General features: G+C 37.6%; 3 protein-coding genes across 5 annotated transcripts; 2 read left to right on the top strand and 1 right to left on the bottom strand.

Moving 5' to 3' along the window:
• Positions 1-6: 6 nt before the first annotated feature.
• On the top strand, positions 7-13,795 carry PLA2G12A (phospholipase A2 group XIIA). The gene is made up of 4 exons (XM_006918915.2): positions 7-227; positions 10,029-10,105; positions 11,091-11,256; positions 12,791-13,795. Exons 1-4 carry the CDS (start codon positions 20-22, stop codon positions 12,907-12,909), a joined length of 570 nt encoding a protein of 189 aa, XP_006918977.1. The 5' UTR covers positions 7-19; the 3' UTR covers positions 12,910-13,795.
• A 5,348-nt stretch (positions 13,796-19,143) lies between these two features.
• CASP6 (caspase 6) lies at positions 19,144-30,901 on the top strand. Of its 3 annotated transcripts, none has more exons than XM_006918914.3 (7): positions 19,144-19,288; positions 22,140-22,182; positions 22,718-22,864; positions 23,632-23,708; positions 25,729-25,904; positions 28,457-28,616; positions 29,318-30,901. In XM_006918914.3, the coding sequence occupies exons 1-7, from the start codon at positions 19,249-19,251 to the stop codon at positions 29,554-29,556; spliced, it is 882 nt and encodes a 293-aa protein (XP_006918976.1). In that variant the 5' UTR covers positions 19,144-19,248; the 3' UTR covers positions 29,557-30,901. The 3 variants fall into 3 exon arrangements, with proteins under 3 accessions (XP_006918976.1, XP_024907581.1, XP_006918975.1); XM_006918913.3 differs by having other exon boundaries at positions 19,145-19,288; positions 22,715-22,864; XM_025051813.1 differs by lacking the exon at positions 22,718-22,864.
• A 2,650-nt stretch (positions 30,902-33,551) lies between these two features.
• MCUB (mitochondrial calcium uniporter dominant negative beta subunit) lies at positions 33,552-66,573 on the bottom strand. Its single transcript, XM_006918912.3, has 8 exons — positions 66,413-66,573; positions 49,052-49,127; positions 48,379-48,549; positions 44,664-44,768; positions 37,819-37,979; positions 35,874-36,077; positions 35,157-35,273; positions 33,552-33,777 (listed from the first exon to the last, which is right to left on the bottom strand). The coding sequence occupies exons 1-8, from the start codon at positions 66,545-66,547 to the stop codon at positions 33,700-33,702; spliced, it is 1,047 nt and encodes a 348-aa protein (XP_006918974.2). The 5' UTR covers positions 66,548-66,573; the 3' UTR covers positions 33,552-33,699.
• Positions 66,574-71,880: the final 5,307 nt, after the last annotated feature.

Below are 71,880 nucleotides of genomic sequence, written 5' to 3'. Positions count from 1 at the left end.
CCGTCCCGGCGCCGCGTTGATGGCCCTGCTCCCGCGGCCGGCGCTCGCTCTCCTCCTCCTGGTCCTGCCCGCCGTGCTCAGGTGCCAGGAGCAGGCCCAGCCCACCGACTGGAGGGCCACCCTGAAGACTATCCGGAACGGCGTTCACAAGATCGACACGTACCTGAACGCCGCCTTGGACCTCCTGGGAGGCGAGGACGGGCTCTGCCAGTATAAGTGCAGTGACGGTGAGCGGGTACCCGGCCTTCCGAGGCCCGCGCCTGCAGGGCTGCTGCTGGGGGGTTGAACGGAAGGCGTGGAGTGTGAGGTGCAAGGCAGACCTTCACTCTGTCATCTGGTCGTGGAGACACGTAACCATTGCTAGAATCTTGCCATTCTTGTGATTGAGCAACCAACTTGGTTACAAGTTGCACCTGTATTGTTAGAATGTGAGAGGTCGCCCGAGTATTTACTCTCCGTTCTGTTTCCATTGCTCCTAAATTATTTTTTTTGTTTGCAATTGCACGAAGTTGCCTAAGAACTTGGTGACGTACCCTTCATGGAAATAGAGTGGAATACAATGATTTTAGCGCCTTAAATAAGTAAGGCGCTAAAAGTACTGAGAATTTTAGTCATGATGGCTTAACTTTCTCAAGAATTGATTTTACTTGTTTTTATGCAAGGCTTCAGAAAGTAGATTGCGACCTTTGTACAGACTTTTGGTGTACTCTATCGAGAAAGAGTTCTGATAATTCTAGAAAATTACTCTGTCAAGACTTGACAGTAATTTTATTTCCTTGGATATCAGTGATGCCTTCTCCTCATTGTTGGTTAACATTAATAAAATTGTTTTACTTTTTCATATTTAATTTTAATTCTGTTCGAATTTGAGAACTTGTTAGGTGGCATTATTGGTCATAATAAACTCAGCATTTAGGGCAGAGATCTTTTGAAGCATTTGACTTTTTTGAATATTTAAATATTTGAATAGTTCAGATAAAGTACTTGGGCTTCCCTTTGGAAATTGAAAATGCTAAGATAATACTTGGGAGATCATGTTTCTACTAAAAGACAAATTCTGGGCCTAGTTAATTTAATGCTTGGCAGCTCAGAATAATAGGAAACTCAATGACTTTAATGGTGAAACCAGATTGTATGTAGGTGAAATTTAAAAGAAGTCTATATCATGTAAAACTCCAATGCCACCTGGTGCCTGTTGTAATTCTCAAAATAATTTCTAGTTTTATGTTAATGGAGTTAAAGAATGAACTGTATCTTATGTGCTATAAAGTTCTATATATTTCATTCCTTCTTAAATTTATGCCTAAATGCTACCACCAGTATGCAATCAGGAAGGATGTTTTTGTTCTTGTAGAGTTTGTTAGAAGGAATAAATGTTTAGAAGACAAAATGGTTGCCTTTTCTGAGGCAGATGTCATAGTTTTATTTAGTCATCCCCATTAATTAGAAAAATATTTGAGTGCCTGTTGTGTGTTAGGTGTTCTACCAACTGGAGATTCAGCAGTGAACAAAACAGACAAAATTCCATGGAGCTTACATTCTGGCAGAATGTCCATGGAGCTTACATTCTGGCAGAGAGAGACAGTCAGTAAACTAATGAACAAGTAAAATAAGCCAAATATGCAGTGTATTTATGTCTAAGATATGCCAGTGCTTCAAGAACAGTAGAGCAGAGAGAATAGCCAGGTTGGAAGGTAGTTTACTCTTTAAATAGGTTGTTCAGGGAAAGCTTCACTGATAAGATAATATTTGAGAAGAAATTGGAAAATGGAGAAGGGGGAACTCTGATGATCTAGGGGAAGAACACTCCAGGCAGAGGAACAGAACAGCAAGTGTAAAGCACCTGAGGAGAAAGGCAGTCAAGGATGATTTGGAAGGTTTTGACCTGAGCCAGAAAGATGTTGTTGCCATTAACAGAGATAGGAAAACTTGGAAGGAGCAGTCTTCATAACCTTATTATGAGTCAAGGGTTCTAGGGTTTGTTTATATTTAAAATAGCTCTGAAGTTGAATGAATACTATTCTTATTAAAAAGATTATTTTAATCTTTCCTTTTACTAAATCCTTTTTATCTTCCGCAAGCATAACTGAATTTACCATTTGAGATTTAGAACAAGGTCTCCAGCATAAAAACACAAATGAAGGTGAGAATTTAGGAAATGGTATGCTTCAGTGAGAATCCTTTTGTGGCTTGGTAAGTACTGTCTGCATAAGACTGTGGTTCCAAGCCACCAAGTTGATAATTCCAACATAATGTTCTTTAATTACTATTACTCGAGAAGTCTCCTTGGAACACTGTTTCAATCTTTCCTACATTTTGGAATGCAAGTGACCAATATCAGAACCAAACAAATAGATAAATCCAAAAGCTAGAGGAGCATGGTGTTAAGAGGTGTTTAATAGTTGCAATAAAGAGGTCAAGGGTGCTTTTTAAAAAAGACCTAATGGGCGGGCGGGAGAGGGTGGTCAGATTAAAGGGCACAGACTCCTTACATTGTTACCCTTGCTTTATAGAAAGGACTGGCATTCTGGAGACTTGCTCCCTTCTGGCCATCCTCCCTCGGGCGGGAACAAGGCTTTATTGAGAATGAAGTAACATGTAGGGGAACAAATGTGATGGTAGCTATTTTTTCTTTTTTCTCCCTGATATAAGAGAAGATTTGAGGAAAACTTTCCAATCTCCTTTGAAAAATAGAAAACAAAATTGGCTTGTAAAATGTTTTTACAGTTATGAATGTCACTAATATATTCAGTGGTTTATGTTTTAACAGGATCCCTTTGGCCGTTATACTGAGAATAAAAAGGGGTCAAAGGAGGTAGAAGAGCAAGAATGGAGGCTGAGTGACAGGTGTGGGAATTCAGACAGAAGATGGTGGTGGTTTTATCCAGGATGGTAGCAACAAAGGTAGTGAAAAGTTGAATTTTGGACATATTTTGAAGGAAGGGCCTAAAGGATTTGCCAATGGCTTGGAAGAAGGGTGTGGGTAGAGTCAAAAATAGTTCCATGTCTGATCTCAGAAGCTAAGCAGGGTTGGGCCTGGTTAGTATTTGGATGGGAGATCACCGAGGAAGACCAGGTGCTGTAGGTGTGAAAAATAAAATAAAATAAAAAGTAAGGGATTGTAAACTGACAAGGTCCTTGCAATCTGTGAGGTCAACCAAGAGTCGCCTCGCCTATAAATGAATGAATGAATGAATGAATGAACTGACAAGGTCCTTGCAATCTGTGAGGTCAACCAAGGGTCGCCTCACCTATAAATAAATGAATGAATGAACGAACGAAGGAATAAAATATATCTAGGCAATCTGTGAGGTCAACCAAGGGTCGCCTCGCCTATAAATAAATGAATGAATGAACGAACGAATAAAATATATCTATTTTTAAAAAATAGTTCCAAAGTTTTTGGCTTGAATAATTGGAAGGATGGAGCATGGGGAAAACCATGGAAAAAACAGTTTTGGGGTCATTAGGAAAAATAATAGCATATTTGTATGCTTTTGAGAATAATTCAGTAGAGAGTAAAAACACTGATGAAAGCGAGGAGGGAGAATTATTGGAGTCATGTCCTTAGGTAAGTAAGAAGAGTGGGTTCTAGTTCATAAAGAGAGACTGGCCAAGAGCACAGATGGCACATTCCTATTAATAGGAACACAGAGGATACAGGCACAGATGCTGGATAAGTAAGTAGATATTCAAGTTTTCTTCCCATTGCCTCGGTTTTCTCAGTGAAGTAGGAATCAAGGTCATCAGCTGAGAGAGAAGATGGGAATGGAAGTGTTGGAGATTTGAGGAAAATAGGAAAGTGAATGGACTGGAAAAATAAAGTAGCCTAAGAGCCCTATGAAGATTAATAATCATGAATTTAAAGTCTCAGGTGTTTGGGAAAGCAGGCTGAGATTCTCCTCTGTGTTTTCTATAGAACACAGTAATAATATCTGTGTGACCCAACAACCTTCTCCTTATGCTTCTCATCTGCTTCAGTGGCTTTCAGGGAAAGGAACTGGTCTGTTTGGAAATTAAGAAAAATATGTGGAAAAGAACTATTATTGTCTCAGTCCAGGCAGATCTTCAGATTTCAGCTGTCTGTGCGGTTGATAAAACAAAGCATCAAGAGCTGAACAGTTGCTTAAGTAAAAAAGTATAATCAGTGATTAATATTTCCGTGTAGTTGTGCTAAGTGGATTTGTTTTGTTTTTAAAATTATTCTTCCCATCTCATTTTTTCCCTGAGCTTTCTGTATCTGCTTACAAATTTTAGGGGACCGTGTCCCCAGTACCTGATGGCTTTGGTGTGACACTGATGTTGTTTCTTCTATTATTGAGTTTTTGCTTGCTTTGTATATAGTCTGCTCAGGCTGCCATAACAAAATACCATAGACTGGGTGAATTAAACAACAAGAAAGCATTTCTTACAGTTCTGGAGGCTGGAAAAGCTTAGATCAAGGTTTGGCCAACCCTGTTCTGTGTTCCTGGCTTGCGGGCAGCTGCCTTCTTGCTATAGGGGTCGGGTGTCTCTTAAAAAGGTGCTAATCCCATCATGAGGTCCTTACTCTCATGACCTCATCTAAACCTAAGTACCTTCCAAAAGCCCCATCACCAACTACGTTAGGGGTTACAGCTTCAACGTATGAATTTGGCAGGGACACAGTTCAGTTCACAGCACTTTGTAAAAACTGCCACCAGTAGAAATGCGATTCTTTTTATGTTCAGCAGCTTATAATACCATTATAATATTTAAAATGATATTAATACATTTGTAATTTTAACATTTAAAATGATATTAATGTTTTAATTAAATGATATTAATATTAATAATTTTGGTATCTGTAATCAATTTACTCTTTGATAAAAAGCTTCCTATATAACTTGTCTGGTTTAGAAATAATTATTTCAATTTAAAGGTGAATTTAGAACATCAAAACACTTTAAAATGTTTCAGGAAACTAGTTACTTCCCAGTTTCGGGGGGGCAGGGTTAGTTGTTTTGTTGTTGTTTGTTTGCTTTTGCTGTAGATAAAGAGTATTTTAATTTCAGCAAGGAAAGTTTCCCATTTTTTTCACCCAGTAATTTCTTGGGTGCCCACTACGTGCATCTTCTAGTTGAGCAAGACAGAGTTCTTGTCCTCATGGAAACTGACTAATTGTGTTTTTTGATCGTTAAATGTTAGAAAGAAGAATAAAACCAACCAAGGTGTATGGAATGTGTATGGAAGGGAAGGGGCACTGTTTTAGGTGGAGTGAGCAGGGAAAGCCTCTCTGAGGAAGTGACATTAGCAGGTTCCTTCAAAAGAAAAATGGAAACACATGCCCCCTTTGCTGCTACTTATACTGGGGAGCCAATGTGCCAGCATTATTTCATGGTATTATTATCCAGTATTTCACACATATAGTAGAACTTGGTTCTCTATTATTCCATTTTATCTACTTCTCTCCTTAGGGAAGTTTTAAGCACTAGCTCTGTTTGAGACAACCACCTCCTCTGTTCTCATGCCTTTTTGCCAGCTAATTTTCTCTGTACTGTCTCTGTTCCTTTTTATTCTCTTAGTGGGCATGTTTTGTTTTGTTTTGTTTGTTTTTCCTGACTTCATTTACTTTTGGTTATTCTCCCATTCAAAGGTAACTATCTTTTACAAGATGAGAAAATATCTACATATATTAATACATACATATGCACACATATGTATGTTATCACTATCATTACACACATCAAAATGTTAAAAGTGTTTCTATAGACTCAAACTTGAAGAAGTATGTGGACTTATATAAAACACAAGGGAAGGAAGAATAGAAGTGCTGCTGTTGTATGAATATACTACATTGAGGGAAGTACTTTCCTGATTAGAAAAAAAAAACGTGGACACTTGAGAAGAGATTGAAAACCTATATGCCTTTAAAACTCTAGGCCCACACCAGCTGTCTAAGGGTGACAATCTCTGATCCTCATGGAGAAGTGATAGGTGCCAGAATTCTGGAGACTGGCAGAGGCGAACCTACAGGGTACCCAAAGAGTTGGAAACGAGATAAACAATATTAGTTACATTTTTCAGTAATGTGTACTTTATGTGTTACATAAACCTCTAACCACTGTTTTACGTGATATATTTCTAAATTTAAAACAATGAGTCTATTCATTAACCTGAAAAATACATACAGTAAGTACACTATTTTTCCTGTTTCCAGATTTTTTGAAAACCTTTTGGCATATTTATTGTGCTTTTTTTCAGATTAAAAATTTGACCCATTGCTTAATGTCTGTTGCTGCACGTTTCTAAACATTTTAAATAGTTGATTGTTAAAACCCCTGACGAGAGAGAGTTTCTAGATGAAGCTTCCAGGAGCTAGAATGGCTTCCCCAAGAAAATAATGCAGATCAAGCCTCCCTCCCTTTCAAGTGAAGAGGTTTCCTAGTGTGGTAGGACAAAAAACAAACGGTAGATCAATGCCTAGTTTCTCATGATACTCTTATGAGAAATATAGGCTGGATAAAACTTGATTTAGGTGAAGTCACAACTGGTTGTTCTACCCAAAGTGTTGGGTTAATGACTTCATGGCTGCTTGTACAGAGGGCTCATCTATAACAGGGTCATGCAGACCTCAGTCCTGGTTAATATCTATGTCTCAAGTTTGTGAGTATCTAGGCAGTATTCACACTTGGTGAATAACTCTAGATTTAAAAAATGCTGAACAGTCCTGAATGATGAACTAAAACTAACAAGAAAGAATTTTACAATCTGGTATTTAGACTCAAAAATTAAATTGCAGAAGTGCTGAGCCTCTAGCAGTAAAAGTTCATTTTAGAAAGAACTGATTTTTTTTTCCTACTGTGTAACATATCCTAGCACTGAGACACAGCTGAAACATGCTAACTATCCTAGGCTATATTAATACAAGTACTTTATCCACCTCAAAATAGGCCCAAACCTAATGGTGTTCAGTTTGGGTGCCACATTTTAAAGAGATGTGGCCAGCTGGAAGTGATCAGTCTTTAGAGGCTGATGAATGCTCACCAAACTCAGAAGAGACTGAAGGATAAACAGTAGTACCCGTTTATCTGTTTATAATAAATATCATATCTGCCATGGGTATTAGCCTTCCAAGGCTTCTGCTCATTCATTCATTCATTCATTCATCTGCAAATATTTCTTAAGAATCTAACCATATGCCAGGCACTGTTCTAGATGTTGGGAATACAAAACAGACAAAAATTCCTGCCCTCAAGGAGTTTATATTTTAGTATTATAGAGACAGATAATAAACTAAGTAAGTAGAGTAGTGATACAGAATATTAGAAGGTCGTAATGTGCTACAAATGATATGGTCAGACAAAGCCTTGCTGAGAAGGCAAAGGACTAACTGTGGAGATAGCAAAAGGAAGAGCATCCGCATAGAGGAACAGCAAGTTCAGTGGCACCTGGAGTGTTCATGGAACAGCCAAAAGGTCAGATGTGATGAAGTAAGGAAGAGAGTAAGAGAGAATCGTAAGGACGTGAGGTCAGAGGGGTCAGGGTGGGGTGGGGCAGATGACATAGGGCTTATAGACACTGAAAGGACTTTGGCTTTTATTAATATGATGTGAAGCCATTGGTGGGGTTTTGGCAGAGGAAAAACTCGATTTAATTAATATATTTTAATAGAATCACTCAGGTTAATTGTTGAGATTGGACTACAGCTGGAAGTGGGGTGAAGTGGGGAAACCAAAGCAGGGAGACACATTCGGAGGTTACGGCAATAGTCCAGGGTGGCTTAGAGCAGGATGGTAGCAGTGGAGGTGGTGAGAAGTGGTTCGACTTCGAATGTTTTCAAGGTCAACAGTACATTCTGTTGAATTGGATATAGGAACGAAGAAAATGAGAGAGTCAAAGATGGGTAAGGTTTTTTTTCTCTGAGCACCTGGAAGGATGGAGTTGCTATTACCTGAGAAGAGAGAACTGTGCAAGGAGCAGATTTTGGGGGTGAATATCGAGAGAGGTATATCTTAAGTTTGAGGTGCCCATTAGACATCTAAGTGGTTAGTATATCCTCCCTCGGTATGCCCTTTTAAGTGGAAAGCCAAATTGTAAACAGTTTTCTTAAGAATGAAGAACTAAGAGAAGAAGGGTCACAGTGACTCCTCTGTGAAAGTCTCAGACATCTACTTTCATCTTCCAAGGGCTCAGAAACAACCCTTCTTGGATGGCGCTGGAGAAATAAGACCAACTTCTGTCATTGGTGTCTCCTTTTCTAGATCATCATAACCACTCCTTTCGTGCATATTGTTCTTCAGACTGGGTGGAGCAGGCTAAAACTTCATATTTTCATGAGGTTATACATGCTCGAGGCTCTACTCAGTCAGCTCAGCTGAGCATGAGAGTCTTAGCAACACACTTAAACCAACTTTAGATCATTTCTTTGAGTGGTTTACTTACTTTGATGGCTGATTACTAGAAGGGTTGCTTTTTTCTGCTCACTTTATTCCTGGAAGGTAAACTTATCTTTATTTAAGTCTCCTAGTAATAAATGTTACTTGAATGAAAGTTGGTGGAATACTTGTGTCTCTCCCAAGTATCCGTCTATGGGGTGGTATTTGGAATAACGGGATATTTTATTTTTAGAAGTAAAGTTAGATGGTAGGTCTAAATGTTTGAAAGGATTACCGTGTAAAATAGGGAACTGGCTTGTTGTGTGTTCCCCAGGGAACACAGGGTTGCTCACCAGTACAATTTATAGGAAAACAAAGAAGTTGACAGTGCCATTCTACCATGGAACGGGCTTTTTCTTGATACTTTAGAAGGACTGTGGGGAACATTCAAAGAGGAAGTAGGTGTGTATTCGATATGTTGAAGTGAGGAGAGATTTCTGAAGTACCTTCTGACATTTAAGATTGATGATAATGCCACCATTCACCTTGTCACTGAACCATTAGTGCTATTTGGGAGAGTATAGCCAGAGTAGTATAGCTCGCAGGCTGTCTTTATTCCTGACCTTCCTCAGCTGGCAAAGCAGTATAGTTGTGAAATGGTCGGCTGGAGTTTGGGGTAGAATGTGTAGTCCTGTAATGTCTTATAATGGTAATTAAGGTAGAGCAGACCCCTTTATCTGTGGTTTCGCATTCCACGATTTCAGTTATCCTCGATCAACCACTGTCTGAAAATATTAAATGGAAAATATCAGAAATAAACAATTTGTAAGTTTTCAATTGCATGCCATTCCGAGTACCACACTTTATCTCTTCACGTAGGCATTGTATCATCTCACATCACAAGGGTGAGTACAGTATAGTAAGATATTTTGAGAGACAAACCACATTCATATAACTTTTATTACAGCATACAGTTATAATAGTTATATTGTTGTTTTATTATTAGTTATTGTTAATCTCTTACTGTGTTTAATTTATAAATTAAACCTTATCATAGGTATATATGTGTAAGAAAAGCCATAGTATATATAAGGTTCAGTACTATCTGTGGTTTCAGTCATCCACTGGGGGTCTTGGAACATACCCTCTGCAGATGAGGGGGGATCCTGTAATTAAATGTCATCAGATAACCTTGTCTTCCTTAGCTTTAGGCTGTAGCTTAGTAAACTGGTTAGTTAATGGTTATTGAGATTCGTGTGCCATGGAGCATTGGCTGAAGGTTAGAAAGATACAGTTCTTGCCCTATAGGTTTTAACCTAAAAATATACATGTTAGAATGGAAAGGAAAACAGGTGGATTTCTTTTGTACATATGTCTGGCCTATAATCTGTGAAATCTCCAGAAATCCATAATAAACTTTTGTATGTTTCGTATGGTACAGGCTTACAAATAAAATTACATTTTATGAACCACCATATATGTGTATATGTATACATTTGTACATATTCCACTGCAGGAGAAATAAAAATTAGGTAGACAAGTTAGCATTCTAAAGCTCATTAGAATAAAGGCATGTTCATTCATGCCAGCATCCAAATATTATGTTTTTCCAAGTCTAGCACATTGTAGACCTTTTTGCATATGTATTTTATATATTTGAAAATTAATTATGATACCATTTATATTTTATAGGATCTAAGCCTTTCCCACGTTATGGTTATAAACCCTCCCCGCCGAATGGATGTGGCTCTCCACTGTTTGGTGTTCATGTAAATATTATTTTTATCTGATAAGTTTTATGATTGGTAGGCTGTGTAATACTCTTAATAATGCAAGACTCAGTGTGTTCTCAGGTTCACAAATAAATTTGCTTGTTGTAATAGTGATCAGGTTTATTTTATTCTTTTATAGCCAAAACAAACACATTTAATAAGTTCTAACAAAACTAAATGTAGTAAAATTCATGTTTTATTTTTTAATCTTGTAGGTTAATACCATTTAAATGATATTTCCTCACGTCACAAATGTAGTTTAAAAGTTTGGAGTATAGAAGTAGTACTACTTAAGATGGAAATGTATAGATGAGGCATAAAATTTTCTATATTAAAACTAGGCAAAGTGGGATAGCTATGTTTGTGATACTGAGGCTGGACCTAAGCCAAGTATTATGGGAGGAAAAATGTTTATGAGAGTTATTCCTAGACATAAGGGTTTTGCATATAAAGTTATAGATTCAAAGGAATGGTATCTTTAGGGAATGGATGAACATTTAAAGATTAAACCACAAAAACAACAAAGAAAATTTGAGTTGTAGGAGCTTAAAATTTTTTAGTAACATTTCATTTTATTGGGGGAAGAGGTACAAAATACCTTGGAATATCCAAAAATTATACTTGCCTAGCCCCTGGATGAATCTTTTAATGCTGTTAGCCTTCCTTTCTGTTTTTAAAACTATGTTTTGTGTTTTGGGCAATTAGAAGCTGTGTTTGTTATCAGTAAGTAACTGAATATTCTAACATTGTGAAATAGGGAGCTTTAAGGCTTGGCTGAGAGGGAGGTTACAGAGTAACGTGGGTGGATGCAATAACAGTCATGGAGAGATGTATAACATAGGAAACATTTGTAGGCAGAAACAGATTTTAGAAATTTTCTACACTGCAGTCATTGTCATTGATTTCTCAGTCTATTTAAATGCAGAACTTCAGCAGAGTTTTGATTTTCATCAACAATAACCTACCCAAATGCCTCTTTCAGCTTAACATTGGCATTCCTTCCCTGACAAAGTGCTGCAACCACCACGACAGATGCTATGAGACCTGTGGCAAAAGCAAGAACGACTGTGACGAGGAGTTCCAGTCCTGCCTCTCCAGGATCTGCCGAGAGGTGCAGAAAACACTAGGACTCGCTCAGCATGTTCAGGGTGAGGATGGCCTGGCAGAATGGGGATGAGTGCAGTTTGTAAAGTTTAATCGAGTGCTTTATGTTTTAGTACAGGATTTACCAATAGAAATCTTTCCCTCTGTCTTACCTTATCTATATGGAGGTGTGTACAGCCTCTTCAGTTTTCTGAGTCGAGTCAATGATTTTGGACTCTGAAATGATTTCTAGTCACAGAAGCAAAAAGTGTTAGGAAACCTGGGGAAAAAGGTATGCGAGGCAGAGAATTCATCGAAGGTCTTGTGCCCTGTAGTGTATCTCTGATTATCCAGAGCCTAAAGTTTGAAACTCTGGATCTAGTGAATTAAGAGTAGAGCGTATTGGATTTGGAATAGGAAGTTTTAGAAAATTTATCTCAAGCCTGTATCTTCATATGTTTCTGTGTCAGGAGGGTCCCCAAAACTGCCCCCGGGTTTAGTGATTTGCTAGGAGGGCGCACAGGACTTAGCATATAGTCATACTCACGGTGATGATGATTACAGCAAAGGGATGGGATACACAGCAAAGTCAGCAGAGGAAAAAGGTGCTTCACTGCCTTCATTTATAAATGAGAGTGAGAATACTCATCTCCAAGAGTTGTTATAAGGGTAAAATTAGATATTTGTGGACACATGCACATCACAGTACAAATACTATCAGTTACAAGATTTCTTTACTATCAAGCCAAAGAATGTACCATACACTGAAATCAGAAAAAAGCAATGAGAAGGGGCATGAAAGAAGATTCACTTTCTGTAACAGATTGTGCTGGATACTTTAGACGTGTTTTCATTGATGTTTACAAAAACCCAAAGAAGTAGGTGGTTATACCCATTTTTCAAGGAAGAAAACTAAGGTTCAGAAAGAAGTAACTTGCCCCAAGTTACACACTTCTGACTGTAAAACTTGTGTTCTGTCCACTACAGTATTCCCCAAATAGTCTCATAGGTCTGATTCTGAAAGCCTAGTAATAACTGTCAAGGAAGAAATCTCTGCTCCAGGTGAAGCTTGAACTCACGACTTCTTGCATGCTTTCGGCTAAGTAAACTCGTACAGCTGAAGCATAGTTGATATATTTCCTGTTTTCTGATCTGAGGTCATGCTAATGTAGCTAAATGGTGAAACCAATTCTGCTGCAATCTTTTATTTAATAGATTAAATAAAGGAACACAATCATCATTGGTTGTGTTCCTTAATGGCACAGTCTTTTGGAGAACTTTGATACTGTCAAAATTTTTGTAATGAAAAGTTTCTTAACATGAATACTTGAAACCAGAAGTATTTGGACACTAAAAGCCACTCTGTGCTATGTCTCCATAAGTGTTATGTATTAAAATAAGCTCACCTGGGTGTTCCAGGTTTCTTAGGATAAGAAACATGCACACTACTGGTTTGCAAGGCTTTGGCATGAATTCCACCTAACACGTTTCAGTACCCACCAAAGATGTGGCTGACACTATGATGTCACATGTAATAAGTGTGAAGAGAGTGATGCTTTGCAGACGCCCCCACAGTAATGGCACTTTCTTACTTTGCAGCATGTGAAACAACAGTGGAGCTCTTGTTCGACAGTGTTATACATTTAGGCTGCAAACCATACCTGGACAGCCAACGAGCTGCATGTAGGTGTCGCTACGAAGAAAAAACTGATCTTTAAGGAGCTGCTAGCGGGTGGTGACAGCAGTTGAGGATGGAAGAACATGACCTTTGGTGAAGAACTAATGTTTTTACAGTATAAGGCTGCTTTATTTTTGTGAAAGGATTATTTTAAGACTTTCTCTTGACATTAAAACTTCAAACTAAAGAAAAAGCAGGATGTTTATGTTCCTGGATGTTGCTGCCTTATGACCAATGTCACAGAGAGGTGCATGTTAAGGGGAAAATCTTTTTTTAAAAGAAAGAGTCTGTAACTTTATTTTCACAGCCGTATTTATAAAGTAAACGAGGTCAAATGTAAAATGTAAAATTCATTATAAGGTTTGTTCAACATATCTTATTTGGAAATATGGGAAGATCTTCACTCAGAAGTATATTTGTTTACTATAAAATTTTAAATATACATTTATGCCAGGACGGATCTGACTTTATTTTTTCTTTGTTTTAATTAACACAAAATATGATGTTTTTCTGTAGCCGATTGAGTGTATGAACAAGTCACACTTCTGTTAATGACAGGACTAGTTACGAGGACAAGGTTTCCATGGCTGTTTCTGTTGTAAAATTGGAACCATCAGCTAGTGACATCTAAGGATATCTAGGTATTATGTAATGTGCCTAAAAATTCAAAAGCATAGCTGCTCCCATTTTATGAACCACTCATAAGACAAGTGTTATATTTTGTTATGACCTTTGCCTAAATTGGAGAAAAGGTGGATTTAATGAGACAAATGAAAAGTTGTTTAACATACACATCAGCATTATATGCTGTTGTGCTTTGGTGTTTTTTTCCCTAGTCCTTGCTCCTCATAGATTCTGGGATATTTTGAAAAGACTGTAACCTTTTACTAATAGTGGTCTTAATAAAAATTGTTCTTGATATTGTTTTTTGTTGTTTTTTTTTTTTTAAGTCTTTAACAATGGGGTCAAAAGGAATGGAAAAGCAAGATACAAAGAACTATCTTTTATAGATCTCTCTTTCACATTAAAAATTATTAACAGATATTTAATAGCAAGTCCCAGAAACTCAACTGCCTCTGAAAATGTTGAGTGTTGAAAGCTTATCAACTCCTTGGAAAGCTCAGCTATGTTCCTCTACTGCTCTTTGCTTACTACTGGCTGCTGACTTTCCCGAGCCCGGAATCCCAAGCCATACGTATCTTTTGGGTAAACGATGGCCAAAGTTATTAAGGTAAACCGCTTGGAAAGTCAGAGACCACCAGGAGAAGTGGTTCTTTTTAAGTCACCACAGGCAGAATTGAGCAGAAAGAAAAAGATGTTCTGGAGAAAGGGCCACATTCGTAACTCTAAGTAGAGCTGGTCCTCAAATACCATTTCATTCAACGTCACTGATGAGATGCCCTAGGAACTTAACTCGTTTCTATCAATTAGCCCATGGTAAAATTGGTTTCATTTTACTCCTTTTCATTTAAAATTGCATAACCTACAGATGTTAAGTGAGGACTTATTGTGTGTCATTGCTGAGAGCCTAACAGCTTCCCAAACCAAGAAGGTGGCAGCTGTTCTGCTAAGAATTGTTTCCTGTATTAGATGAGGCAGGTGTATCTATCCCTTGTGGCTGAGTGGGCTCCAATTTAAATGTTTGGAACTCTTAAACTTTTCAGACTTTTTTAAAGCTATAGTTTTATATGCCATTATCAATATTTAATCCTTATCAATATTTATCATTGAAATACTTGACTAGGTAATTTGAACATAATAAATTCATGGATTTTCTTAGCAGCATTGGCTTTCCCAAGAGGACAAACTCAGAATATCTGTGAAATATTTATATAGTCATAAATCATATGCAGAAATCAGTAGAAGTTGTTTTTATATGTTTCAATTTTTTAAAACTTGTCTTGGAATAATTTTAGATTTACAAAAAGTTGCATAGAAAATATAGAGACTACCTGTATGCTCCTTACACCTAATGTTAATTAGCATTTTTACATAACCATGAAACATTTGTTAAGAAACCAACATTAGTAATTACTATTAATTAAACTCTGGACTTTATTTAGATTGCACTAGTTTTTCCACTATCATTTTCCTTTCTGATGCCAATCTAAGATACCACATTGCATTTAGTCATCATGTCTAATAAACCCATGGTCTTTGACAGTTCCTTACTCTGTTTATTTTTTCATTACCTTGACAGTTTTAAGGTGTATAGGTCAGCGTTTTGTAGAATGCCCCTCAATTTGGGTTTATCTGATGTTTTCCTCATGATTGGACTGGGGTTATGGAGTTTTAGGAAGAAAATCACAGAGGCGAAGGGTTCTTCTCATCGAATCATACAAGTAGTTGAATACTATCAAGTGGGTGTTAATTCTGAATACTTGCTTAAGGTAGTGTCTATTAGGTTTCTCCACAGTAAAGTTACTATTTTCCCTTTTCATACTTCTATTCAGAAGTTAGTCACCAACTCCAGTCTATGGAAAGTGGAGAGTGGGCAAGATTATGTTTCATCTCCTGGAAAGGGGGTGTATCTATATGTACTACTTGGAATTGCTCTGTAAGAAAGTTCTGCCCTATATTTAAGTATCCCTTACACACTTAGAAAGATTCCCCCGCATTTGTTTATTCAATTATGTATATCAGTGTGAACTCATGTATATTTCTTTTCTAATGTTTATTTTGTTGTTCAAATCATTCCAGCTTGGTTCTTGGGAGTTATGCCAGGCTGGCTCCTGTGTCTCTTTGACATGCCCCATCCTTTTGATTTTTGAGCACTTCCATAATTTCTGGCAAGAAGTAGGAAAGTTGCTCCAGGCTCATCTTCTATATTCCTAGCCCCAGCCCTAAGATCAGCCTCTTCTCCAAGGAGTCCTAGTTTCAAATGGAACTTAGAAACCAAGATCTGGGTACTAGATGTGCTTGTTGCTATTGGGGTATCACTGCTTCTAGACCTTCTCAGCAAACAGAAATATGTGTGTAAATACGTACATTTCTGGAATTATCTCTGTAAGCTGAACATGAGTTCATACTGATGTTTTCACTTGAATCCTGTACCACAGAGCATATATTTAGATTTCAAGGATGGTATTTTCCCTATCCACAGAAGAAATTCATTAAAAAAAAAAAAAAAAAAAAAGCCGAAAAACAACCAACCCCTAAAACTAGTTAGCAGCTCTTTGTAAGAAATGATACTGATATTTTAAAATAATAAAACTATATTGCTTTCAAATAATGCCTGTCTCTATAAAATGTTTTGACATACTTCCTCCAGGGACAGATATGGCAGAAGAGACTGAAAATTAGGCAAAAGGATAGGAAGTTGTGATGATCAGATAACTCATTCAAACTGGATAAAATCCGGAGTGTAAATGCTGAAAGCTTGAATCTCATACAATGGATAAAATTAATGAAGCACCTGTGACATGCTAAGCAATTGGACTTGGTAATGGGGAAACCAAAAGAGGCCAATCCTGCTTTCAGTGAGAGTAAGGTGATAATAAAATAATTTATTGAGCTCTTCACAAGCCAGGCACTGTTCTGAGTACATGTAAATCAATCTTCACAACAACCATATGAGGAGGATACTGATATTCCAAGTCTTTAACTGCACATTAGTTACTAAGATGGTGATTTCTGGAAATATGCCTGCAATGAAATGAACAGTAAATACGCAGGGTGAGTAAAATTTTTCTCCTTTGATTTCATATTCTGTTTAATGACCAGGCAAGATTTTTGAACCACAAGCACATGTAGGAAAAGTTATCAAGTTAGATTTATTTTCCTCTCCCAAATAATAGGTAACATTTATAGAAAATGGCCACCCTATATTTAAGTATCCCCTACACACTTAGAAATGATGCCTTAACATTTTTTTTCCCAGTCTGAAGTTGGTTACTTTTTAAATGACAAGTCCCAGAGGAGTTACAAAAGATAAGGCCACTTTTTCATCCAATCTGAAAGAATTGTTAATTGAAGCAAATTTACACTATAGCCAACCACCCAGTTAAATGCAACATTGAGCTCCCCATTGCCCTGATGAGCACATAGTGGGCAGCATTTTATGAGCGATAATCTTGCAGATGAAAAAGGCTACATACTAAACCTAACAAGCTCAGGGGAAGCCTGCATGGCAGGCCTTACAAACTCAGAGACGAAAAATAACCCTATAGGATGGTCTGAACATAAAAATTCCTAACGAAAAGCGGGTCATGGCGAATAGTCACATCCTTAGCTTGTAGCTTCCTTGACAAAGGTCAGTCTTTAAGTGAGCCAGTTTATTGTCTTTTTGCATCTAAGACTACATAGCCTTGGAATGCCAGAGTAATCTCCTTTTCCGGACCCCTGAGAGCACACCCACTGCACCAGAGCATAAGACCACAGAATCCCTCGTTATCTCGTTCCCTGAATACCATCTCTGTGCCGTAAATGTTAACTATCCTGTACCACCAATGTAAGTGAAGAATGTGTCGCTGTTTTACTATTCATCCAATCTGAGATTTCCCCATTTTGTTTTCTCCGGCCTCCCTAATCTACCACTAATGAATTTCATGTCAGCATTACCTCCTCTAATTCTAATGTAAAAATGAGCTGTAAAACCACCGTTCTTCAGAGCATTTTCTCAATCCTTTTGAGATTTTGTTTCTGGCAATTGTCAGTTTGGTTCGAACTCTTATAAGACTTTTTCTTAGGCTGGATGCTCTTTAATCAACAATCTAAGCCACAAAGTATGGGCTTCCAATTTCTGCATGATTCCTTCCCCAAATTAGCATTCATAAAAATTCTGACAGAGACTTAACTTGGACACAATCGGGAGGGTCTGTGGAAAGAGCAAGAGCTTATGAGAGGAGTTGTATACTCTATCATCTGAGAACCCTACAGGAAGAACTCCTTATACCAGAGCTCTATGGTTGTAGCAGCTCCTCTCAACTTCCGCTTCCCTTCGAGGAGTTCCTTCGGTATATTGGTCCAACCCAGTGTATGCATGTGGCTCGCCATGTCTGCAGGTGCCAGATTGCAATCCTTTCTTATTCCCAAATAAAATCTTTTAGTGACAGAATACCTAGTTCTGTTTTCCAGGTGACAGCTTGTTAATAAAAAGTCAAAGCGAGAGGCAAAAAGTGTTCAAGATCACAGAATCAATCAGGAACACAGATTAAAGCAGAAACCCAAATTTTGTCCCAATTTCACAATGGATTTTTATGAGAAAAGGAAGGGAAACAATGATATATGAATAGAAGAAAGGACCTTTTATTGGTCTTAACCAGTTAAGTTACTCTTTAGCTACACGGGAGTACCTCATTTTATTGCACTTCGGTTTCTTGCTCTTCACAGATTTGCACTTTCATTAGCATCCAGGCAAGACCCTCCACCAGCAAAAAAGATTAGGACTAGCTGAAGGCTCAAATAATGGTTAGTATTTTTTAGCAATAAAGTATTTTTTAATTAAGGTGCGTACATTGTTTTTCAGGGTCAATGCTGTTGACATTACACTACAGTATAATGGAAACATAATTTATTTGCACTAGGACACTAAAACATTCCTGTTAACCGCCTTATTCCAATACTTGATACTCAAGGGGTGTGCGACTGTATCTCTGAAGTATGCCAGCATATGGCTGGTTACCGCTTTTAAAGAATGTCTATAACGTCAGTCCTCATGGTCAGGATACCTGCTTTCCTGTTAGCTTTACGAAGTCATTTGTAAGAGAGTGTCGCTTGGTCCACTCCAAAGGTTAATTTGCCCAATTCAAACACTGCAAAGGTCCAAGGAGCAAGTCATGCAAGCAGCTCTGGAATAGCTGCTCTAGTTCTGTTTTACAACGACTCCACTTAAGTCAATTTCTCACAGGTTCTACCTATGAAAGCCAGAGTTGAAAATCCTGCAGTTGCCTCTAGACTTGAAAATCCTGCAGTTGCCTCTAGACTTGAAAATCCTGCAGTTGCCTCTAGTTTACTTTGGCCCAAATCCCTCATACAAACAAAACTTTTAAAATAAATTATTACAAGTCCTACAAAGTAACTCGCACTAGGCAAATGACTACACGTGTAACAGAATGACACATACAACACCCCGAACCTTTGAGCCAGTCGAGAAGATGAAACGTTTGGGGCGGGAATGAGCGAGCCTCAGCTCACCGCAGGTGAACTTCTGTCGCCCGGGCTTCCTACCTGGGGCCGCCCTTGTCGAGGTGGCAGCTGGCCTTTCCCGAGGGCTGGACCATCTCGCCAGGCGACGTCGCTCCGCCCTCCCGGGCGCTCCGGGACCCTCAAGCTCTTGGGGCAGAAAGGAGTCTTCCCGGGGCGGAGAAAGGGGCGGGCGCTGCGGCCCCGGCTCCAGGAAGCGGAGGCGCCCGGGGCGTCGGGGTTGCGCTCGGCGGCGATGAGCTCGGCGCTGGGGCTCCGCGGGTCTGGCCCTGCAGGTAGGGGGGAACCGAGGGCGCGGGCTCCACCGCCTTGCTGGGCGGCCCCAGAAATTTGCAGGTCCTGGAGGGAAGCGCTTAAGCGCGGTGGGGGCAGCGTAGCTTTTGGTACCGGGAAACAATGCGGTTACCTAGCTGACGATCCCGGCTCTGGGCGGGCCCCGCCGCCGCCTTTGTCCTCTGCAGGTGATCTCTTTCCTAGTGTTGGGCCACTTTAATGTTCACTGGCTGCCCCTGCCAGGCCTTGTTCACCGCCCCCCCACACACACACACAACTGTCCCCCGCCCCCGCGCGCCTAGTCATGAAAAGTCGAGTTTTGCAAGTTGGATCTGGTTTTGTTTCCTCACTTTTAAGTAAAAAGTTAAGGAAGTAGTTGCATGCCATAATAATGGGAGCATGACCGGCCGGCCCCTGGTGTGCCTGGACTTCACCTGGAAACAAAGCCGCTGCGGGTGTGCAGCCCAGCATCGCTCTCCCGTATCCAGGATACCTACAACTGTGGGTTCGAGTTAAAGCCACAGCAACTTTTCTCTACAAAATAATCAGCTGATGAACGTGTGCTTTTAGAACGTTCTTCCCTGTCACTTATTTCATTATATTACCGACAAGATTGAGAAATTCCGAGCCTGGCCATAAGTTTTTGTTTGTTTGTTTGAAGGTTAAAGTGCTAGCAGTCCAGGCAGAGTGCCTTTATTTCAGAGCTTTTTATTCTTTGCTGCACAAACAAGTCTTGCCCCAGAGGCAAGTTGTAGGAGTCGCTCGGTCGTTCAGGGCAGTGCAGGGCCCTCTGGCTATTTCCATTTTGGAACTAGTGGTGGGGGTTGGGAAGCCGGGCAGGGATCCTGGATGCCCGACCACTGGGCAGGGCACCTCACCCCCTCCCCCCATTCTTTTGATTACCTTCCTTTTTCTACCTGCTCACTTTCTTTTCTTTCTCCACCCCACCCCTTTTCCAGCATGTTCTAGGCAGACGTGGGTTACTCACCATAGGATTGTTAAACAAACTGTTGATAGGAAGTATGGGTAAATTTGCTTAGACACTGCAGTAAATAAAGACCATGACAATAGAAGCTAGCAAAGTTTGAAGAAATGAACACTTAGTTTAGAAAGGTAGCTGTTCTCTCTCTGGTAGGAGAGAGTTTAGCATGACGACAGTAAAGAGACTGGATTCCACAGATAGACCTGACTTTGAATCTCAGCTCCACTGCGCTGAACTGGGACAAGCCTGGTGCACTTTCACTGGCCTGGGGGCTATGGAGCTGAGTGAGAGAAAGTATCTAAAGTGCCAGGCCATCAACAAACAGGAGCAGGTAGAATTATTTGGAGATATAGCAAATTAAGATGAGAAAAAAGGAGCGATTTGTTCTGTAAAAATGAAACGACTTTAAGGAGCAAAGAGGTTAAGAGTCGGGTTTAATGATGGACCCATGTTCGATAAATATATTGCAAATGAATAGGAATTTATAAATCTGTAGTATACGGTATCTCCTTCATTAAAGTTTATTTTCTCTATGTCAACAAAGCCATTCACCCTCTTGGCCAGTCTGTACTCATGCAGTATAGTGATATTTGCTCAAGCGCACCCTTCCTTCTGCTTGGTACATACAGCTTAGAGTGACCATCAGAGTCACGATGTATTATTTTCTTTGGAAACCGGGTAAAATTGCTCCAGGACAGTACTGGAATTTAGGACTCCCTACCTCACCCTCACCCCCAGGATGGGTTTTGTCAGTGAGGAGAGGAGAGGTTGGAACAATCAAGTGTCAGGGAGACACTCTCTAAGGAGAGGCGGGAACACTACCCTCTTGCTAGGAGGTGAGCTGTAGGAAGGGTCCATACCGTAAGGTCCATTGTGCTTCCTCAAAGACTCAACCAAGAGGTGCATCTTGCTGTACTGTTAGTTTTTGCTTATTCATTACTTCTTCTCTCTCCTCGAGGCTGTTAAGTTTGTCGGGTAAAAACAGATTCATGGGTACATGGGCCCTTATTGTATAAGATGCTAGATTCATCGTGCTGTCCAATACAGAAGCCACTGGCCACAAGTGGTTATTTGAATTTAAATTAACTAAAATTAAATTAAAAAGTTCCTAACCTGCATTGGCACCTTTCAGGTGCTCAAGAGCCACATGTGGCCAGTGGCTACCACATGGGACAGCGCAGGTATAGAACAATTCCATCACCACAGAAAGTCTGAATGCGCAGCTCTGTTTGAGGGAGTAGAGAGGGATTCAGTGAAAGGTTGTCCAGAGGGTGGGGAAGTCTGATCGGGTTGGGAGGAGAGGGTCCCCATTATGGGGTTATAAGTGCAAATGTGTCTTTCAGGAGATCCAAAATCAAAGCCTTTGCCCTACTCCTCCTCTTCCTCCACCCAAACTTTGACCTCTTCCTGGTCCTGTGGTCATCCAGTATTAACCACACCCTGTGTTTCAGTTCTCCTGTCTGACTTTGTTCCTTCTTTGTTTCAGAGACTATTCGCAAAAAACATTTTCTGTAAAACAAAGCGATTTCATATCTCATTTGAGTTCCTTAATCACAAAACTATTACTCTAGGCATATTTTGCAATGAATGTGTTTGTGTAATGTGTCTTCATTTCTTTTTATAATATTCATTGCTATTTTGCAGATAAGAGTTGGGGGTGAGAAAGCATTGAGCTATGAATTTGTAGTTCACTTGTTTATTATTAAAGTTTCCCCTCCCTTTTCCCTTACCTTTCTTTTCATATTTTAACTTTTAAACTAACCAAAACAGAAGAGTCTTAAAATATGAGAGTCAAAAGCACATGGGAGTTACTGCTGTTTCACTATCGGTCAAAAAGTAAATTAACAAAAATCAACTTTTTTTTTTAATAGGTGAGGGACAAAACATGACAGAAACAGATGCCTTCTATAAGAGGTAAAAATGTGCTTTTTTCTAATAAAGGCCTCCTCCTGTGGTGGTCATGATCAGACGACAGAAATCAAAGCAAGGACCCTGGGAGCTGGAAAGTAGAACTGAGTATGTCAGGTTTTAGCATTTGGAGAGCTAATTTGTAGATATGCAGGTTAGTTTCTGCCTCTGGTTGTAAAAGGACCTAGAATGGTTTTTGGAATATTTAAGAGTTGATATGGCATGAGCCCTAGAGCTAGAGATGGGCCTGGGCCAGGCCACTGCCCTTGGTGGCCTGAAAACCTGGGGGACAGACACCCATGCAGATTGATTTCGGGTGGCACTGATGATGGCTGCTGTTTACTAATTGGTATGGAAATACTTCAGGACTTTCCTTACTACTGTGACTATGAGGCTTTCCCAGTGCACACCAATGGCATGTCAGTCTGGCAGAAGAGGAAACAGCAGACCTCTGTCTACACTACGCATTGACCTTAGGCTTGAGGGAGCTCATTATTTAATATGACTTAAAGTGATTGTTTTTTAAACTTTTCATTAGCAGTGAAATGTTTGATCCGGCAGAAAAGTACAAAATGGATCACAGGAGGAGAGGAATTGCTTTAATCTTCAATCATGAGAGGTTCTTTTGGCACTTAACACTGCCAGAAAGACGGGGCACCAGCGCAGACAGAGACAACCTTAAGCGCAGGTAGTAGTTTTATCTACATGTCAAGGTGATGAGATATTTAAGTGATAACTACTAATTAAAACTTGTCTGCACTGATGAAATAACAGCAAGAGTATGTGAGGATGAGCATCAGTTGGGCACAACCTCCCTTAAGAAGTTGCCTAAGTTTTCTTCCTATCCATGTTCTATTAAATGTCAACAGTCTTTGCATTGTTACCAAAAAGAAAAGAAAAGAAAAAGTTGACCATTGAACAACTTAGAGTTTAGGGGTACTAACCCCCACACAGTCAAAACTCCACATGTAACCTTTGATGCCCAAAAAACTTAAATTGTCCCCCAGTGTCCACTGGGGATTGGTTCCAGGACCGCACCCCCACCCCAGATACCAAAATTCATGGATGCTCAAGTCCCTTGTATAAGATGGCATAGATCAGTACACACAGTTGGCCCTCTGCTTCCGTGGACTTCCAACCACTGATTGAAAATAGTACAGGTATTATTGAAAAAAATCCACATATGAGTGGATCGTCACAGTTCAAACCCACATTGTTCAGGAGTCACCTATATTTGCATAATAGACAATATTCTAACTTGAATCAGTCATCATTACAAGTAAATCCTTTCCTACCATAGGTGATCAGGGAAAACTATCATTGTCATATTTGTTTTTTCTTTCTTCCTAAAGTCAATTTATATGTCATAAAATGTGTATAGATTCCTCAAATAAGTAGGGTATGTGACAACTTTGAATAGCTCATAAGCTAATGTCCAATTTAATCTATCACCAGATTTTCAGATCTAGGATTTGAAGTGAAATGCTTTAACGATCTTAAAGCAGAAGAACTACTGCTCAAAATTCATGAGGGTAAGTAGTTTTCAGATTCATCTTCCTCTGATGGGATCGAGTACTTTAATGATCCTATCTGTAAAGACAGGTCCAAATAAAATTAACTGTGTTGTAAAAAGTCTTATCAATTAATTTGGCATGGTTTATAGATTTTCGTTATGCCTCTCTGCTTAAATGTCACCCACTAGATTTAGACCCCTTTGCAAAGTATTATGTCTCCAAAGTTTATATTTAGCATACCACTAGTTACAATCTATTGCTCTAGAAATTAATGAAATGACCTTTTTACTTGGCAATGAAATATCTAAAATGCAAACACTACAGATGCTGGGCAGTCATTTTTTTAATTGACTCCTGTTCCCAAGATTTTTACTGGCTTTGAGATTCTGTTGACTTATATACATTATCTCTCTTAATGTCCATATTACTGTGCAGCAGATATTTTAACAACTTATGTTTATCATACTCATCACTGCATGCCAGCCATGGATTTTCAAGTCATTTGCCAACAGACTATTATAATGTTTATATAATATAAACTTCAGAGTTTTTTTGTTGTTGTTATAATCGACATATAACATTATTGTCAGCTGGACATGATTCGATATTTTTGTACATTGCAAAATAATGACCACAATAAGTCTAGTTACCTTCACCATACCTAGTTATAAAATTTTTTTTCTTGTGATGAGGACTTTTTTCTAAAAAATCCTAGGAAAGGATTTACTCTCTTAGCAACTTTCAAATATACAATACATTATTATTGACTGTAGCCACCGTGCTGTACATTAGATCCCCTGACTTATTTATTTTATAACAAAGTTTGTGCCTTTTGACCCCCTTCACCTAATTTTGCCCATCCTTCCCTCCCCTCAGGCAACCACTAATCTATGTCTATGAGCTTGGTTTTTTGTTTGGTTGGTTTTTTTAGATTCCACATATAAGTGAGACCATATTGTATTTGTCTTTCTCTGACTTATTTCACTTAGCATAATGCCCTCAAGTTTCATCCGTGTTGTCGCAAATGGCAAGATTTCATTCGTTTTTATAGCTGAATAATATTCCATTGTGTGTGTGTGTGTGTGTGTGTGTGACACAATTTCTTTATTCATCCATCAATGGACACTTAGGTTGAATAATATTCCATTGTGTGTGTGTGTGTGTAACACAATTTGTTTATTCATCCATCAATGGACACTTAGGTTGATTACATATCTAGGCTGTTGTAAATAATACTGCCTGAACATGGGGTTGCATATATCTTTTTGAGTTTGTTTACATATCTAGGCTGTTGTAAATAATACTGCCTGAACATGGTGGTGCATATATCTTTTTGAATTTGTTTTTGTTTTCTTCAGATAAATACCCAGACATGGATTTGCTGGATTATATAGTAGTTTTTGTTTTTGTTTTTACTTTTTTTTGAGGAACCTCCACACCAGAGCTCTTCTTTAAACTGTAAATCATTTTAATTTTAACTGGCTGCTTACCAGGTTTTCTACTTTGTTTGCTCAAAAGCTTCATAGGACATCAATCTCGTCTTAATACTCTTTTGGAACCTCTAAGTGCTGTAGACATACTGAAGGCGCTGCACTCAATGGAGTGCAGCGGCACATAGGGAGTTGTTAAGTAGTAGTTTCTGGGTCTCTCAGTCTGCCAGGAAGCTCTCTGCTGTATTCAGAAAACTTTATTGCTAAAATGACTTGGATCTTAAAGTGGTGCCCCATTGTAATCCCTTTACATTTTACATGTCATCGTTCTGTGTTTTAGAGAAACTAATTGAAATCTGTTCAAATTCTATTACTTTGACCTTTAATAACTTTGATTTTTAAAAATCTGATACAGAATGGTATAAATTGTTTGGTTAAAAACTAATGTATGTTGTGTTTCATTACATTTTACATTTACTATAAAAATAACAAATTTTCTCCCTCAATCATATGTATGTGACTTTATTCTTATATTAGTAAATTGAATTTTTACATGTAAATAAGCATCTCGTTTTCATTTCTATATGAACTTTTGGGGGACTTTACAGCATCGAATTCTAGCCACGTAGATGCCGATTGCTTTTTATGTGTTTTCCTGAGTCATGGTGAAGACAATCACATTTACGCATATGATGCCAAAATTGAAATTCAGACATTGACTGGCTTGTTTAAAGGAGACAAGTGTCAGAGCCTGGTTGGAAAACCCAAGATATTTATCATTCAGGTAAGACCGATGATGTTATAATCTCAATTATAAAGCCCAGAGTGTATACATGTAAATATAAAGAACTAAAGGCGATTTCAGAAGTAACTTTCTCCAGTAACTAGAAAGGTCCTTTTTGAATTCTAGCTACTCAGAGTTGCAATTTGAATTATTAGTAGTAATTCTTTCTTAACATAAAGAATAAAAAAATAAAGATTCTTGGTATCTTTACTACTTGGATTGACATTTGAAATGACTCAAAATAACCAGTGTGTTACCCCATGGCCCAGCCCAGTGTCAAGGTAGAGCCACCAGAGAAAGTATGTGCTATCTGGAGAATGCAGTGCAAAGCAGCCTACTCAGACTGGGTCGGGTTCTCCCGGAGCTGGAGAGCATGTGAGCCAGTGGGAAGGATGCAGCCATAGAGGTCTAGTCCTAGCTTGCTTCATCCTTCCACATTCTCTTTTAAACCAAGATGCTGTTTCCCCTGTGCCATATTGGCATTAGGGATAAAAATATTTGGAGGCCTAAATAATGTCATCTGGTATGTCAGTAAGGATTTTGAACAAAAAAGAGAATTCCAGATATTCCAGTGCCGTGGTCTGTGTTTCCACGAACGGCATGGAGGACATGACCACATTCTACCTTCCGCCATAGAGCCTTAAGGGGAGGGAGTGTGGGGTCTATCAGAAGTTAAGGGTGATTTCCTGGTTTCTTGTTTGGATAACTGCATTGGCCTAGCTGTAGGATGTGCAGTGGGGGTACAGCTCTAGGACCTAAGAGAGGCAGCCTCAGTTGGAGAAATAAACGTAGGAGTAATGAGACGAATGGTAATGAGAGCCATGGGGCAGATGGGTTTACTCACGTCAAGTATAGCCTGAAAACTGAGTGTTTCATAGAACTGAGGGACATGTGTGAAGACTGAGCATGAGATGCTGAGGAGGGTGGCCCAGAGAAGGAGAAAAATGACAGATGATTGCTTCATGGGAAAGGGAAGAGAGAATTGAAATAACTAATGAGCCACAAAGGAATAAAATACTTGGTCAAGTTATTTTATTTCTCTGTGTCTCAGATTCTTCATCTATGAGTTGGGGATAGAACAGCACTGCCTCATTGGGTGGTTGCAAGGACAAAATGACTTGGCCTCACAAATGAAAAACATTTAGAACAGTGCCTCACACATGGCAAGCCCTCAGTTTAGGGCTGCCTCTTATTCTTACCACAGTTGATCTGGCAACCGATGACATGAAGTTCCAGGTGTCCTACATTATATTAAGAAGACAGTGAAAAATAAGGTCTGAAAACAAGCCTGACAATTCTACGTAAGATTAAAATCTCCCTGTAAAAATAGGATATTAGGGGCCTTCTAGTTATCTAACTTTGAAAGCACTCATGACTTTTTTTGTTCCTTTTAAAGCTTATTAATTCTTTAACCATTTCTTAACTGAAGGATGCATTTATAATGGTAAAACCTAATCTGTTAGGTCAGTGAATAAATTTACTAGGATAGCCGGAATAAAGTCCACAGACTGGGTGGCTTAAACAACAGAAATTTATTTTCTTACAGTTCCGAAGAAATCTGGGGTCAAGGCATTAACAGGGTTCTACTCAAGCTTCTCTCTTTGGCTTCTAGGATAGCCGGAATAAAGTCCACAGACTGGGTGGTTTAAACAACAGAAATTCATTTTCTTACAGTTCTGAAGAAATCTGGGGTCAAGGTGTTAACAGGGTTGATTTCTACTCAAGCTTCTCTCTTTGGCTCGTAGATGCCTGTTTTACCCCTCTATCTCCTCATGGTCTTTCCTCTGTCTGAGTCGTAATCTCTTATAAGGACACCAGTCATAGTGGATTAAGGCTCACCCATATGACCTTATTGTATCCTAATTATTTTTTTAAAGACCATATGTCCAAATACAGTCGAATTTGAGGCAGTGGGGGTTAGAACTTCAACGTATAAATTTTGGGAGGATGGGGACAGAATCGAGCCCCTAATAGACGTTTAAGAGTATAAATTAATGTTAGCTTTTGTGTGTCAGAATTAGTGGACAAGAATTTGAGACCTCACTTTCAAGTGGGAGCAAAAGGAAGAAGGCACATTAACAGCTGTCTTCTCAGGTCAGGTGGTGTCATTTTGACCCTAAACAGTTTCGGGCAGCAAGTAGGCAAGCAAAACCCAATCTGGAAACATATCTGATTAAATGGAAACACTTAGGCAAATACTGTAGCTTTTAAAAGGGGTGACTCTTGGTGCTGTGGTGTGGTTAATCCAGAAGGAGTTTTTAAGCCGCGGCAGTTTTCTCTATATTATGTACCTTTCAATCAGCATAATTTAGTGTATAGTTGAAGATACCAATTTTTCAAAAACATTAACTAAAAGAAAATGTAAGTAAGGAAAAAACTGTCAGCTTCAGTCTGCTCTAAACCTAAATGTTTTGTTTTTGAAGTGCCTATAAAGTGACTTCTGTTGATGTTGACATGAAGGGGTACTGAATTATATTTCCTCTGTAAACATTAAGCATTGGGAAGAAAAGAGTAAGTAAGTGAAGGGAGTGGTGTTTCTCTTTGTCTCGTAGGCATGTCGGGGAAACCAGCATGATGTGCCAGTCAGACCTTTTGATGCAGTGGATCATCGTACAGACCAGCTGGGTGCCAATGTCACCCAAGTAGATGCAGCCTCAGTTTACACACTGCCTGCTGGAGCAGATTTCCTCATGTGTTACTCTGTTGCAGAAGGTGAGTGCTTAATACAAACATAGAATTGCCTTTCTTGGCTAATTTCCATTCCACCTTGGCTTGAGTTGGATCAAGTCTTTCTACTGGGATACGGTGATTTGGTCCTGAAGTTCACAGGCTTAGATGGATTTCTTTGATCACATAGTACAGTGATACATGAAAGTATAAAATGCCTTATAGAAAAATCATCCCTGAGAACTAAAGTCTAAAGCTACAAGTCTAATCATATCGAATATTAGCACCTGCTATCAATTACTGATGGTATCATTGTGTTCATATTCATGAGCTTTGTTGAAAAATATTTGATAATGATTATTCTTTTTCAGTAAATGATTTTGTTTTTTTAAGGTTTTCCCGTTTTAAAAAATTAATTTATTTTTATGGTGACATTGGTTAACGAAATCTGACAAATGTTCTTTTTAATATCTTGTCTTTAAAAATCACCTGGTGACTCTTGGGAACTTTTTGGTAATGAAGGAAATTACACAGAATTAATCCTATTTTTATAGAACTATATAGAATTAATCCCTTTTCCCACATGAGAATAGTCAACAGAGAAAAAAAAATTTTAAACTGTATCATGGACACATCTTAGTCTTCTCCAAGAATTTTTGAGAATTTATACTTCTGTAATGGTGATTTTTAGTCAGTTACTGAAACCCAGAAACTTTCAGTGCCCTTTTTCTCCCTGTCTTTTTTAGGTTATTATTCTCATCGGGAAACTGTGAATGGCTCATGGTACATTCAAGATTTGTGTGAGATGCTGGGAACATTTGGCTCCTCCTTAGAGTTCACAGAACTCCTCACCCTGGTGAACAGGAAGGTTTCTCGACGCCGTGTAGACTTCTGCAAAGACCCAAGTGCAATTGGAAAGAAGCAGGTCCCTTGCTTTGCCTCCATGCTAACGAAAAAGCTGTATTTCTTTCCAAAATCTAAGTGAAAGGGCTGTTTTATATAGTTGTATTCAAAATAGATTCCCCTTTCTTATATAAATAACACTAGGTCGAAGCTTAATAGTACAGCAATTTGAAATGTTTTAAGGTTTAACTTTTTAAAAAGAAAATAGTTCATTTTGGACACAGTGAGAGGGTTTGCTCTATGTAGAAACAAAATCCTCAGGGAATTAACTATAAAAATCCACAAGCATTTATAATACTTGATTTTTATAAGTTGCAAATATCTGGGTGACTTAACTTGTATTTTGTTTATTTTTTAATAAAGGGTTATAATGTTTTTAAAGGTTTTTGAAACCCAAGATTTAGTTGTTTTCCTTTAATTTTGAAATTCACGTTTTGCAAATTTTGCTCATTCAAATTTTCCTGTGTGTAATTTACACACAAATGTTTTTATTTATGTACACGAATTAATATACACGAATTGTTTTAGTTGGTCATGCAAATTAATCTACATATGAATTATCACTTTTTGTATAGGACTTTAAAAAAATCAGCCTTTAAGAACTATTATATGGCATTCTGAGGAAGAAATATAAAATTGTTAATTCTTAGTCAGTATAGCCTGAACACTTGCAAAATTTGATTCTGTCAATATCTTCCATGTTAAGTTACCGTACATCATCATTCCCACTCACAGACCATGATGCTGATAGGGATAGATATTACCTTTAAGGTTCGATTCTTAATGATATATAAATTTGAATAATATTGTTTTGTTAATAACCTGCCAGAGGCTAAAGATGGTTAAATGTTTAGGCTTTTGGTAACTGAAACTTGTGAGTTGCTACTTCAAAAGCTATAGTTTACATATATTGTTTCAGTTGCAGTTCAAAAAGTATGCTAACTATGTGCTGTGGTTAGTGAGACATTTGTACCTTTTCTTGTGGTCATGACAGGGGCTTCACTGGCAGTTGAATGTTTTACTTTAAGTCCTTACCACAGGCGTTGCCATCACTGCCTCTGCTTCCAAGAGCTAATGATGACAGAAATGCTCCTTAGCGTTTTTGGTGAACTGATGAACACTGGCTTGGCCTTCTATGTAAAGATTATACAATTCTGGTTACTTAAGAGAAATCAGCTGGTGTTAATAAAAAGCTCTAAACCAAAACAAAAAGACAGACTTTTTTCCTCAAATGTGATCGGTCAAAGGGTTTATTTGAATAAAATCCTCTTGTTCAGATGCAGTGACATTGGTACCTACATATCTGGGCACCAAATTGCCATCAAATCTGAGGCTGTGGAAACAATGGGGACACAATTGAGTCCTGTACGAAACAGTTGTCTTAGAATAAGACAGTCCTTTTGTAATAAAATTAATGTGTAATGTGCTCGGATTCCTTTAATTTTCTTTCCAATCCCTTTGGATTTACAACTTGGAATGTGAGTAGAAAGATCATATACTGTTTATGTTTTTAAATAACTGACCTATAAAGTTTTAACATAAATGACATGTGTCATATAGAGAAACTACATTTTCAATATTAAAAAGGTCAGAGTGTCCTGTCTATTATCATAGCTATATCATCCCCTCAGTACTCAGAAATCAGTCACCAATGTGACTTACACACAGCTCTTTCTTTGAAGAAAAAGAATTATACTTCTTATTTTACTTAGTAAAGTGGGAAGAAAGAAATCAAAGGAAGCTATCTTTACTAAGAATTAATTCATTTTTCACATGACTAGTTTTCTGAAGCCCTAAAAACATATAAGTATTCTTTGATAACTGTCTTTCATTTCACATTCTTGTTCAGGGGTCAGCAAAATTTTTCCATAAAGAGCCAGAGAATAATTATGTTAGACTTTGCAAGCCTGACTATTGCAACTAGTCGACTCTGCTGCTACAGTGGACAAACAGCCACAGGCAATACATAAATGAGCATTGTTATGTTTCAATAAAACTGTTTACAAAAATAGGTACAGGTATTAGTTTGCCAATTCTGTCCTAGTTCACCCCATCTTCCTGGATTTTCCTTTAGACTGTTTGCAAGAATTCAGAAGCTATCCTGTCCACTTTCCTAGTCTAGATTCTTTCCCCAGCTCTATGCCTGAAAATACCATGGACCTTTTCCCAGTCTTTCTTGGGTACCTAGTATGGGCCAAGCATTCTTGGCACTGGGATGGATATATCAGTGAACAAAGCAAACAATCCCTGTTCTGAAATTTACATTTGGGTGACATTTGTAGAGTATACCAAAACAAAAAGACAGACGAGATGACTTTTGTTATGTTAATGAGATGACTTTTGGACCAATTGTGGGGGCTGGTTGCCAGGAGAACCAACTGTGTGATTAGAGATTTGAAACTCAGTCTCATCCCTTTCAGCACTCCCGGAAGGGGAGAGGGGCTGGAGGTTAAGTTCAACCACCAATGGCCAATGACTTAAGTCAATCATGGCTTTGTAATGGAGCCTCCATAGAAACCCAGGAGGACCACTAGTTCGCTTTTTGAGAGAGGTTCCACGTTGGAGAGCCAAAACTTCCATGGGCCACCACGCTGGGCCTCAGACTTCACGAGGGAAGAGCTCCTTTGCTGGCACCTCGTCCTATGTATCTCTTCATCTGGCTCTTGATTCCTTTGTAATACATCAGTAATTGAGTGAATAATTGGGTTTTCCCGAGTTCTGAGAACTGCTCTAGCAAGTTAATCTAATCTGGGGAATGGTTCACAGGAAACTGATTTATAGCTAGTTGGTCAGAAACACAGGTGACAACCTGGGCTTGTACCTGATATCCAAAGTGGAAGGCAGTCTTGTGGGACTCAGCCCTTTCTTTACCTGTGGAATCGCATTCTATCTCCAGGTAGATGGTGTCAGAATTGAGTTGAATTTTCAGACACTCTGCATACTTCTGAGAATTGCTTTTTGATGTGGGGAAGCAAGCGTACACACACACACACACACACACGCACACGCACACGCACACGCACACGCACACACAATGAAATTGAGTCTGAAAACCCTTTTCACTTGTCATAATACTTAGCCTGGTGATATTCATTATAAAAACATATTAGTACATATTCTTAGCTTAGTTATAAAACACCAATATATTGCTATTTCAGAATCTCTGTGTTTCAGAGACACTGATACAAATAGCAAGTGATCATTGTGTGTTGCTCTGGTTAAGGTGTAGGAAGTCTGAATCTGATTTGACTGCAAGATGTACCCTGAAAATCATTGGAATATTTTTGTTTTTTTGTTTTAAGCAAATCTTTGATATCTAGGTGTTATCATTACCCTTGTCAAACACAGAAACAGTAGAATCTTAGATAATATATTAAATACCATTAGTTGTAAATTTACAAAAATTTATGACTTACTATGTATAGATGCTTAAATCTTCTAGCTATGTCCACTCAGGCAGATTAACTTCTCTAAGCCTTATTATTAAATTGGGATTAAAATATAGCTACCTCATAGGATTATAGGACTACAGATAACATATATGTAAAGTGCCTAGAACAGTATTTGACAACATACAATAAATAATATCTATCTCCATAAAGATTAGTTAAGATGAAACACCTCATGACATTTTATAATAATTTTGGCTATATTTAATGATAAAATCTTCCAACTACTATGCATTTAAAAAGAAATTAGACTTATCGTGGTTATTAGACTTATTGTGGTGATCAATTCATAAGATATAGTCATATGATATTGAATGACTATGTTGTACACCTGAAACTAATATACTATCGTATGTCGACAATAAAAAAATCTTTTTAAATAAATTAATGACAAGATGATTCTAAATGAAGTCTAACAAGAGTGAATGCCAAGCACACTGACCATTTCACCTCTGCTCAGGGAATGAACATAGGACGGGCTGACGAGGATTCTTAGCATTAAGTGCCAACTGTAGCAGAAGCCACTTTGATTTTGATGGATGCATCCAAGCTTCTTCCAACATTAAACCTCAACAAGTCGTGAAGCTCCACAAACCAAAAATCTCAAGTAAGAATTTCCCAGAATATCTGTGTTTTGCAAGCATATTTTTTTTTTATTAACAAAAGAGTTTGAAACAGTCAAATTCAAATGAACTATGAGACTCAAAAAGTTCCAGTTTCTAATTTGCAAAATCAATACCTAATGGAAAAATTCAATGACATTTAAAAATGTAAGATTAATTCTCTTCGTCGAGTTCTTCTATGTGCGCTGGCAAATAGAGAGAGCGGCGTACCTGGCTCAGGGATTCTTTAGCCTGTCAACGAGAGAAAGAAAAGTCCCTGAGCAGAGAGCACTGGGAACATACCAGTATGGCTGCCAGAGAGGACATATTTCCTTAGGTCGATATGTACACTAAACTACTAGTGATAAATGCCGATGATATTTTATTTATATGGATCCTTTGTTAAAAGTGAGTTTAAGGTTTCTAATACATCCTTATAGTTCTTGTTATGTTAATTTTCCCCTTTGTAAGGGTTTTCCCAGTTGGTATTTAAAAAAAAAACACGTCTCTGTGACCTGTCAGCTTCCCTTTTTTCCTCGACTTTATTATCTTAAGAAAATACTACATCGAGTGCTACTTTAAGTCTTAAAGCCCAAGCTATAAACTTGTTGGAAGAACATTCCTTAGCCTTCTCGAATTGGATCATTCAAATGAAAGAGTATCCACTAAATTTTTTTAAAAAGCATCATTATATTTTTTCTAAGTAGTGACTACAGAAAATTTAAAAAAAAAAAAAAATTTAAGGCTCTTTAACTCTAATTTTTGAGTTACAAATTAAATTTAGTAGTATTTTTTCTTCAAGTTTGAGGAATGGGTAGTTTAGAAGGTACAGATAACAAAAGATATAATAATTCCTGGCTACTAAGTGAGCATGCATTGAGCAAGAGAAGATATTTTTACCAAAACTTTTTAATAAAATTACTAAGAAAAATTAAAAATCTAATTAGTTACGTGTTGAAAAGTCATCACTTGAACAATCTAGTGAGCCCACTGGGAGGCCAGAGGTAAAAGTTGCCTAAGAAATGGATTGTGAAAAAGTGCTTAACACCACAGGCTCCAGACAAACTTGTGGGTTCATACCCTGGTTTCCCACTTTCTAACATTGTATATGTAGACAAGTTACATTAAACACCTCCATTTTCTCATCTGAAAGATGGAGAAGATTAAAGAAAGACTACCATATCGATTTTTCTATTTTTAAGGAAAAGAAACTTGCAAATTCCTTTAGAGAGCTTAAAATTCTTTATCAGAGTGTTAATCTTCCTAAAATACTAATTTCTTTCATGTCTTTAATAGTACAAATCAGAAAATGAGCTTGATATTGAATTATTTTCTTTAAAAACATGTACTTGCTTAGAAATAGATTTCTATTGAAAACTATTATTTTACTATCTCAAAGTCATTTAAGACAGTTTGGAATGCACAGTTAAAGCTATCTGCGTGTTGAATACAGAAGACAATAAACCTGTAGGATATGGAATTAGTATCAGACAAGTCAACTCTTTCACTGAACAAAACCACAAACATGGAAGATTTAACCTGTGAGGATAAGTCACCAATTGTATTTCCCTGAACTAAGTTCTGGCTCCAAAAATGACCACCTGTAAGATGCTGCGTTTGCGATAACGTACCTTAGCAAGATCTTCTTTTAATTTGTTGTATTGCACCACATCGAAATGCTGTTGCTTTGATTTCTTATGAAAGTAGTGAAGAAATTGCCTAGTCTTAATAGCTGAGTAAGTATAATCCTAAAAAAGGGAGAAAAAAAGAACATGTTTTAAATGAACATAATGCCTCCACAAGAACGAGCCTTAGCAACACCAAAGCAAGGGAAGGCAGACAAGTGAAATATTTGCAGTGGCCGTCAGAGCAAGCATAAGGCAACACAAGCAAAACATTTTGTCTCAGTTGAGATCAGCTGCTCATTTCAAAAGCAAGTGAGCTAGGAAAAGAAATCACACATACTGGGACAGAAGGGAGAAAAGAGGAAATGGAGATTTTTGACAAAATAATGTATGAGATAAAGCTAAAGTTACTGGGTGTTTTACAATACAAATTCAATTTATTTATAAATGAGGGCCCCAAAAACACAAACTTGATGTGTTTATCTTAGTGCCTCTAATTTGTGAGCTGTACTATTTGTTTCTCTATAAAGGTTATGTACAGTTTCTGTGCTGTACACAAACCTCCATCCTTATGAAAAACAACAATAAAACTTATCAGCTTATAAAAACCCAGATAGCAGTAGTTCAGTAAATAAAAAGGCTTTATTGCTCATTATTTGACTTGGATAAGGAATTATTTGCAGAAGATATTCTAACTAATCATTTTCCTAACAAACTACTCACCTGTCGAGTGACTATGAAGTATGCAAAAAAGACCATGGAGTTTGCAAATGTGATGAAGTATGTCACTGGTTCCATGATATCCCAGGAGTACACCCACCACGTGAACCAAGCCAGTGCCCCACCCTGAATGGACAGCAGGGCTAAGCCAGCCCACAGGAGTCCATTGGTTTGGGCTTCTGAGCGGGCTTCGATTCTGGCTTTCATCTGAGAAAAAAAAATGACAGTTCAGTTTACAAGAAGAAAAGAAACAAAAGTAATGCACATCTGCATTAGTTTAAAGAGGTCTGATTTATAGGAAAAAAACCCAGAATTTATAAAACATGTACATTAATGAGTGATCACCTATTTCCAAATCAGTTCATTAGTAAATGGTTTTTTTAAGTTGTAGAAAAATTTTTTGTGGAAAGAAATTTTTAAATGGTATGAAAGGGTATACAATGAAGCACTCAGAAATCATCCTCTGAAACCCACCTAAAATTACATGCCTATTTTCTTCAACTCAGCAATTTCACTTCAGGGAACTCATCCTACAGGTACTCTTGCCACATGACCCATGATAGATTCATTTTTAACAGCAAAAAACCCCAAATTATCCACATGTCCCTCAAGCTGCTAAGCAGCTATAATGTAGAAGCTCTCCATGTACCAATATGGAAAACTTTCCAGGATACAGGCAGACCACAGAGATATTGCAGATTCAGTTCCAGACCACTGCAATAAAGCGAATATTGTAATAAAGAGTCACACAAATTTTTTGGTTTCCCAGTGCATATAAAAGTTGTTTACACTATGCTGTAGTATATCAAGTGCATCGTATAGCTTTATGTCTAAAAAAACGATGTACATATCTTAATTAAAAAATACTTTATTTATTGCCAAAAAATGCTAACAATCCTCTAAGCCTTCAGCAAGTCATAAGCTTTTTGCTGGTGGAGGGTCTTACCTTCAATTTGCAAAAGATGCAATATCTGCGAAGTACAATAAAGCGAAGAGAAATAAAATGAGGTGCACCTGTATACTGTTAGTGAAAAAAGGCGAGAATAATGTGTAATAGACTGTGCTCTTTTCTAATAAAGAGAAGAAAATAATGTTTGTATTTGTACATAAAGAAAATCTGAAATGGTTCACAGGTGTGGGAATATGGTACTAGGAGGACTGTGGGAGGAAAATTTTCCATTGGCCACCTTTTTAGTTTCTTAAATCTTATACAAGTAAAAACATCACCAACTTTTTAAAAAGTAAGGAAAAAAATGTAGGTGCCCAACCCAACAAATAATATAAAAAAGCCCCTCTCTCTGTCATCCCCTAGGTATCCTAGGAAGCAATCAATATTAAAAATTTATCTCCAGAAACTTTCTATTCATATACAAAGATACACATACACACACTCATATTTAAAAATCACAAGTGGGATCACAAATTTAAAATATGTAGTTTTTTCCCTTAAATTAGAACAAACAGACTCCTGCCCCACCCCACCCCCAAATGTTACTTTTTTCTCTACCATTGATTAACTTCAGATGTTAGGAAGGTTTCTCTAACTTTCCAGCTATAGTTCTGTTAAGCAGAGCTGGGGCCATAGGCCTATTCACTAAAAAGGAAACTGGTAGTACTGCACTTGGTACACCCCAGCTCGTGTTACACTCATTTAGAGACATTACAGCCCGTCCATGGAAATGAAGCAGAGCACAGAGGTTAAGATGGCAGCTGCAGAGTCAGACCACCAGAGTTCAAGTTTTGGCTCTACCATATGTTATCTATGTTTCTTTACTGTCTCAGTTTCCCCATCTGAAGAAAGGGAAAGATAACAGTACCAAACTCACAGCTTATTGTAAGGATTAAAGAAAATAAGCATATGCAGAGCATTCAGAAAAATGCTCACGTGGAGAGCGCTCAATAAATATAGGGTGTTATTTTCAAACAGACTCAACGGTTATTTTCAAACCTCTTCAAGGGGCTGCAGCTGTCCCTTCAGGTGGTCGATTTTCTCCAGTAACTGGTGCTCCCTCTTTTTCTGAAACTCTTCTAAATGCAAGGCTGTAAACAGTCTATGAACCAAGGATTTCATGTTTTCCATCTCAGTAGTGTGCTCACTATTCAGTTTTTCTGACAAAAGATACAAAGGAAACATAAGGAGTCATTATGTTTTTTTTTCTCTACAGTCTGTAAGTCCAGGAAACCAAATCTGAGTCCCCAGGGCTGGCCACTGTGGCTGATCCCCTGAGCCCTCTCAATTCCTGGAGCGGCATTTTGTATTGGCCTTTCTTCTGGTCTCAGGTTATTCCATTAGTCCCCCTCATACACAAACAATCTGGAATGATGAATTACGAGACAGTAGGTTTAAAACTCATTATGTTTTTGTTTGTCTTTTTTCTTTATAATATGACTTTTACCGTTTCTTTAAAAATCTTCATGCAGGAAGTATAAGGGGGATAACTATCTATCAGAATGCAGGTGAATACCTCACCTTAGTTTGTAACATATTAATTTATGGGCTCAATTTTCTACCTGAATGCAATCCAATATCCTTCCTGATGTCCGCCAACCATCATTTAGACAGAAAATGAACAAGGAAACAGCGGCCTTAAAAGATACATTAAACCAGATTGACTTAATTGATATTTTTAGAACATTTCACCCCAAAGCAGCAAAATATATATTCTTCTCAAGCGCACATGAAACATTTTCTAGAATAGATTACATGTTAGGCCACAAGACAAGTCTCAATAAACTTAAGAATACTGAAATCATATCAAACATCTTCCCTGACTGTAATGGTATGCAACTAGAAGTCAATTACAAGAAGAAAACTGAAAAACACCCAAACACATGGAGGCTCAATAACACACTACTAAACAATGAATGGGTTAACAACAAGGTCAAGAAGGAAATCAAAAGATACCTTAAGACAAATGAAAATGAAAACACAACCACCGCAAAACCTATGGGACATAGCCAAAGCAGTTCTAAGAGGGAAATTCATAGCAATACAGGCCTACCTTAAGAAACGAGGAAAATCTCAAAAAAAAAAACAATCTAATCTTATACCTAAAGGAATGAGAAAAAGAAGACAATCAAAGCCCAAAGTGAGTAGAAGGGAGAAAAAAATCTGAAAAGAAATAAACAAAATAGTTTTTAAAAAAAAAACACAAAGATCAATGAAACCAAGAGCTGGTTCTTTAAAAAAAAATCAACAAAATTGATAAACCTTTCACCAGATTCATTAAGAAAAGCAGAGAGAAGACTCAAATAACTAAAATCAAAAGTGAAACAAAAAAAGTGACAATTGACACTACAGAAATACAAAGGGTTATAAAAAATACTACAAACAATTACATGCCAATAAATTGGACAACCTGGAAGAAATGGATAAATTCTAATAAACATATAATCCTCCAAGACAATAAGAAAATCTGAACAGGTCAAAAACAATAAGAAAATCTGAACAGGTCAATAACTACTGATCAAATTGAATCGGTAATCAAAAAACTATCCGTAAAGAAAATACTGAACCAGGTAAATTTTACTAAACATTCAAGAAGAATTAACACCTATCCTTCTCAAACTATTCCAAAAAATTGAAGAGGAGGGAAGGCTATCAAGCTCATTTATCCTGATACCAAAACCATACAAAGACACTACAAAAGTAAAATGAAATTATAAGGCCAATATCCCCAATGAACGTAAATGCAAAAATCCTCAGCAAAATATTAACAACTTGAATTCAGCAATACATTAAAAAAATCATACATAATGATCGAGTGGGATTTATTCCTGGGATACAAGGCTGGTTAAATATCCACAAATCAATTAACATGATACATCACACAAACAAAATGAAAGATAAAAATCATAAGACCATATCAACAGATGTAGAAAAAGCATTTAACAAAATTCATCTTCATGATAAAAACCCTAAGCAAAGTGGCGATAGAGGGAATGTATCTCAACATAATAAAGGCCATATATGACCAACCCAGAGCTAATATCATGCTCAATGGGGAAAAGCTAAAAGTGTTTACCTTAAGATCAGGAACAAGACAAGGATGACCATTTTCACCACTTGTATTCAACATAGTATTGGAAGTACTAGCCACAGCAATCAAGCAACAAAAAGTAATAAAAGGCATCCAAATTGGAAAAGAAGAAGTAAAATTGTCATTACTTGCAGATGACATGATACTGTATGGAGAGAACCCTAAAGACTCCATCAAAAAACTAAATAATAAATTTAATATAAAAGGAGGATATAAAATTAATATTCAGAAATAGGTTGCATTTATATACACCAATAACCAACTATCAGAAAGAAAAATTAAGAAAACAATTCTATTTACAATTTCATCAAAAACAATAAAATACCTAGGAATACATTTAACAAGGGTAAAAAACCTATACTCAGAAAATCATTTAAGTCATTGAAGAAAGAAATTGAAGAAGACACAAATAAATGGAAGCATATACCATGCTTATTGATAGAATTAGCATCGTTAAAATGTCCATACTACCCAAAGCGATCTACAGATTCAATGCAATCTCTATCAAAATACCTATGGCATTTTTCAGAGACCTAGAAAAAATAATCTTAAAATTTGTATGGAACCACAAGACCCTGAATAGTCAAAACAATCTTGACAAAGAACAAAGTTGGAGGTATTCCACTACCTGACATGAAACTATACTAAAAGGCTATAGTAATCAGAACAGCATGATAGTGGCATAAAAACAGATATATAGATCAAGAGAATAGAATAGAGAACCCAAAATAAACCCATGACTATATGGTCAATTAACCTATCACAAAGGAGGCAAGATACAATGGGGTAAAGATATTCTATTCAATACATGGTGTTGGGGAACCTGTACAGATACATGAAACTATACCACTAGCAAAAGAATAAAACCAGACCACTTTCTTACTCCACATACAAGAATAAACTCAAAATTAAGTAAAAATTTAAATGTAATACCTGAAACCATAAAACTCCTAGAAGAAAATAAACACAATAAACTCTTTGACATTTCTCTTAGTAATATTTTTTGGATATGACTCCTTGGGCAAGGGAAACAAAAGAAAACATAAACAAATGAGACTACATTAAACTAAAAATTTTTACATAGCAAAGGAAACCATGAACAAAATGAAATGACAACCCAAATGGAAGAAGATATTCAAGAATGATATATTCAGTAAGGGGTTAATATCCCTAACACCAAGAAACAAACAATCTGGTTAAAAATCAAGCAGAGGACCTGAATAGACATTTCTCCAAAGAGCACATACAGTTGCCCAATAGACATATAAAAAGATGCTCAACACCACTAATCATCAGAGAAATGCAAATTAAAACCACAATTAAAATCACCTTATACTTGTCATGATGGCTATCATAAACAAATCAACAAACAGTAAATGTTAGCAAGAATATAGAGAAAAGAGAATCCTTGTGCACTGTTGGTGGGACTGCAAATTGGTGCAGCCACTATAAAAAAAAACAGTATGGAGGTTCCTCAAAAAATAGAACTACCATATGATACAGCAATTCCAATTCTGGGTATTTTTCTGAAGAAATCCAAAACACTAATTCAAAAAGATATATGCATCCGTATTTTCACTGCAGCATTATTTACAATAGCCAAGATATGGTAGCAACCTAAGTGTCCATTGATAGACAACTAGATAAAGAAGTGGTACATATATACAATGGAATATTACTCAGCCATAAATACAAATGAAATCTTACCATTTGTGACAACATGGATGGACCTAGAAGGTATTATGCTAAGTGAAATAAGTCAGAGAGAGAAAGACAAATACCATATGATTTCACTCATGTGTGGAATCTAAAAACAAAACAAAAAGAAACAAACTCATAGATAGAGAGGACAAACTGATGGTTGCCAGATGGGAGAGGGGTTGTGGGGAATGGGTGAAAAAGGTGAAGAGATTAAGAAGTACAAATCGGTAGTTACAAAATAGTCACAGAGATGTAAAATACATAGGGAATATAGTCAATAATATTGTAATAACTATGTATGGTGTTAGGTGGGTACTAGACTCACAGGGGCATCACTTTGTAAGTTATATAAATATCTAACTACTATGCTATACACCTGAAACTAATATAATGTCGAATGTCAAGTGTAATTTTAAAAAATTTTAAATATTATGTTTACAAAAAAAGGGAAGACATTGTGTTTGTTTTCAGATGACATGATTATCCATATAGAAAATCTGAAAGAATCAACAACAACACCACCAAAAATCCCTCTTGGAACTAATAAGCAATTATAACAAAGTTGCGGGATACAAGATTAATATATAAAAATCAATCTCTTACATACTAGCAATAAACAAGTGGAATTTGAAATTAAAAACACATCACTATTTACATTTTCACCTAAAAACTGAAATACTTAGGTATAAATCTAACAAAATATATACAATCTGTATACGAGGAAAACTACACAAGTCTGATATATCAAAGAACTAAATATATGAAGAGATATTCCATGTTCATGGATAGAAAGACTCAATATTGTCAAGGTATCAGTTCTTCCCAAATTTATCTATAGATTCAACACAATTCCAATCAAAATTTCATGCAAGTTATTTTGTGCGTATCAACAAAGTGATTCCAGGATTTATACGAACAATCAAAAGATCCATAGCCAACTCAGTATTAAAGAAGAAAGTAAGAGGATCGACACTACCCAACCTTAGGGCTTCTTATAAAGCTACAGTAGTCCAGACAGTATGGTATTGGCAAAAATATTGTCGAATCGATCAAGGGAACAGAATAGAGAACCTAGAAATAGACTCACATAAATATAGTTAACTTATCTTTGATAAAGGAGCAAAGGTAATCAATGGAGCAAAGACAGTCTTTTCAACAAATGGTACTGGAAGAACTGGACATTCATATGCAAAATAACAAATCTATATTCAGACTTTACACCCTTCATAAAAATTAACTCAAAGTGAAATATAAAATACAATAAAACTCCTAGAAGATAACATGGGAGAAAACCTAGATGACATTTAGATAAAATAAAAGGTACAGTCCTTGGACTTCATTAAAATTAAAAACATCATAAAAAAATAAATTTATTTTAAAAAATTTCATAATAAAAACGCATAAATAAAAAAAAAATTAAAAACCTGCATTCCGAAAGACAATGCCAAGGGAATGAGAAGACAAGCCACACATTAGGAGAAAGTTTTGCAAAAGAGATCTGATAATGAATTGTTATCCAAAACATACAAAGAAATCTTAACCCAACAATAAGAAAATGAACATCCTGCTTAAAAATGGGCCAAAGACTTGAACAGACACTTCACCAAAGAAGATATACATGGTAAGTAAGCATTTGAAATCATGTCAATAGACAATTCAAAATTAAAACAATAATGAGATATGACTACACTAGCTATTAGGATGGACATAATCCAAAACACTGATGAGAATGTGGAGCAATAGTAACTATCATTCACTGCTTCTGTAAATGCAAAATGGCACAGCCACTTTGGAAGAAAAGTGGCCAGTTTCTTACAAAACTAAACATACTCTTACCTTATGATCCAGCAATCATGCTCCTTGGTATTTACCCAAACGAACTGAAAACTATGTCCACCCAAAAACTTGCACACAGATATTTATAACCACTTTATTCATAATTGTAAAAACTTGGAAACATCCAAGAAGCCCCTCAGTTGGTGAATGAATAAAAAAACTGTGATGCATCCAGACAATAGAATATTATTCAGCACTAAAAAGAAATGTGCTATCAAGCCATGAAAAGACCTGGAGAAAACTTAAATTCATACTACTAAGTTAAGGAGGCCAATCTGAAAAGACTGCATATTGTATGGTTCCAACTGTAAAAGGTTCTGGAAAGGCAAAACTATGGAGACAGAAAAAGATCAGTGGTTGCCATGGGTTGGGGGAGGTGGAGAAATGAATAGGCAGAATACTGAGGATTTTTGGTCAGTGAAATGATTCTGTATGATACTACAGTATGGACAAATGTCATTACACATTTGTCAAAACCTATAAAATGTGCAACACCAAAAGGGAGCCCTAATGTCAACAATGGACTTCAAGTGATGATGATGTGTCAACGTAGGTGCATAGACTAACAAAGGGACCACCCTGGGGCTTGACAGTGGGGGAAGCGGTGGGGAGGGGAGCAAAGAGTATATAGGAACTCTGTACTATCTGTTCAATCTTACACATTTGTCAAAACCTATAAAATGTGCAACACCAAGAGGGAGCCCTAATGTCAACAACGGACTTCAAATGATGATGATATGTCAGCGTAGGTGCATAGACTAACAAAGGGAACACCCTGGGGCTTGACAGTGGGGAAGCTGTGGGGAGGGGGGAAAAGAGTATATAGGAACTCTGTACTATCTGTTCGATCTTGCTATGAACCTAGAACTACTCTAAAAAATAAAGTCTAATTAAAAAAGAATTAAGAACTGTACAACAATACACACTTGTGTTCATGATTTCCAGGCCCACTTCTTAACCCAATAATGTCAGATTAAGCATTCAAGTTCCTAAAGTGAAGCATTAAAAGTTTAAAAAGAATAGACGAAACTAAAAGCCTTCCTAGGCAACTTCTAATGATCATTTATTTACACCCCTGCTAGAAAAGCTTAGACATGGTTCTCCAAAGCCTTCTTGGTCTTTTGGTTATTTAAAAAGATTAAGACAAGGCTTCTCCCCATATATGCCCCATAGCTAAAGGGAAACACAAAGAGAGTTGCATAGCTGTGTTTCTTACCTTTCTTGGGACACCGTACATCATATGTTACTTTATTAATGACAACTTTAAAATCATTCATTAGCAAAATTTCCATCAAGGTTGAACCTGCAATCTCACTGCCATCTGAAAGAAAGTAATGCAAAAATATGTCCTTTTTTTAGAACAGTAAGAACCATTTTCCAACATATAGAGAACTACTAACCCAGGTCATTACAATATGGTAGTGGACATCTGCCATTTGGGGGGCTCCCCATACCCAATGCTGTTCCCACTGGGAGGTGTCCTCCCTTGTTCTACTATCCATTCCAATGGACCAAGCAGAGCAGGCAGGTGCTTCCTCTCTCTCCCTCTGTCAGCTGGACTGGGATCCAGACTGATGTCCCTGGTAAGACGACCGCATCTTCAGACAGTCATGCAAAGATTCAGGACAGGTGGGAACTCTTCACAGCAAGGCCAGAGCAGCTGAGGGGGCAGTTGTGGGATGGGGGTGTCACAGCAGAGCTCATGAGGCTGTTCCGGGGCCAACCGGGTCTCTGAGGTGTCCTCCCCCGGTTCCTGCCCTCTTCTGAGCCTGGCTTTCCATCAGTCACAATCTCAAGAGTCTGCTAACACACCCCTTGCCGGAGTCCGTTTCTGTTGCTTACAGCCAAGCCTACTGGTATGTACAGGCACACAGGGAGGAACATTTTCAAAAGCCTGCCTTGCTCTTGTTTTTAATTTTTAGAGGTGTTTGATTTGTTAGTTGAAACTTGGTGGCCAAACAGCACTACAAACTACCACACACATAGGACCCCTTGCTTTTCTAGCTTGGGAAACATGAAAAGAGGCAAAGCTGAGAAAGGTGGGGGTGGCAGGGAAAGTAACAGACATAATTAAACCTAAGGAGTAAATTTGCATTTCCGTGGTTTATTTTAGGAAGTGGGGATGGGGTGAGAAGTAGGAGAGATTCTAACAGGAATTAAAATTTCATAAAAACACTTCAGAAAAAAACCTCTCTTGGAAAATTTTAACCTCGGCGCGCTTTGCACAGCTTCTCATATAGCCTAGTTTGTGTTATTACACTTTTGAACTAAAGTTAATGTAGCCCAGGTGTTAAGAAAGCAAACTCACGGAACGAGATGCAAACAACTGGCTCTGGGTATGAGTTTCTCTATCATTACTCCTTCAGAACGGTCCCCTTATAACTACATGTTATGAAGTCCAGGATGAGAATGTTCTCCTGGCCTGCCATTTGCTTGGCTATATTCAACCAGAGCTATTTCAGCTATGTTAATATGCGCGATGGCAGAAATACTGCTAGTAAAATCAGGAAGCCCCTGGTTGCCTGCCTCCTGTCTGGCTCTTTGTAGTTCTTTTGTTCCAGAGGCAGTCAGTCAAGACTGCACCTGAGTCTGTTTCTAGAATTTGGCTGTTTGGGTTCCTGTTCATCAGTTGGGGTGAAATCATTTTCCCTGGAACTGCCAAATGATTCAACGCACACTATGGGCAAAACTGTGACAAGCTTAGAATACGCCTTTCATGCCCAAATTAAATGCAGGCAAATTCCACCCACAGAGCCTCATTTTAAAAAGATCGGCAACACACTAATCATTTTATCTGACTTAGCAAGTGTCATTTAAAAATTTACCTTTAAATGACTTCAAACCAGGTCCTTAAAATATTACTATAAAAACAACTACATATGATTTCTCAGTTGAAGTACTACATTATCCTTCATACTAATGTAAGAACAGCAAAAGATTGACGTGAAACACTTTGGAGAAGAGCTAATGATATCGTGTTGAATTTTTCACCTATCCTTGGGCAAGTATTCATTCAAATCCCAATAAAGTGTTTTCACTTGGTCTAAAAGCTCTCTTTCTCTAACATTTCAAGTGTTTTTATTTGTTTGTTTATGTTTCAAAGTCACTCAATTTTTAGAAATAAGCAGGGTATACACATCCATCATTGCTTTAACCTCTCTTATTTCATTCATTTAACAAGTATGTATTGAGTACACACTACCTACCAGGCAAGTACTGTGCTCAAGGTTTGCATCCACCTGCTCCTAGAAGCTTAGGAGGGCAGGCCCTGGGGAAGGCCCACGGGTGTTCAGTGCTCCTGTGACTCGGGGGAATGTGTCTAGTTCATTGGAACTAGATGGAGTATCAGGCCATTGTGGCCACAGGACTAAAACCCTATTCCCTGACTGGTTTTATCAGGAAGAAAGCTTCCCTTCCAGTTAAATATAAAGCCCTCACAATAACCTACAAGGCTTTCCCCAATCTGCCACTCACCTCTACTTCCACCCAGCTCCCTTTTTTGCAGCCAGAGAGTTGGCTCCCACCTCAGGGCCTCTGCCTGGAGAGGTCTTCTGCCCTCTACAGAGCTCTCTCACCTCTTCCAGGTCATCACTCAAATGTGACCTTAGGGAGCAAGCACCTCCCCCCACAACTCACACATTCTCCCCACCTCATTCTGCTTTATTTTTCTCCGTAACACTTATTATCTATTATTTTATATATTTTATTTCTTTACCTTGTTTCTTTCTCCTTTTAAAATATACGCTCCATAAGAGCTCGAGTTTTTATCTCTGTTTTTCTTTGCTCTACCACTCAAATGTGACCTTAGGGAGCAAGCACCTCCCCCCACAACTCACACATTCTCCCCACCTCATTCTGCTTTATTTTTCTCCGTAACACTTATTATCTAATATTTTATATATTTTATTTCTTTACCTTGTTTCTTTCTCCTTTTAAAATGTACGCTCCATAAGAGCTCGAGTTTTTATCTCTGTTGTTCTTTGCTCTACCTCTAGCAACTAGAACAGTATCTGGCATATGTTAGGCATTCAATAAATATTTGTTGAGTAAATAAATTCTTTAATCTCCATTTTTCCAACTTCTATATCTACCCTTTATTAGTTCTGAACTTGAATAGAGAAGAAGAATGCCTATTTCCTTTTCAAAATTGCAACAGTATCCAACTTTTAAATAAGTATTTTAATCATCTAATAGTACCATAAAATAACAATGCAAATTTACTCATTTACCTATCCATTGTGGCCTCTGTAGGTTGAGCTTGGGTAAACAATCATTTATTCTATTTTAGGAACAGTAGGTCTAAGACCATTTCAGACCACAAGGACATAAAAACTATATTTTAAATTTAAAATGTCTAAATGATTAACCACATGTGCTCGTATTAAAAACTATACACATATTCTTCCTGAGGAGAACTAATTCTGTCAAAAAACATACTAGACTGCAATTGCCTCATAACAAAGATAAATGCGCTGTTTGTGTATTTTAATTACTCACTGGCTATTTTAATCATTGAAACTGCATTTCATTTTATTATTCAAATTTTGCTGAAAATTACACATTGATGCCTGTGTCATTAAGATTTTTTCATAGAAAAGTTTTCAGGCTAAGTTTATGAAATAAAACTGCAACTTAATGGACTAATAAAATCTATTCCATTAATATTTATTCACCAGTTAATTTTTTTATATTACTGATTATAAAAATGAAGTACTCAGTAAAGACAAACCATTTATTATATAAAGTATTAAAGAATCAACTTCTTTCCAAAAAAGTAAAGAACTAAAGATTCAGAAAAAGAAAAAGACGGAGCTGAACAAAATATACATATATACCTGCTGTATTAAAGAATCAACTTCTTTCCAAAAAAGTAAATATCTAAAGATTCAGAAAAAGAAAAAGACAGAGCTGAACAAAATATACATATATACCTGCCGTGAAGATGGCTGCTGTTTTGACACCTTTATCTTCATTTTGTAGGTCCTGAAGGAATGAACCAACTGTTGATGACATGGGTTTGACTACAAACTGACAGCGCTCTTTTCTGGATGGCAAAGTAAGTGTTATCAAAGGAAGGCCATGTCTGTAACTAATAGTTATTTCTGTTAAGAAAAAGAATATAATGTAGAAATGGATAAATTTTACTTTATAAAAATAACTTTAAAATACAAAAATTCTAAAAGAAGTGCTTAAACGCGAAATTCATAAATCTGTAATCATTTGCATGGCTCTTATAGTGCCTTCACCATACTACGGTTTACTTATTTCCTCACCATTCTATGATGTTTTGTTATAGCACGTACCACACTTTATTATAATCATCTTAGAGTCTTCCTAGGTCAAGAGTTAAGCTCTTGAGGGCAAAAACTGCTTCTAATTCATCTATAATTCCTCTGACTGCTGGGTAGGAGATTGCCAAACGACATCAGAGATATTATAGGAACAGAAAGGGAGGAATTGAACAGAGCCAGGTATAGGGTGGCATGGGGTGGGGGAAACACAAGAAAAGTCTGTTTTGCTCAAAACTCATATTTCTCACCTTGTTTGGAAGAATGGAAATAAATTAGCATAGGAACCAAACAAAGAAGTGCTAAGAAAGCTTACCATCAGGTGGCACCACTGTACTATAAAGATGTGATTGACAGTATTTCAGATTTCCACACAGCTTCACACAAAAAACCTGCAAGAAAGATTATTTTTTCTTTTAGAAAAAAGGATAAAGTTAAAATAAGTATCTTTACCTGAAGATTCCTTTTAACCTTATATAGCAACAAGCACAATGAAAAATTCAGGTTCCCGTAGGCATCCAGGTAAGCCCTCAGAGAAGCTCACTAAATCTTTCCGGCTGCACGACAGCATGCTGCAGAGGTGACACCAGGACAGTGTTCTCAAGCTGAGGTGTGAGAACTCCTGAAAAACCTAGAGGTCCGTGAGAATTTTTAAATTGGGTCCTTCCTTTTAGGTGATCATCTAAAATAAGTGGATATAGTATATTCTGGATATTTGCCTCTCAAAGTACGGGCCCTGATCTGGAAGCATCAGCATGCCCTAGGAGTTGATTAGAAATGCAGAATCACAGACCGAGCCCGGAAGGACAGAGCTTGAATATGCATTTTAACAAGATCCCCAGGTGATCCTCATGCATGTTAGACGTTGATAAACACTGCTCTACTAGACTGTGTTGACCAGTATGGTAGTCACTGGCCGCAGGTGGCCATTTAAATTTAAATTTAAATTAATTAAAATTAAATAACACTAAAAATTCAGTTTCTCAGAGTCACCTTTGACCCATTTCAAAAGCTCCACAGCTCCCTGTGCTGAGTGCTACTGTATTAGACGGCACAGGAAGAGAACATTTCCATCACTGCAGAAAGTTCTGCTAGATGGTTTTCTGGTTTCTCTAGGGCATTTTGCTTGTGTTTTTCTACTTTTCATGAAAAGGTTTGTTTTAGTCTTCCTTTTCTACCACTTTAGAAACTGCAGATTGAGTGGTTTAAGTGTTTAACACGCAAACAGACTTCATTATAACTTTTCTAACAAAGTCTCAAGGTTTTCATTATCTTCGCCCTCGCCCTGTGCCCGACAAGGGTATTCACATGGTCTAGGGATCCGCTGCTAGGTCCAGAATATCTGAACGGTTGCCTGTCTGCGGAGCATGTTTTCAGAGTTTGCACTGGTGTCTGTAACTACAGTTGTACTGGCTGTTTAATACCAAAGGCCAAGTGACATCATGGTGCAGTCGGTGTGTGAACAGAGACAGAACTGGGGTGGCAGAAGGAAAGGGCGCTGAAGAGCCGGTTCACAGGCATCTGGAGCTCAAAAGAACTTGTGCCAGAGGAATTAGTACCAGAGTCACACCACGGTAGCTGTTTCATACTGATCCAGCTTTTTAAATGCATCACTTTGCAGTAGTTTATTAACAAACAACTTGCCAGCAATTATGCAATGAAGAATTCTTTTATAAATTGCATTTTTTAAGATTTCATTTGTATGAGGGTACATTATCAAATTTAAGTAATAAATAGTTAAAAATGCTTTCACTGCTAGAAAAAATAAAATGACATAGACTCAATGTTTCATTATGCTCAAAATCGAAACAATCTCATTAATAAGTAAAACATTCAAATACATATTTCTGGTGTTAAGCATAACCTAGGTAATTAGTTTCCAAAAAACATCACCTGTCACATTAACTTCAGACTGTCATTTGAATTTTATTTTAAAAATATAATTCACTACGAAGATGAGAAAAAACCTATTTCTTAAAATAGATGCAACTCTCAATAAATAAATATATGTCGTAGAGTTCTCCAAGTTTGATAATGGATATTACGATATTGTCTATTACTTTTTGTAAAGTTACATATAACTGAAAAAAATGGATTCATTTGAAAATTAATTCTCTACCAATATATGTCTTTTACACTATTTAATGATATAAATGATTCTCCATGTGTAAAGGCTAAATAGAAAAATGTAAGAGGTAAAAGTTAAAGCCCCTCCTTTTTCTTCTCTACAATTCCACAACTTTCCCCAGAGGTAATCACTGTTGGTGACAAAGACCCTCTCCTTGACCAAACTTTGGTCAGGCTCCTATAAGCCTCACTAAGCCCCATCCTTGGGCATGTTCTCCAACAGACCAGTTTTAGCAAGAATCTTGTCAAGTTGGTTTAGCCAGAATCCCCCACTGACACAGAGAAGAGGCATGAGAACTACACAAATTGACTAAATATTAAACCAAGTTGTATTCAGACCCTGCAATGTGCCCCTACGAAACATAGAGAAGAAAGGAAAATTTCAGCTGAGATTACTAACAAACTGTTTACCCATCCCTTAATGCAGCATACCCATATCATGAAAGGAAAACAGGAAAACAAAATCTTGAAGCTGTACCCTACACAATACAAACCTAACCTTTCGTTCCCCATGGCCAGACCACAGGGAACTTGCAGAACAAAGGCTGACATGCGTTTAATGCTGCATACCCATACCATAAAAAAAACAGAACAAAACAGGAACTTTAAGCTGTAATTCATAGAAACTACAAACCACATATAAAGTCTCATTCTCTGGCTCTCAGAGGAGATCATGTCTCTGTGTTACTGCTTCTCTAATAAACTTTACTTCTGTCTCTAACTCTGGCTTGTGCTTGAATTCTTTCCTGCATGAAGTCAAGGACCCTCTATCTTGGGAATAGGGCTTGAGTCCCCACTCAGGGAGATTCATCCCATCCTGCATCACCACTATCGGTACCTGATCAAATTCTTCATCCTCTACCATACTCCAGGTATCATTTGATCACCCTCATCTGCCTTCAGCAATAATCCTGTTAGCAAAGAATTTCCCTACCCTCTTAGTCATTTTCCATTCACCAAATACTCCCACTGTTTCTCAGATATAAATCCCCACTTTTTCTTGTTGTATTTGGAGTTGAGCCCAATCTCTCTCATCCGCTGCAAAACTGCACTATTGTGGTCCCCTGAATAAAGTCTACTCTCCTCTTCTTCAACAAATGTCATCAATAACTTTTCCTTTAACAATGGTTTGGTGTGTCTCCTTCTAGACTTTCTCTAAATATTACCATCTTTATATATGAGTTAAATTCTATGCTAGAGTCTGTATAAAGCTAAAGACAGTTGATGTGCCAGGCTCCTCAAAACTGACAATAATAATAATAAATCCTCATCATAAAGTACTTATCATTTAATGTGCAGTTTCTACTCTACTACAGAGGAATCATTTTAAGAGGCATCCACTAGACATGAGGAAATGCAGAGAGAAGGCAGAGTGGCCAGATAAAACTCTCAGGGCTTTCTCAAGTGTTTGCATGACTAACAATCGCCTGGGGGGCTTCCTTAAAATGCAGACTCATGGACTCCACCCCCCAGAGATTTTAGACCTACTAAATCTGAGGTAAGGATGTGAGAATTTGCATTTTTAATAAGCCCCAAGGTTATATGAAATTGCAGGTGTGAGGACCACATAAAGAGTAGCTGGGCTCTTGTGAACCCTCCTTGGCTTTCACGGCACTTAAATGTCTGCATATGATCATTTTTAATTCCAGATTTTAGTGCTGAGTCAAGGGTTACTGCCTCAAATGATACTCAGTATCAGGTCAAAAAGATGACTAAGGCTTCTTTCATCACGTATCTTTCCTAAATACAATTTTAATCACTCTGCACCCTTGCATAAAATCCCTTAGCCTTCAACATCTTATATGAAGTAGAAAGAATAGAGCCTACACTTGAAAAGAAGGGGATTCTAAATTCAATTCAGCCACTTAGTAGCTCAGAGATTGAAAATAAGTCATAGGACAGACCACCCTCTGCTTCCGTTTTCTCAAGAATTAGGTGGCAATAACATCTATGTTGTAAGGTAACATAAAGATTAAACAGAACAAAGTGCTAAACTCAGCGCATGTCTAGGAACAACTCACTTCTGTAGCTTTATCACTTACTGTTCCCTGAAGCAGGAACTTGAGCCCCAGGCGAATGAGATTGGTGTCATTAAAGTGATTTCTTTATCCACTTCTGCCTAACAAATCCTGTCATCCCCTCAAGGTCCAGCTCAAAAGCCATTTCCTCTTCCTGTGGGTCATGATGGTCTACTGCAAAGAGCACAGGCTTTGCCTTCAGAACCACGTTGGACTCCCAGCTATACCAGCTACTGTGATCTCTGACGGGCAGATGGTTCAGGAAGAAATGAGTTGTGAGAAAAAGAAGGGAACAAGCTTGGTGCGTGGGGGGCGGGCCGGGGTAGGAAGGAACCGGGGCTCTAGTTAGAAGACTACAGAAGAGAAAATATCAATATGGGAGAGATCTGTTTGAGCTTCAGAGTAAAAGGAAGATGGCCATTGGTAGAAAGATGTATAACAACCACACACTGGGGTCTGTTAACAAGATCAGGCTGCTTCCAGAGCTATGTCACAATTTAGATTAAATATCTTTATTACTATTAATAAAACAAAGATGCAATTTCCATTCAAGATTCCATTCAAGATTAAGAGAATCCTGAGCTCCATGTTCAAAAACAACATATGTATTTCCATGTACCAAAAACAAAAGAGAAAGCGGCACGGTGGCATGAGAGGACCCCAAGGTCTCCCCTTGAGGTTGCACCAAGTCGGAAAGCTATAATTCAATATAGGATTCCCTACTCGACACAAAAAATAGGTCTGAGACATCACGCAGAGACATCTGAAGGTGTAACCGCACACAGATTTCGCTTTCTTAAGGTAACTTTTTCTCTGATTCAAGCTGGCTTTGCCTAATTTACTGGCACTGTGACGGGTCTTTTCTGCTGGTATCCTTCCACGTTTGTATGTCTACTCCCTTAATCATTAAGCCTTAGGACATATGGTTCTGGCCAGTGTCAAATCTTTTAAGAATAAAGCAGCAGGTCTATGGACTATGAGAACAAAAAGTTTTAATGTAGGGAGGAGGCAAGAAAATAAAAATGTTAATCAAGCTACATTCAGAGACTGCAATATGCTGATCAGCCCTGCAGCCAGGCCAGCAGTTTTGAACAAAGGAGGATTTCTGCTGGGATTGCTAACAACTCATTTCCCCTCGCCTGTGGAAGGGGAAACAGGAACAACAGAGTCTTTAAGTGGAGCCCCACACAAATAAATTCATTCATTCCCTATGGCTAAAACCCTGAGGAATCTATGGATTAAAGGCTGGGACCGGCCAGCAGGCCTTTCAGACTACAGACTTTTCCCCTTCCCCTTCCTCACTGTATGTCCATATCAAAAGAAATGGGTAAACAAAGTCTTTAAACTGTAAATCGCAGGAACTAAAGAATGATATGTAAATTGAATTCTCTGAACACTGGGGATCCCTCTCACTCTCTGCCTCTGAGAGGAGCCCATGCTCTGTGGAGTGTTACCCCTTTTCTAAATTTACTTTTGACCCTAACTTTGGCGTGTGTGTTGAATTCTTTCTACACTCTCCGCTAAAGGACCCTCTTCTCTCAGTGCAGGGCTTGGTGTCCCCCCACCTCGGAGAAATTTATCCTCTCCTGCATCAGTTTCATGAGAACAATAAGTTTCAGTTAAACTAAGGATAACGTCTTGGCCTCAGGTGTGGTTCAGCCCCAGACCCATCACAGAGGAACAGCTCAACTGACCAGTCTGGAGGACACCATAGCTGATTCCAGAACCAGACATGACCATCAATTACCCCAGCCCCATCCAGTCAGCAGCACCCATGACCCAACTCCCTTAGTTTCCATGATTAATAAATTTTCCCCTCAAGACACCTGGGAAGCCAAGCCTTTCAGCTCACCAGAGTCTCTGCGACGTGGCAATTCTCTAAAATAAACCTCTACTTTCTTTGCTGCAAAACGTCTCTCACTGGATGACTTAGATGCTCACAGGCAGATGTACCTCTTTGCTCTGGTAACGAAGGTGGGGAAGGATGCAGGATGGGGAAGGACAAGGACAGAGACAGCAGCTGCACACAGCCCTGTGCTTGCCCGGGCCCTAGCTGACAGGATAGCAATGAAGGGCTGGGGTGCAAAAATATCATCGAGCTCCAAAGCCCCCCAGCGTCAGAGGAAGAGCAGAACCCAGGACATGGGAACTCACTCCCTGGCTCTTGCTTTCTCTCACTCATGTAATCTTCCTTATATTCCCCTCTTCATTCCAAAGCATAAAAGAAACTGCAAAAGCTCATCCTGGGAAGCAGTTTTCTCAGCCTGTTGAGCTCTTGCTTCTAGGCGTGTCCCATGTTTGGCTCAAATAAACTCTAATAAACTCTTAGAAATTTTTTTCTACATGTTCAGACATTCTTAAGTCAAGACTAAATAAATTCTAAAATACATTCTTTAACACGTGTTCATTCATATAACTGTATGAGAGTCCTGATTTTTTACCTGTCTCTAAAAATTATCTTTTAACAGTCCAGAACAGAAGTAACAGAGTTTGTCTCTTTTGGAGTAGGAGAGATCAAAAGAAGCCCAGGGCAAAATCAAGCCAAGCCTTCCAGTGATCGGATGACTTGCTCTGTGACATCTCCAACATCACTGCAACATCTCAGGACAAGGACCTTACAGTATAATTTAATAACTGATTCTGGGCTTGGCTCACAGAAGCCCAGTTGGAGATAATATAAAATTACTAGCTAAAATGGGTAAGTATAGAATGGAGGATAAACTGCTATTAATAGTCTGCAATCCAAAATTCTAATATATGAGAAATATAATGCTCAGGAAGAACCAACAGATGTATTTTTAAGGTTAATTCCACTTGTGGAAGATAAAAATCAGAGAGTCATCCAAATCTGAATTTAACATTGATTATATTTAGGGTCTTCAAAGAGAGTAAAGAGAGAATTTGCTTCTAGGAAATGAACAAGAAATTATCATACTAAAACTGGCAGAAATGAAAAATTAGTTACTGCGATCAACTAATTAAGAGTCCTAGAATTAAAAAAAAAAATCTACGTACACATAAATTCTCCCACCTTAATAAATCCTAAATTGGATGAGTTCAATAGAAAAAAAATTTTTTTAGACTATATTTCACCCAGGTGCAGCACAGAAAAATATAGAACCTTTCAGAATACAAAAAAAACAACTAATTCTCATACAGTGCTGTCAAGAATGTAAAATGATACAACCATCAGGAAAACGTTTGGCAGATTCTTATAGAGTTAAACATACAGCTTCCATGTGACCCAGCAATCCTGCTCATAGTGATTTACCCTAGAGAAATGAAAACACGTTCACACAACCTGCATAAATGTTATTTCATTTCTTCCTACTCCCTGGGAGAAGGAAGGGACTTGGTCTGGTTCATCGCTGTATCTACAGCACCTGGAATAATACCTGACATATAATACAGGGGCTCAAAAAATATATATTAAATAAATGTATGAATATCTTCAAGGTGTTAAAAGAAAGTAACTATCAACCTGTTGGAGGAGGCGCTACCTGACGGAGGAAATTGGATGCTTAGACAACTTTGTTAGAGGAAGGAGAATTTATTGCTGGCAGAGTGTGTAAGGCTTTAAACAGCACAAAAGCACAAATTGGTCCTGGTTAGATTTCTTACAGCTTGTATACCTCTGCGGTGCCCATGCAAGGGGCGCATGATTCCTTTGTCTGAGGTTCTATGTACATTTTGTGACTCAGGATGGGGAGGAGGAGTTTTGGTGGGGAATGTAAGGGGGAATTCCCACACCACCAGTTCTATCTATTTACAGATTGTTCCTCTAGTAGGTGTTTCCAGAAGGCCATTTAAAGATCTATAGGGTGTGGTTAATCTATAACTGGCTGAGTCGGTCATTTCTGCAAGCCCTTCCCTTCACATTTTTCAGATGCCTCCTCTCCTCTCTTAAATCTAGAACTCAGGAAAATTACTTTAGGTTGAAGGAAATGAAGAGATTTTCAGATATACAGAGATCATAGCTTCTTTATCACAGATCTTTGTTAAGGAACTTTTTCAGAAAGAAGGAAACTAAACCCAGATGGAAGCAGAATGCAAAAAACACTGTGTCTGGGCTGAACTGTGTCCCCTCAACCCCGAATTCACACGTTGAAGTCCTAATTCCCAGTACCTCAGGACATGACTGTATTTTAAAGAGGTAATTAAGATAAATGAGATACAGCCATTATGGAAAACAGTCGGGAGGTTTCTCAAAAAATTAAAAACGGATATACCTTTTGACTCAGCAATTGCACTTCCGGGTATTTATCCAAAGAAAACCAAAACAATAATTTGAAAAGATCTATGCACTCTTATGTTCACTGCAGCTCTATTCCCAATAGCCAAGATATGGAAGCAACCTAAATGCCCATCAACAGAAGATTGGATAAAGAAGTCATGATTCATATATACAATGGAATATTACTCAGACATTAAAAAAATGAAATCCTACCATTTGCAATGACATGGATGGACCTAGAGGTTATTATGTTGAGTGAAATAAGTCAGAGAAAGATAAATACCATATGATTTCACTTACATGCAGAATCTAAAGAACAAAAAAGAACAAACTAATTAAAAACAGACTCACAAATATAGAGGACAACCTGGTGACAGCCAGAGGGGAGGGCGATTGGGGAGCTGGGAGAAAGGGGTAAAGGTTAAAGAAGTACAAATTAATAGTTGATAGATGGCCACGGGGATGAGGAGCATGGCATAGGGAATGCAGTGAGCAGTAATATAATGGCTAGGTGGAGAGCCAGAGGAGAGAGAGAGCAATTAGAGGAACTGTTTTATAAACTATGTAAATGTCTAACCAATGTGCTGTATACACGAAACAATAAAATAAAATTTTAAAAAAAGATAAAATGAGGTCATGAGTATGAGCCCTAATCCAATATGGCTGGTGACTCTATAAAAAGAGGAGATTTGAACAGACGTGTATGTCCCTTCACAGAGAAAGACCACGTGAGGACACGATGAGAAGACGACCATCTCCAAGCCAAGGAGAGAGGCCTCAGAAGAAACCAACACTGCAGAAACCTTTACCTCCAATCTCTCTCTGGCTTCCAGAATTTTAAGAAAATAAATCTGTTTAAGCCACCTAGTCTGAGGTACTTTGGTATGGAAGCCCCAGGAAACTAATACGAACACCAAAGCTGTAAAATACGTCCGTAAAAAAACTACTTATTTTAAACCTTTTTTTTTTTAATATGTTAAAATGAGTGGGAAAATGCTAATCAATATTTGGTATGTTATATTCAATGGATTCCTAGAACATGTGAATAGCTTTGTCATGTTCAGGAGGAGGACAAAGATGATGAAAACCTTAAGACTTTGCTAGAAAAGTTATAATAATAATTAAATATGTGTTTATGTTAAACAGTTAAAGGAAACCACACAATCTGCTGTTTCTAAAGAGGTAAAAAAGAAAGAATAGAATAAACTCTTTCATGGAAAGTAGAAAAAAAAGAAGCAAAACTTAAAAAAAATAAAGATGAGGAAAAGAAAATGTAAAAGTCATTGCGGAAACTTGGAGAATAGAGAAAATAAGCATTCACAATCCCGCCAATCTGATTTTTTTTATGCTAGCCTTTCTGTAGCCTTTCTATGTTTGTATAATCATATAAGCTATTGAGAGCTGATCACTAATGTTTTATAAGATTTACTTACTTCATTAAAAACTTCTCATAAAATAATTTAAATAGCTCTATAACTACTTATCTTACGGGTATACCAGAATTAACCACCTATTGTTAGACATTTCCACTTTATACATTACTTCTACATTTTTTTCCTTGTTAGAAAGGGATGCATGATCATTTTAGAAAATCTATAAATCAAAGACTTGCAAAAGAAAATGAAAGTCACCAATAATGCCATCGTCTAAAATTATTACAGTTAATGATGATGTATACCTTCCAGTTTATTTTCTATGAATTGTGAACACAACTGAATAATTTTTTACCATTACAGCTAAACTGATTCTAAACATCTTTGTACATAAATCTTTGATTTTTTTTCTTTTGGGTAGGCAGCATAAAATAGTAATGACTGGATCATAAAATAGTAATAATTTTAGAATCCTGAAAACATATTTTCAAACTTCTCTGGGGAATATTTTCTTTGCTTTGTGTTGTTTTACTCAATACAACCCCAGAATCATAGTAGTCTGAGCCCCAACAAGCTAATCTTGTTGTTTCAGAGTCAAACTACAAGGTACATTTGGGCATCTCTGGAGCAACAAGCTTCCTGTGGGAGGCTCACTCCCAGACAGGCCACAGGTATCTCAGCTCAGTACTTCCTCAATTGAGCTCTTTCTTGTTCCTCCATAGACCTGTGCCTCTGATGAATTCACACCACTAATTACCAGTCATTAGAACTAGAGGCCTGAGAGTTACACTAAACAACTAATATTCCATAAAATCAACTGGTAGACCAGTAATTACAACTGAACTGTCACTGAGACCTACTGATTCTATTTCACACTGAGCTAGCTCTCAAATCCAACCTGTCTCCTCTAGCTCCACCTCCACTATCCTAGCTCAGATCCTCACCATCTTATCTAGATCACTGTAGTAGCTTCCTAACTGGCTTCTCCCACCAATCCATTCCAAATTAAGATCTATTCCAATCTTCTAAAATCACATAAGGTGAAACTATTTCTAGATTTAAGACCTCTATTTGTTCTCCTTTGCAAAGAAAATCAATTCCAAACAAAATTTTCCATGAGCTGATTCCTCATTTTATCATCTCTAGCACCACCTCTATATTCCAGAGATGTGGAAGGTATTTCAGTTCCTTGAATATGGCACACTGATGAATGCTTCCTTGCCTTTGCACTCATTCCCACCTTTGCCTGGAAAGCCCTGCCCAATGTACCTATGTTGCATGGCTAAGTCTTACTCATAACTCTCTCATCGTTCCACAATAACACCTACCGAATTATAGGTACTAGCTCTCTTTTGATGACTCTTCTGACTTCTAGATTTATATTTTAAATCTGCCTAATGAAAATTGCATTTTATAGCACACACTAGGCAGTTATTTATCTTAATTAATACTTGTAGTCTCTCTCTGGTACTACGTGAATCATCACTGCTAAAATAAATTTTTTTTTGATCTGGGTGATCCAAGAAGAGTAGTTAATTCACATGATCAAAACAGAACAGAACAAAAACAGAAGTAATGCATACATCAGTGGCTAGCAACAAACAATAATTTCCACATACTGAGTGTAGTGTCTCAGCCGTCTTTCTCTCAGCCAGGCCACATGAATACCCCTTCTGAGCACTTGGCATTTAAGTCAGTCATTCTTTCATTCTCTGGACTGACCTCAGCAGGACTCCTGAAATTATATTCTTTCAAATATATATTTCTTTCATTCTTCCTTCCTTTAGTCTCTCCCTCCTTCTCTCTTACTTTCCTTTCTTCATTTCAATAAGAAAATGCTTTTGAGAGTAAATAATGAAGGATCACAATCTAGAGAGAAGATAGTAAACTAATATGCTTGTCCTTACAAAATATTTGAGTATACTGGCTTAAAAATACATTATTTATAATTAATAAATGAGAAGTCAGAAGAGTTCACCAAAAGAGAATAACTATATATAGCAGTTTGATTTTTTTTTTTTTTAGCAGAGAAGCAAAAAGAAATCATGAAAGCTTGGAGCTCAGTGTGACGTTCTACACAAAATCACGATGCACCACAGGATGGAAAACTAATGAACCCAAGAACAAGCTTCAAAGCAAAACATTATCTAACCAAGATTTTACTTCCTTGGTTCACACATTCCATAGAACTCTGTATTAAGTGGTACATTAAAGAGGGTTTAAAATGATTGAGTTTTTATTCATTTTTTTATGCTTATATTTTACCCATTTTCTTCAACACTTCTTCTGCATTCTCATTTCTTCTGTGTTAAATTTTGCTCACTATAGCTTTGAACAGTGTTCTCAATGAGAGCCTATGTGTGGGTAGTAAACTCTCAGTCTATGTTAATAAATTCAACAACTTCTGTCCTTTTCACTGTTGAGTTTAATCTGTTCACATCTGTTATTTCACATAAATTTGGATATCTGCCATCTTATTTTGTGCTATTTATCCCAATTTTCCTTTCCTTCTTTCTTCTTTTTGTCTTCTGATAACTTAATAGTTTGTTGTCGTTTTTTTTCCCATGCTCCTTTTCTCTCTCCACTGGTTTGGAAATACATGTGTATTTGTTTCTCTATCCTTTAACGTTTGCCTTGTACATTCTGAGACATTCTTACTTGGCCGAGAGTGTAAGAATGTCTTCATGCTGAGCCATGATAAGAGTCTTAGACTTTATCGACAACAATTAAGGAATCATTTCTGCCTTATTTTTTAGAACCCCCAAATTATCATCATGACTACTGTTTTATATAGTAATTGTTTCTTAGAGACATCTGTAAAATTTCTGTTTTGCTCTCCATTTTTTCTTACATCCTGTTTTCTTATGTATTCAATTTTATTCTTCCAGAGAAGAACTTTCAATAAGGCTCTTTTCGTCTCTCAGACTTTATTTTGTTGAAATGATAGTTTATTGGATATAGAATTCCAGGTTGATTGTTATTTCCAATTAAAACCTTGAAGATATTCCTTTGCCTTCTGGCCTCTATTTAGCACATCTTTTGTAAATTTAAGGTTTTCTGTAAATTTAAAGATTTTCTTCTATCTTTCTGCTTCTGGGGTTCTGCAGTTTTATCACAGTATGTCGGGTATAGATTTAATTTAATTTTTCCTGTTTAGAACTCATAAAACTTCTATATTCTAAGGATTTATTTGAGAAGGGCACTCATGGAAGAGGAGAGGAGTGGCCTGAATCCCAGTGTGACTGGAGGGCATCCATGCAGAGGGGCAGCTGGCATGGGGTCTTAGAGCCTGCACATAGCGAGGAGGGTGACCACACAGTGGAGGGAGTTAGTGTGGGTGGCAGAGCCTGGATGGGATGAAGAGGCCATCTGCATGGAGGGTAGGGCTCAGAACAAGGTGTTCGAGCCCAAACTGGGTGAGGAAGGCATCTATGTAGGGGAAGTAGTGGTGACAGAGATGACAGACTGCCACACATAGGAAAACTGATTAAATCAGCAAATACATTAAAAACGATAGAAGCCAAATTTATCCTGTTAAAGGAGGGAGCTACAATATAGCCTGAGAGGAAACAAGAATGAACTCTGTAGTATTGTAATGGAAGTACTAGTATGAATTCATAGCTTTTAAAATGTAAAAATATAAGCAAATACAAATAAGTAAAACAAAATAAATATAAAACTTTTCAAAGATGCAAACATTTAATGTATATGTGTATATATTTTTAATTTTACATATTTGTATTTTTATGCCTCTGTATGTGTATGTACGTATATATATATATCCTCTTTTTGAAGGAGACAGAGAGCAGTAACACTCCCAACAATGAGCATATCTAGTGTCCAGGTCTTGCTTCTAAATACCATTCTTATCCAAAAGGAACCAGGGCTCCTTGGAGAAATGGCTAATTCCAGGACTGAGGAACAGGAAGGACAAGATGAGCCTGAAGCAGCATCTCATTGTACCAGAAAGCAAGGAAGTGCTCAATGAAGGATGGGAAGCATATCAAAAGGATGCAGAAGTAAGCCTGAAGAGAATCTCAATGGTCAAAGCTGGAACAACTTGAACATTAAAATAAATAATAATACTAACAGATCTGTTGAAAATACTAACAGATCTGTTGATAAAACAGGAAACCGTGAGTTCATCCTGATACAATTAAATAAATACCTAAATTTAAAGTTTGATAAGGAACAAAATATTTACAGTTTTAATATACCTTCACACAAAAGCAATACCAAAGGAAAAATAGTAACTTCAAAGGGAAGAAGTCTGGTAGACACCACCTTAATTAAATGATTATGTAATTAATGTTATCATTAATGAGGCAAAGCAAAATCATACAATGAGAGAATACATGCAACATTTATGTGATATTCCTGATAATGATGTATAATCTGAATCAAGCTATAAGGAAACGCAAACAAATCCAAACACTGATATTCTACAAAATAACTGTAATATTCAAAGGAATGAAATCACTGAAAATCAAGAAAAGAATGTGATTGTTTCAGATTGAAGGAGACATGACAACTATTTAACTGTGATTCGGAACTTTTTGTAACCAAGAACATTATCAGGGAAAAGGCAAAATTTGATGGTGTCTAGGAATTAGATGGTAGTAATGTAGCAATGTTAATTTTCCGATTTCGATGGTCATTTGGTGGTTAAGTTGGAGAATGTTCTCATGTCTGTGGGGGAATGCCATCATTTCAATAACTTATCCTCAAATAGTTCAGAAACAAAACTTTCTTCCTACTGCATTTACAATTCTTCTGTAAGTTTGTGACTGTTTCAAGCTAAAATAATAGGTTTAGCCAAACACTAAAATGATCATTTATAGAGAAGTTAATGGGGGATAAGGGGGCGGTGGGAAGGCGTTGTCAAACATTACATAAAACTTTTTTCACATGCAATAGGAAAACATAGTTACTTAGGGAGTTGAAAAAAATTTTTAAATAAGAAAAACACAAACTCATGCATCCTTCACAAATTCTTGTTTAGAAACTCCAAGAATGCTGGCATTCCTCTGATTTGTTAAGTAAAGTTTAAAAGAAGAACTACCATACTTATCCTATGACAACCCTTTCTTAGAGACACATTATTAAAAGACTATTCTGAAAATCTTACACAAACCCACCAAACATGCAGAGCTGAATTATTTCGAGACTAACTCACCCAAACTCAGCTCCTCCTTTCAATTTGCATCCCATCTATGCCCCATCTTGAGAAGTCTGTCAGATATTAATACAGTTAGGGGATTTACATTTTCCAGAACAGCATCAGTTATTTGTAAAATAAACTTACCTATTCAGTCAAATAAGAATAATACTGCTTCTCTTGGATATTAATAAATGATAAATTATTTTCAGCTTTAAAGCCTTGTAGAGACTATACTCCCGCTACATGTCATTTAACTAAAAATACATCAGAGAATGTGACTGAAACATTTTTTAAAATTTTTTATCCCTATAAAATAGAGTAGCCTTTTGAGAGCCAACTTTACATTCTAGATGCATTAATAAAATGTCAAGTACCAAGAAAGAGAAAGTATGGCCTAAAAAGAAATCCAGCTCAGCCGAAAATGAAAAAGCAGCAGCAGCATTACCTCAAAAAGGAAACAATTTCTTGACATGGGGTGAAGAAGATGATACTGACGTATAATGGACAAAGCAGGAACTAGCATAATTTGCATAATGACCATAAATCAGAAAGTAACAGTTTTAAATCTCCTGGTTGAAAAGCAACAGTTATACACTGATACAGAAAAATAAAGAAAAACAGAGTACTTCTAATTACAAGCCTTTATAGGACAACTTTAATTGCTCTGTTACAAAAGCACTCCATGTGACACTAGTCTCAGTATGAGGCTTTCAACAATAATATGGTGCTACAATTTGTCCTTTCAACTCCATTATTGCTTTGTTCAGGGATTGCTCAATTGTATTCCACAGATATCATTAGATCATATAATTTACTTTAAAAAGATTAAGACACAAGCTAGAAATTAGATAAGGAAAAGCAACAGACTTGAGCCCTAACAACCTTTGGCTGTTCAATCAAATTCCTGTTGAAAGGAAGAATTTTTATCACATATCAAAAATATTCAAAATAATGCAGCTCCAGGTCTGAAAACAATTCCAAAAATGTAGTTGTAATATTTTGCAGTCAATACAATTATTATTTACTTTTCTAAAGACAATATTTATTTTAGATACCTATGGTCTAATGTATATATAAACACATTAGAATATGTATACACACATTTATTTAAATTTGTGTGTATATTTATAGTTATGACTTTTCTATATCGCAGAAGTACCTGAAGATCTTAGCATGATAAAGGTGGCAGTTTCATTTTGGGAAACAAATAGTCACTGTATAAAGGATACACATCTGGATTTCTTTAGCAAGCACACATTTCGAGCTATTACACATTGTTTGGTAGTCATGGAAGTGACTGCTCCCCTGAGTAACGGAAGCTATACAGCTGTCCACAAAAGAAACGTCCAAACCTGTAGAGAGTTTTTACAAGTTTATTTGAGCCAAACTTACAACATATGCCAGGGGAGCAAGATGTCAAATGCTCCCGAAAGTAACAGTTTTGTCACTTCTTTTATGTAGCATGGAAGTGGGAGAAGCAAGGACAATTAAGCAAGAATTACAGGATAGTTAAGATTATGTGCTCTCCTGAGGGTGGTTATGGCTTATTTCAAAGGTGTGTTAACCTAGATGCACAGAAGCAATGGACAGGGCTTGTGTGAGACAAGATAAACCTTTTACTAAAGAAGTTATGTGCCTGGGATATGACTACCCACCATGACCTGCCCGGTTAGGAATTTAGATCACCCTGTGAGGTCACTTTCCACAGAATGCCTTTTTTCATCCACATAGCAGACCCCTTTTCCCTGGAGATTTGCATGTGCAGAAAATCATAAATAAAACTGCAGTATAAAATGCCTGAAAATATAGTCATTCAGTCAACAATGAATTCAACTATTATTTGCTGAGCACCTACTAAGTGCTGAGTAACCAGACTCTTACAAACTTCTGCCACCAATGTAGCCATATTTCTGTTTTCTAATTGTTAAAGGGAAGAAGCCTTTCTGTGTACCCGCTAAAGCCAACATATTTCTCCTGAGCTCTAGATTGCATATTCTCCTGCCACAATTGTAAACCTCACTTTCCTGACTATTTTCTTCAATCTGATCTTTCCTATCAGCCGGTAAACATGCTCAAGCCTCTCCTATCTTCTTTCCATCCCCGCCTCCTTTTCTATTCTTAGCTATGTGGACAAAAAGAGATTCTATGGAAGTGGAAGTAACCTCACAGGATGATCTGATCATAAATTGATAACATGGTGGGTGGTCATACCCCAGGCCTATAATTTCTTTAGTAAAAGGTTATCTTTGCCTTTAACAAGCCCTGTCTATTGTTCCTGTGCATCTAGGTTAACACACCTTTGAAATAAGCCGTAACCACCCTCAAGAGAGCATATAATCTTGTTAACTATCCTGTACTTTCTCTCACTTCCATGCTGCATAAAAGAAGCTACAACACTCTTATTCTTGGGAGCACTTGAGATCTTGCTCCTTGGAACATGTCAGTTTGACTCGAATTCTTTTAAAAATTCTCTACCAGTTTGGACGTTTCTTACATCAACAATGCTGGTAATAGTTTGTTTCTTGATCTGGGTTCTAATAATATGGATATGTTCACTTTGTGAAAATTCATTAAACTTATGGACAATGCACTCCCAATAAGTATGTAATTCTTCAAGTTTTTCAACTAAATCTGAACTGGACTCAAATTGAGATTTAAATTCCCCTTTGTGAGACTTCTTTACAATGGGCTTAGGACAAGAATAATGAGAGTAAGTATAACAGAGAGCTCTAGAAAAAGAAATAATTAGGAAGGAAAACTTTACATGGGAGGTTCTTTTCAGTAAGAACTCATGCCAATTTTTCTCTTCTAATCTAAGCCAACTATTGTCCAGAATTATCTCGAAGGAAGAGAACCGAGACTTCGGATGTCTAGCCAGATGTCTTCCAGAGAACCACATGGGGTAGCACAGTTGGCAACTCTGCTCAAGTCCTGCAAACCAATGAATAAAATGCTTTAAATTTATTACACCGCAGGCATATTTAATGACATAATTACAGTTTCTTTTAAAAATTCCTTGTAAAATACTATGTTCTACTCAAATATATGCAAAATAAAAGACTTCAACTGAAAGCCAGATGATTTAAAGTGGACTTCAACAGGTATTTCTTCACTCTGCCATTTCCAATGAGTTTATAATTATATATTTCATTTTCAACTCTTTCTGAAAATACACTGTATGTATTCTTAGCTTATGTCTGCCTCTTACCTCTGCTTTTTAACCTTACACCTTACTGCCCACATCACTGGTTCAGTCATTATTTTGGAGTATCAGCCTCATGGCCTGACATTCACTTGGCCACCACACCTCGACACGTAAGACATTGCAGATCAAAATTGGCCATAATAAAGACTCAAAGGGGGAAAAAAATAAAAACTAAAAAAAATCATCGCTACTCTCTCACCTCTGAAAATAACTATATAGCAGAACATATCTATGGTAAGATGCTCTTTTTGGTCTATTGGCATCCAAAAATTTTTTTTAGGGGGAAAAAAGAAAACTGACATGAAGATCTAATTAAACATAGAAAATATTTTTTTTAAAGGTGTTTCACTGAAATCACAATATGCAACCAATGTCAATTAACTCAACACATGGATCACAGAGTGACTAGGAGTCTAGGACCATATTTAGGAGTCACAGTAAGAAGAGATTGCTGTCTGCGCCTTTAAGAAGTCAGCCCTCTGGCTGTGAAGACAATAGAACCTCAGAGGAAAAAAAAAAAAGTGTAATTGGTTGCTAAGGAGGATCAGGCAGATTACAAGTTCAAATGTCAGAGGAGAAAAAAATTTATTAACTCTGTTGGAGGCCACTGCGTTGGGCCTTGAAGACAGAAATGTAAAGGAAGAAAGCATGGGGCCGGTATCTGGGCAGATCAGCAGAGCCAAGAGAAGGGAAGCAGGCATTTGTACAAGGACGGACTGTAGAACAGAACTCTGATGGCTCTGATGCAGGAAAGGATGAAATAAAGGAGTAAAGAAAAACAGTAGTTTTTAACAATAAAAACTATTTACAGTACGGTAAAAGCTCATTAGATTTGTTTCATTTGAATTTAGCAAGATTCAGTTAAAGTTATTTAAATGTGATGTAAGATTAAAGGGCTTGTAAAGGAAAGAATGGAAAAAACAAAGACAAATTCTCTCAGAAACTACTTAATGTAAGGAGAGAGAGCACAGGGAAGCAGGCTCCCTCAGGTTTTTATCCTGTTGGTTCTCTCATACCTGACGCTAGCTATGTGCTCTTGGGGAAATCCCATAAGCTCTTCCAGTGTCTGTTCAAGCATATAATTAAGAAGTTGAATTAGATAAGTGGCTCCAAATGTTTTTTTAAATGTGAAACCCTTGAGTGTCCAAATATATTTCTCCATAGGAAGAATGAATAAAAGACACATGAGAAGCTGCTCTGGAAGACCACAGCCCCAGTGACCACCCTGCAACTCCCCTTACCCATCCCGCTGCTTCCCCTCCCTGTGATAGGTAACCCCAAGGATATCTTCCAAACCTCCAGCGCCCTCTGGAAGACCAGTTATAAATTCCTGGACATGATTCCAAAACCTTGCCAAGTTTACGATTGAGGGGGAGAGGTGAGGAAGGGTTCCTCTTATTAAATACAATTATGATCAATAGTAATGAGAGGAAACACGCTAAATAATACAAACATACCTTAGACATTTTAATTTTAAAACTAATAAATGTTTATTAATAGGCTAATATTTTATTTTAAGGTTTAAATCTTATTTTTGAGAGGAAACCCATTGATTGGTATTCTGCAAACACCGTATCCATAAGGTGTCACTTAACATCTCCCAGTTTGTTTCTTTAGAGAAAGACCTTTAAGACACTTGAGAAGCAATCTGGGTTCATAATTTTTCTAGATTTTCATGATTTTTGTTCCTGGACTTGTACTGTTGGCTTGCCCATATCTAATTCAACAAATTTGAGTAATTCATTTATCAAATTATCTACAGCATTTCACTTAATTTTCATAGATAACTCCTATTCACCTTTCTATGGTTTAAACACTATTTAAAGTATGTAATTAGAACAAATATAACTAATATAAACGTGCTTTGGAACTAACACTTGAATCCTGGAAATCGATAATTAGATTGACATGAACGGCCTCAAGAATTCAGCATGCTTGAATGTTTTACAGGTGGAAGGAAGAAGTTTAAGTGGAATTTGGTCAAAAGAAACTTGACTAAATGGATGATAGAGAACATTTTTCCTGTACATAATTCTATGTAACTTAAGCATTTTAGAGGCCGCTGTTTATACGTAACTTTGTGTTGGACATTATTTCATTAATCGAATTCCTAAAGTACTGGGTTTTCAAGATTCTCTACTTGTCAACACTTTATTAACTTAGTAAACATCATTGTATACACTTAAAAACAATTACATGTAAAAGTCTGTGGTGGGCAGCTTCCAAAATGGCCCCTAATAATCCACACCTCCTAGTATTCACAGCCTTGTGGAACACCCCCCACACTGAATTAGGGTTCACCTGTGTGGCTAACATACCAGGGAAGTGAGAGTGTGTGACTTGTGAGGCTAGGTCATAAAAGGCACTGTAGCTTCAGGTTGGCCTCTTGGGTCACTCTCTCGATATTCTCCCACGTGAAAAGGAACTAAGCCACCAGCCGGCAGCCAGCCATGTGCACCCGTGGATAACTGCAGCTCTAGCCAGCACCTGCAGCCTCATAAGAGACAGGGAGCTAGAACCGCCTAGCCAAGCTGCTCCTCAATTCCTACCCCACAGAAACTGTGGAAATTAACACATTCTTATTGTTATTTTAAGTCGGACAGTTTTACGGGGATTTGTTATTCAATAATTCAGACTTCTCATTGTTTTAGGTTAGGCTTCTCCAATTTAAAAAAGCAAGAATTTAGTTAATTCATACTCTAAAGCTAGGGGTCAGCAAACTATGATCCATGAGCTAAGAATGTTTTTTTACATTTTTAAAAGGTTAAAAGTGTGCTGACCTCTGATTTAAACGAACTCCAATAATAGAACGAGATGTTGCTTCAACTTTGTCCATTGATGACATTTATTTAAGGTCAGAAGAGTGGAAGACTTAGGGGAGGCTTCTCTCCCCAAAGGCTGAGATTCAGATGCCTTTGCAGAGGGTGTGGCTATTGGTTACATGAGAAACATGCACCTGCCGGTGGCACAGAAACTGCAGGTCAGCCCCAGCCGGAGCTGGGCTGTAGAAGGGGCCTACTGTTTGTCAGGGGTGTGAGATAGTCTGGAGGCCAGCTCTCTCAGTGGGAAGAATGCAAGCTAGGATACAGCTGGAGTTATTTCAGAAACAGCCAGCAGGAGGAGAGAGAAAGGCTTGAGAGTGTTGCTTAACTTGGGGTGTGAGGACCACTGGGTTTTTGTGCTGGAGAAAGGAGAACCAGAAGCGGGAAGGGAAGTACTTTCTGCTGCTAACACCTGTCGTATATCCCCAGTTCCTCTACTGACAAAGCCTAACACTGCACCAGCGGGAAAAATGGAAATGTTGACAGGGTCCATTTCCAATAACACAGAGCAAAGAAGAGTAGATCTGGAGCTGAGATGTAATAAATTAATAACTGACACTATGCTTCTTTTTATCTCATCCATTTGGTCCTGCACTTTTAAAGAAAAGTACGTAAGCATGTGTTGTGTTCAAATGATGATATTCAATATCTGTCACTATGTTTAGTAAACATACCACGGACACCCAATTTAATTCTACTATGTAACTTATTTTCTGAATAAAAAAGACCTGTAGTGAGTTGAAGGAGTTTCACATTCCTATCTAGTTATCCAATATTGGAAAAAAAACAAAAAAGGAAGTGTGATAGATGAAAAACAAATTCCTAAGTCCCAAAGTATAAAAGACTGGGTAATAGTCGTAAACTAGAAACGTGTATTCATCTTAAAAAATCACAAATCAAGTGCCTGTGTATAGTGTGGTGGTAAACACTATGTCAGAGTTTTACAGACTGGATGTGCACTCAGTTACTTACTTAGCAGGAATTATTTATACAACATGCTTCCTGTAAAAGAACATCTTCTATGGCAAATTATACCACCTTAGTCGCCACTGTGATGCCACTGACCACTATCGAGATTGAATATTTAGGCAGGAAAGAAAGAAGAGAACAAGCTATTACATAACGAATTAAAATAAATTTTATATGCTCTGAAATCCGTGAAATGGTGAAGCTCAGTAACTCTTTGAATAGCAATTTAGCTCATTGAACAGGAAAGGAAGTTCATATAATGCAGCTGAAGATTATATCTTCCGACTGAAAATAGTCTTGAAGAAGAAAGTTTTTAGAAGATTCTTTTTTAATCTGATAAAAAAGAAGCATGTTCCTCAAATCAAATTTCTAGTAAAGTTTCAACTGGAGAAAAGGTCTACCTTAAGTTCTTAATAGTTCTCAAGAGGAGAGACTGGATTTTAATTTAGGGAGATCAAGAAGGAAACTGGATCCAAGTTTCTCTGAGACTCTACCAAATAGTACCCACGAATAATTTTCTAGCAACGAGTTCCAAACTGTTGCTCCAAGTATTTCCTTTGTTGGCTCTATGCCTTTGCCTTGAGTTTCCTCTGCCGTGAATGCCCTCTTCCTAGACTGTACTCTATTACAATTCTACCCATGAAAACCAAACAAGGGTGCAAAGGTCAGAGCCAGACTGCTTGTAGGACCCAGGCCAAAGTTCTTAACCCTCCTGAACCTCACCTTCCCACTCCCTCTCCCTCAAGAAAACCCCAATTTAGCAGAAGAGTAGAAATTATTTTCCCTCTCATACCAGCCCCTCCAGATTCTTCCCCATCTCAGTAAATGGTCCCGCCATCTACTCGGCTGCTCCTTTAAAATCAAGGCGTCATTTCATTTCTTCATTCCTCTTTCTTTTCACACATACAATCCCTCAGCAAGTGCTACCAGCTCTACTTCCAAACAAACTTCAAACTACTTCCACTGTCGCCTAACTTGTTTCCTGGCTTCTACTCCTGCCGTCTACAACCTATTCCCCACATGATAGCCAAAGTGATATTCTAAAAGGATAAAGCAGACCTTATTACTCCCCTTCTAAATCTCCGTAGCCTACCACTGCACTTGTAATAAATTTAAATTTCTCCCATCTAGCCTCTGCCTACATCTCCGACTTCGTCTTCTATTTTTCTTTCCTTCACTCTATCTTCTCTAGGCACATGGGCCTCCTCTCTGTTCCTAAAATACATCATTTCATTC

This window comes from Pteropus alecto, unplaced genomic scaffold, assembly GCF_000325575.1.
Source record: "Pteropus alecto unplaced genomic scaffold, ASM32557v1 scaffold5, whole genome shotgun sequence".
Lineage (NCBI taxonomy): Eukaryota > Metazoa > Chordata > Mammalia > Chiroptera > Pteropodidae > Pteropus > Pteropus alecto.
Note: the sequence above shows the minus strand (reverse complement) of the source record. Positions and strands in the feature narration are given on the sequence as shown.

Excerpts from the sequence above, each read along its gene's own strand:
- PLA2G12A (XM_006918915.2), top strand. The coding sequence starts at position 20 with ATGGCCCTGCTCCCGCGGCCGGCGCTCGCTCTCCTCCTCCTGGTCCTG. Across the intron at positions 228-10,028 it reads CCAGTATAAGTGCAGTGACG|GATCTAAGCCTTTCCCACGT; the intron begins GTGAGCGGGTAC and ends TATATTTTATAG. Across the intron at positions 10,106-11,090 it reads CTCCACTGTTTGGTGTTCAT|CTTAACATTGGCATTCCTTC; the intron begins GTAAATATTATT and ends TGCCTCTTTCAG.
- CASP6 (XM_006918913.3), top strand. The coding sequence starts at position 19,249 with ATGAGCTCGGCGCTGGGGCTCCGCGGGTCTGGCCCTGCAG. Across the intron at positions 22,865-23,631 it reads AGAGACAACCTTAAGCGCAG|ATTTTCAGATCTAGGATTTG; the intron begins GTAGTAGTTTTA and ends ATCTATCACCAG. Across the intron at positions 23,709-25,728 it reads ACTGCTCAAAATTCATGAGG|CATCGAATTCTAGCCACGTA; the intron begins GTAAGTAGTTTT and ends GGGACTTTACAG.
- MCUB (XM_006918912.3), bottom strand. The coding sequence starts at position 66,547 with ATGTGGTTCTCTGGAAGACATCTGGCTAGACATCCGAAGTCTCGGTTC. Across the intron at positions 35,274-35,873 it reads ACTTCATAGTCACTCGACAG|GATTATACTTACTCAGCTAT; the intron begins GTGAGTAGTTTG and ends TCCCTTTTTTAG. Across the intron at positions 33,778-35,156 it reads TAAAAGAAGATCTTGCTAAG|GCTAAAGAATCCCTGAGCCA; the intron begins GTACGTTATCGC and ends TCTCGTTGACAG.